The following is a 72089-nucleotide window of genomic DNA, read 5'->3' as shown; positions in this document are numbered from 1 at the left end:
CATCAATATGAAGAGTCTCATTCATTTTTAGAGATACTGCTCTAGGTATCCTCGGAGAATCTTAGATACGGTTGAGGTATCATTCCCTTATCGGAATATCTCAATTATATCATATAAGGTACTGCTTCATTGATCCTCAGAGAATCTCGTGTGTTCAAATCAAGACACTGTTCTGCTAATTATCAGAAAGTCTTAGATACAGTTGAGGTATCATTCCATTGTTGGAGTATCTCGATCATGACATCCAAGATACTATTCTGACGATTCCCAGAGAGTCTCGACTGTTTCATTTTACCTTCTAATAAACTTTTTCTTACTGTATTTCTCACTGCATTTTCTTTCTGCGTTTCTCCATTGCATTCCAAAGGACAAAATTTGGGTCTTTTTAGTATTTAATTATCTTCCACCACGAATGTATGAAGACTGTCGTCATTCTTACTTTCAAGTTCAAGATAATTAAATAGGGGCAGCTGTCATACCCCAATTTTGTCCGGGCATATTTAAATTTTCATAGAATTAATTTCATTTTCATTTTTGCATCATATGCATAGCATGACATACATTTGCATCATGAATAAACACCTGAAATGTCAGTCAGAATGAATTTATTTGAGAATACAGAAAAAATCGGTTGAATCGTTAAAATTTGAGGAAAGACTGTATTTTTAATAAGTATATTTTGTCCTGACAATTTTAGTGTGACCAGTTCGATTTTTTCGAACAAGTTTGTACTTTATTTTATTTTTTTTAATTGGTCAAATATTTTTTGATATTTAATTAAAGAAATTAGAATGATATTTAATTAAATATTAGTTAGATTTTTTCTAAAAATTAGTTAGATTTTTTCTAAAATAATAGTTAGTTTTTTTTAATATTAGTGATTTAATTAAATATTAGTTAGTTTTTTAAATATTAGCTATTTAATTAAATTTTAGTTAGTTTTTTTATATATTAGTGATTCAATTGAATATTAGTTAGTTTTTTTTAGATGTTAATTAGAAGTAAATATTAATTAGATTTTTTTTATGAGTTGTATTCTTCTTAAAAGAATAATAGTTGGAAAAAATATATATGTATATATTCTGTGCATTGGATTCCTTCTTCACATAAAAAAACAAAAAAATCCAACACCTCTCTCTCAAACGGTTACAAAGAAAATCAAAAAAGGATTTGATTCCATTCTCTCACTGCCACGTGTCCCTTAAACCTCTCCACATTTACTACTAACGTCTCTCACACTGAAGGACAAAAAATCCATAAAAAATAAAAAATTCCTTACAAATCCTTATACTTCTCTCAATATCCCTCTCACTCTCTAAAGAAACAGAAAAAACCTTTCTTCTTCCTTCCGCCGCCACCCTTCATTCCTCACTATCGGTTCTCCATCTTCAACAACCCTTAACCCTCTTCATCTTCACCGTTAACCTTCATCCAACAAAACCCCTTCACCAACAACTCCATCGCTTCACCTTCAAATCGCGACTACATTAACCCTCACCTCGCCGAACCTTCTTCACACCGTAACCCCCAAATCTCCATCTCCATCCACCTACCTCGCCGCCATAAACCCTTCGGACCTCCGTCTGGATCTGTCGCAACCAACCACGCCAACAAACGCGACCCACCTTCAACCTCTTCAACCTATAGCCGTCGCCCCTTAAATCAACCCGCCGCTCACAAACCACATCATAAATCCACCGGCGATTCAACCCTCAGTCACTTACAAACACCATCTCAACCCACTTCGGCAAACCTTTTCGCCACCGCTTCAACCGCCGTAACTTTGAGGGAATCTCAACCCTTGTCGCTACTTCCGTTTTAACCACATATCTCTGTCGACGTGATTTAGGAGTCGCGAGTAGCGATTTTCATCACTCTAAAAGTTGTGCGCAAAGGCCCTGGATGGTTTACGTTTCATTTCGGAACCTTTTGTTTCACATTACCGCTGTAGCAACCAATTCCTACTCCGATTCGTCCGGACGCTTACAATTGCAGCGGTGAAGAGAAGGAATTCACTTAGCTTTCATCAATATCAACACAGGTATACCAATGAGTTGTTTTTCGTTTGAAATATTAGTTTCATGTCTGCTCGCAAACCATCTGCAGTAGAGCCATTTATACCGGATATGGCCCTTTTGGGGACTCTATTTTTGAATATTGCTCTGCCTGTTATATATATTTTTTATGTTTATTTACTGTGGGGCGTTTGTGGGTATCCTTCGGGACGACTCTTACTCTGTTTTTCTTACTATAGTGCCATTGGGTTTTGATTTTGAGGCTAATAGTATGGTGTAACTCATGAATACATAAATAATTTACGGTGATGCTGTAGATTTATCATGATAAATTGAACTTTGATTATTGTAATTTTTATGCTGTGTATATATGTTGATTAATATGTTGATGTTACATTTGCTGTGATTTGCTATTAGCATTGGCTGTTGAGACAAGAGGGAATGAAAGCGTAAAAAACGTTTTGGAAAGACACCATTTAATTCCTTTTGATTTTTCAGATTCTTAGTTAATTTTAAATTGATGAAGTTTAGAAGGTGAACGACAGTTTTTGTATCATATATATTGTGTCAATCTTTTAGCTCAGTTTTTTAGAATGGTTGTATTGTACAAATTGGTTAAGTTAGAAGTTAGAATGATTGCTATTTGATTTCAATACAATTCCTCTAAATTTTAATTACGGTGAATCCGACATTTGTATGTCGTCATTCTGTAAAAGTTCCAATACATCAAAGGGATATTTTCGCCGCGTTTGAATTTCACGAATAACATTAATCCTTGTTATCTCGCATAAACCGGTTTGAGCACATCGATTTAAATAAACAAATTTTGTCACTTAAATGGATGGTTAATTAAAACTTTGCTTAATTAGTAAATTAATTTCAATTAACTTGATTATTTGATTGGATTAAATAAATTTGGGAAATTAATCTTAATTAATTTAATTGATCAATTTTTAATAAATCAATCTCAACAATTAAACATCAATTGATTTCTCACACTACCTTCCTCATAGTTCATTATCATTTTTTCATCAATCCAAATCAATTTCAAAAAGCACAAATCATACAATCCTCGATTTAAATATCGAGTCCATTTTTAAAACACCCTTGTAAGTCGATTGCTCTTCGCATCGCCATCAATCTCACATAGCTTATTCTTGAGCTTCCTTACAATGAAACCTACTTGGTTATTGATTAATCGAGTAGATGAAATAATACACTAAATAAAATTCATTTCATTCATAAACATGAACTCAAACCATTTTTCACACCACTCAATTTCAAAAGGATTTTCTCTTTCAAACATAAATTTGAGATGAAAAGGGGATAGGAAGCGTACGCTTCACTATTTCTCAAGCACTCGAATAATTGGCGTACGCCATATTGCGCGAGTTCTTGTCATCCGATTAAATCTTAAATCACACAATTTCAAATCATTTTCTTAAAAAAAAATCAAATATAATTTCTAAATTCAAATTATTTTCAAACCACAATATTTCAAATCATTTCTACAAATTCCAAATCCTTTTTATTCTATATTTCAGATGAAAAGAGGATAGGAGGCGCACGCCTCACTATCTTTCGATTATTCGAATAATTGGCGTACGCCACATTGCTCGAATCTTCGTCATCAAATTAAAACCTTAAAAAACTCTATAAAATTAAAATCATTTTCCCAATTTAATTATCCTAAAAGTCTCTATTTTAAATAATTAATCTTTAAATGAAAAGGAGATTAATGAGCATCCGCTCCATTATCTCTCGATTATTCGAATAATTGGCGTACGCCATATTGCTCGAATTTTTGTCATTTAATTAAAACCCTAAAACTCCATAAAATTAAAATTATTCCCTCAGTTAATCATAAATTCTAAAAGCTTTATTTTAATAATTAATCTTTGAATATAAAGGAGAATAGTGAGCATCCGCTTCATTATCTCTCGATTATTCGAATAATTGGCGTACGCCACATTGCTCGAATCTTCGTCATCAAATTAAAACACAATCGAATAAATTCGAACTATCTTCGCAATCAAATACAAACATCTAAACATATCTTTTACAATTTAAATTTCGGATGATAAAAGATGAGAGGCGTACGCCTCACCATCTCTCGATTATTTGAATAATTGGCGAACGCCATATTGCACAAATTATCGACTTCCGACTAAAACACGCTAAATAAACTTGGATAAGGGAATAAGTGGCGTACGCCTCATTATCCTTTGAATAAGCAAGCAGGGGGCGTACGCCTCACTACCGTGCATATTCAACATCCACAAACAAACTTTCAAAATAATCTGAATGAAAAAGGAATAGAAGGCGGACGCCTTATTACTCCTCGAAAGAATTGGACAATTGGTGAACACCACATTGCTCAATCTTTCGTCGTTCTCAAAAAAACATCTCAAACAAATCAAACCTAACTTCTCGCCCCCGCGCGATTGAAACCAAACAAAACACCCAAACACATCAATTCAACTTGTCACCCCCGTGTGACCAAAACCCTTATCTCGAAAAGAACACTGTTAATCCTTTCTAATGTGTACAACAAACCAACGCTTAAGTCTCCGCCGAGAGTAGACAAGCCAGCGTTTAGCATTTAGAATGCGATCTACACAGTCGTTCTTTAAAAGACACCAACAAAAACCGTAGTTGCCCGAACTACGATTGCTCTGATTTCCTTATTACACCATAAGGATACGTAGGCAGGAGATTGCTGTATCTTCGCGAGCACACTAATAAAAAACCTCCCCGTTCTCCTTTTGAGGTCTTCATCCATCTCTATTCAATATTTAATTACTCAAAGAAAGCAAATAACAGTTAACTAACATTCAAATAGCAAATTAGACTAAAAGGTTCCCGTTGAGTACAACAGACGTGAGGGGTGCTAATACCTTCCCCTTGCGTAATCGACTCCCGAACCCGAATATGGTTGCGACGACCATTATTCTATTTTCTAAAAGGTTTTATCGATATTTTCCTATTCCTTCATCGGGATAAATAAAGTTCGGTGGCGACTCTGTTCGAATTTAATTTTTTCCGCGACCATCGCGAGGAATCGCATTTTTTGAGGTGCGACAGAAGTGATACCCTCTTGTTTCTTTAGGATACCCCACAAATAAGCATTTTTCAGATTTGGGCTCAAGCTTATTTGAAATTTTTCATTTCACATAAACTTCGCAACCCCAAATCTTCATGTAAGACATATGTGGTTTCTTACCACTCCATATCTCATATGGTGTCTTCTTAACCTTTTGGATGGAACACAGTTAAGTGTATAAGCTGATGTCAATAGTGTATGTCCTCAAAAGGAGTTTGGAAGATCGGTGTGACTCATCATGGATCGGACCATGTCCAACAGGGTTTGATTTCTTCTCTCGGATACACCATTCCATTGGGGTGTTCCAGGAGGAGTGAGTTGGGATAGGATCCCACACTCTTTCAGATGGTCATCAAACTCTAGGCTTAAATACTCACCACCTCGATCTGATCGAAGAGTTTTGACATTGTTACCTAGTTGGTTTTTGTACTTCATTCTTGAATTCCTTGAACTTTTCAAAAGATTCCGATTTGTGTTTCATTAAATACACATAACCATATCTACTGAAATCATCAGTAAATGTGATGAAGTACTGAAAACCTCCTATGGCTGGTATGTTCAGTGGTCCACATACATCAGTATGTATGAGGGCCAAAAGATCATTAGCTCTTTCACCTTTTCCTGTGAATGGAGACTTTGTCATATTTCCAATTAAACAAGATCTGCATGTCTCATATGATTCATAATCAAAAGAATCCAAGAGTCCATCTTTATGGAGTTTTGGAAATGCGCTTCTCATTTATGTGGCCTAATCGACAATGTCAAAGGTAAGTTGGATTTAACTCATTAGGTTTCATCCTTTTAGTATTAATGTTATAAATTGGCATTTCAAGATCAAGGACATATAGTCCTTTGTTCAATTGTGCAGTAGCATAGAATATATCATTCAAATAAATTGAGCAACAATTGTTCTTTATTATGAATGAAAAACCAAACTTGTCCAAACAAGAAACGGAAATAATATTCCTACTAATTGCAGGTACATAATAACAGTTCTCTAACTGAATTATTAAACCACTAGGTAAAGTCAATTCATAAGTTCCTACGGCTAAGGCAGCAACCTTTGCTCCATTGCCAACTCGTAGGTCGACTTCACCTTTTGCCAAATCTCTACTCCTTTTTAGTCCATGCATATTTGTACAAATGTGAGAACCGCATCCAGTATCTAATACCCATGATGCAGAAGTAGATAAATTAATTTCTATAACAAAAATACCTGAAGTTGGAGTCTCTACTCCATTCTTCCTATCTTCCAGGTACTTTGGGCAGTTCCTCTTCCAGTGTGTGGTCTTACCGCAATGGAAGCAGGTGCCTTCTTTTTCTATGCTTCCACTAGGCTTCAAAGCAAGAATAGTGGGTTTGGGTTTGGCAACTTCCTCGCCTTTCCCTTTATCATGTTTGAGGGCAATCCTCAGGTTTCGGTACCAATCAAGAAAATTTGTCCCAGACAATTTTTCCTTGTCAAGGATTGATCGCAAGATGTTGTTAGAGGTGTTTGCTGTCATGGTAATCTACATAAGGATTAATGAAAATATAAGTATCATTGACATATTTAATTAGGCCTTTAATCAAATATGCTCCCACTATTTTACTCAAAACAAATGACCCTCATCATTTGATTCGGAAAATCCCGTTGGAAGATTTTCTAGTGGGTCGAGATCCATATTTCACTTCGTTCTAAGTCCGCGTAGGCGGATTACACAAAACTAGGTTATTTAGGTAGGAACTCCTTCCAATTGTATCTCATACAACTCTCGAAAATTTCAGTTGGGTGAATAACTCCTTATTCCAATCCATCATATGGATCATTCCCAACTCTTGCTTCTAAACATATATATAATCTTATTATAATTTGTTTAGTTAAGTTTGACCCATTGTTTTAACAGTTGGATATTACAATTATCCCATCGCACCTTACTAATATAGAACATGCACCTCGCGTAGGCGAAACCTACATTATCCGATACTAGTCTTGATGAGTGTTAAAACTTGGAAAGCATAAACTTAATATTTAATTTGAGGGAATTGCAATTATTCTGATCTCCCCGGCTTATTTATCATATAAATCACCTCTCACATGCATCAACATACATTCACATGCATCAACATACATACATACATAATGAAACAGTTATGGCCCCTAGCGCAATTGTTCTCCCAAGCCAATGAGAGAACCTAAGCTAACCTCAACGATCTAAGCTTCTCCAAGCAAGATCTTCAAGGTTGTCCTCCTTTGGCACTGACTTCTTTGCTTTCTTCATACCATTACATTACATAAAAGAAACTCATTTTACATACGAGGGAATGAGATGAGAAAAGAAGTTACATTTGGGAGATAAAGAGAGAGGCACGACACGCAGGTCGTATTTTAAAACCCAAAGCAGAATAAAGAAAAACTAAGGCCATAACCGATCCCCACAAGACAATAATAAACACTTTATTGTTATTATTATTAATTCCTTTAATTAATTAAAACCAAATTAAATTTCAACGACCGATCACACTACGCAAAGCCGAAATTTTAATGAACAATTCATTTAAAATCGACGTCATTTTTTGCATCAACACTTGATACTTTTAAAGCACTGAGTTAGCCGAACGGGTGAATTTTGCCTTGCGTTAACCGGTTAACCATATTGGTTAACCGGTTAACACTGTTTGAAAAACTGTTAGAAAATTCTTTTCTGCCTTGCGTTAACCGGTTAACCAAATGCGTTAACCGGTTAACACTGTTTGAAAATCTCTTGGAAAACTATTTTCCGCCTTGCGTTAACCGGTTAACCAAAAGTGTTAACCGGTTAACACTGTTTGAAAATCTCAAAATTTTATTTCGTATTGCATTAACCGGTTAACCATATCCGTTAACCGGTTAACACTGTTCCAAAAAGTGTTCAGAAAGCACAACTCTTGTGTAGTCATAACCCCAATCGCATAACTCTCTGACAACACAACCCTTGTGCCGTCACTAACCTTGATGCACCAATTTCAGACTGTCAAACACATCTCGATTGTTAATTCAGTATGATTAATCAACACGTCATTGCTTCACCATACTAATGTCGGATCAAGAAGCAAACGACCATTGATCGCTCAAAGGAAAACAATCATTGGGTGTTTGAATGAACGAAACGAGAACACTATATCATATATAATGTATTTTGCATCAGAATTACATATATCATATATATAACTTGATCGATCTCAATTTAATCTTTAATTCATTCTGTCTTTAATCATATTAATACAGAACAAAAAACAGTTATCAAATTCATGGTTTCGTAAGTGGCTCTGATACCACAGAAGGAGAATTGCCATCCAAGGCGCAACGGAATTTAAAAATTTCTCCATTTAGTGATCCTTACAAATGGGCATGATCAGTGATAGAATCGTTACCTCTTGTGGCGATTCAAACCTTTGGTGCAGATCTCTTGTAACGATCAAAACCTTGGATACAAATCCACGGGGCGATCTCGAACGTTGAACGATGACAACGTCTCTACTCAGTCCACACGAACGGATTCCTTCAATCGCAATGCTAGCTGTTATGAATGAAGGCTTTGAGTGAGAGAAAGAGAGATACGAAATTCCAACTCTTCAGCTGTGTTGTATTCCCATACAATGCTTCTGCACAAGAGTTCTATTTATAGAACCACTTGTGTGGGCTTCAATCCAAAAAGCCCACTTAAGTGTATTTTGGCCCATATCTCATAATATGCCAAAATCACTTAAGTATTTGGTACCTTACCATACTTCGTATTCTACTTAAGTACACCGTACCTTACGATGTTCCTTAGTTACTCTGTCTCTCATCAATCCGTCCTTTGTGTGTGACCCTATAGGTTTTCACGGCGTTGACAATTATATTAAATCACGTATTTAACATAATAAACAGTGAGCGGTATCTAGCAACACATCACTGCTACCCAAGACACGAAAATGTCATGTGATCTGACAAAACCTCCTGTGATACTGATCATGTGTATAATTACCCCTTTTCCCTTATGTCTATATTGAACACAAGGTATAGACCGTGTCATCCTTGTCCAGTTTAATATTGGGCCCATAGACATTTATCTTGTTACGCAGGATGGGCAAATTCCATCTAGGTCACTCATGTCCCTCAGCATGCTTTGTGGAGTACCCATCAACTGTCTTTATGGTCATCCAGTTACGGACAATGTTGGATCAGCAACAAAGCACTCGACTCTACATCTAGGGTCCATAGTGGTTTCAGGTCGAAGAGTGGTATACACTATTATCACCATGAGAATAACTTATGACACTTTGCATAACTTTCTTTATAGTATTCTCATAGCGGGTTAATCCGGTATAAATATTACTCTTAATATTCATACCTATGTTTAAGACTTGATAACTCTTTATCCATGATCCATGAGATGTGATCATCAGTCTACAAACATAATAGTCTCAATGCTTTAATGTTATCCCACTTCACAATAAAGCTCGACTACGGATACTTTAAGAATAGTGTCCTTATGTTTAATGTGGTCTCATGATCAAGTCACACTTGATGCATTAAACGGACTAACTATTCTAGGGACGTTATTAAACAACCGTAATAAAGAAAAAGCCTTTTATTATAAATAATTCGATACAAGTACCAAAAGTATTGGCCTCTAGGGCTTACACCAACAATGATCAACAATTCGTATACATATAGACAAAGGATAATTACTCATTCACTTGTATTCGTCTTCACATACACTTCATGCTCGGATACACACTTCTTGAAGCTAACATCCTTTAGGAAATCATCTATTCTTTTATTCCAAGCTCTTGGAGTTTGCTTCAAACCATATAACACTTTCTTTAACTTATAGAACTTCAGCTCCTGGTCTTTCACAACCAAACCAAGGGTTTGTCCTACATATACCTCTTATTCAAGCGATCCATTCGAAAACGCGGATTTGACGTCCATTTGGCAGACATGCCAATTGTGGTTATTTGCAATACCAATAACAAGCCTAATGGTTTCAATCCTTGAAATTGGTGCAATTACCTCTTAAAAGTCTATTCCTTCTCTTTGCAAAAATCCCTTAGCCACCAATCGAGCCTTATGCTTGATTATCTCACCCTTGGGATTTGCTTTCACTTTGAACACCCACTTCACACCAATTGGCTTCTTTCCTTTTGGTAGATCAATCAACTCCCAAGTATTGTTATTCTTAATGGATTCCAGCTCCTCCTTCATAGCACAAATCCACTTTGAATCACTTAAAGCCTTTCCCGTATTGACAGGTTTGGATTTGGCCAAAAGTGAAAAATGGACGAAATCACCATCACCATTGACTTCGTTAACACGAAACAACTCACAATCTTGGAGTCTTTGAGGCAAACCCCTTTGCCTTGTTGACCTTCTGGTATTTTCTTCATTTCGGGATTCGACGATAGGCTGTTATGCTCTTCCAGTTTCTTCAGAATTGGAAATTTTGAAGCTATAACCAGTTACAACATTTCGGTAACCGGTTAATGCTTGTATATAACCGATTAACGTCTGCTGGTAATCGGTTACACCCTGTTTCACCTGCTTCAATTCATCGATTATGACATCTGATGACTTCTTAGCAAGTGTAGCGATAATGTCAAAGTAATAAAAAGATCAAATCCACATGGACTACTGCCATACCCCAAAATTTGCCCATCAATAGTTCAAGACATTTTTCAGGGGCATTCCGACTCATTTTATGGCACTGATCTTAAAGGGACAAAGGCCCAGCTCACGAATGGCCCAATCCAGAAAATGGCCCAAACTGGCCTGTTCGCTACACGCTCGCCTAGCGAACGTTCGCTACACGCTCGCCTAGCGAAGCAAACGTTCGCTACCAGCTCGCCTAGCGAAGCTGACAGACAACAAAAAATTTCGGGCTTCGTTCTGAGCCCATTAGGTCATGAAAAAGGGCATTATAAATACCAGCACTTCAGTAATGAAAAGAAAGAACGAAAAAAGGAGAGAGGAGAACTCTAGCAAGCAAACCCTAGCGCTCACCGACGGAAAACCCTAAAGGAAGCCCTGAAGGAAAAGCCGACGGCGGCAAGGTCACTTCCGCTCAATTCGATCCGATCAGCCAATTCAAGATTACAATTCGATTACAAACAGGTTCATATGTCCCAGAAAAAAAGACCGCCGTTAGGTCTTCCACTTTATTTGTGGGATACCCTTGTGGAGGCTCACCCTAAATTGCTTAATTAATTTTAATGTGTTAATTTTAATAATTAAGTTTAATGTGTTAATTTTAATAATTAATTTTAATGTATTATTTTTAATGTATTGATTTTAATGTGGAGATTCATCCTAATTACCTAATTAACTTTAAAATATGACCTTTAAATATTTGATCTTGGACCTCTCTTTTGCCTTACGATATTACGGTATTACGGTCATGTCCCGCGAATGTGGGGATACCCTTAGCAAAGACCCCTCGATTAAATCATCATGTCCCTTTAAAATAAATCATAGTCCCTCGGATGTTGCCTTCGAATATATGATTTTGTCCCTCGATGACCCTTCGGTGTAGCCTACGGTTAAATGATGATCGTCCCTTCGAATGCTAAGGTATCCTTACAACTGTTGCCTTCAATGACCTATCGATGACCCTACGATGACCCTTTTACATCCAAAGGATAAAACTACTTACTTCTCAATAGTAAGGACAGTTTTACCCTCACAAGGATAGGAAATGCCCATAACGACCTTAGGAAGGTATAACTCTCAATTACTGGATCATAACCTAAAACATTTTCCACCCTCACACTTTGCAAGTCCTAGAAAATCACCACTTGGTATACATTCATACTAGAATAATTACCAAGTTATATTTTTCTAAACTGTTTTCCAAAATCAAACGAGATAAATACTTTGTATACATTCATACGAGAATCATTACAAAGTTAAACTCTCTTTTCGAAACATTTTTAAACAATTCACCAACACTTTTCAGACAAAAATATAAGTGATCCAGCAATTAAGAGCCCATGGATAACCATGGATACAAAGGGTGCTAACACCTTCCCTTTGTATAATGTACCTCCCGAACCCAAAATCTTTTGAGGTCTTTCCTGTTCTTTTCCACCTTTCCTTATTGGATAAAAGAAAAGTCGGTGGCGACTCTTGCTATCCGCGACATTGCGATAAAAAGCAAAATACCCCAAGTCAGTTCACCGTATGACAGAACTGGCGACTCTACTGGGGAATACTTTAAAAAGAGAGGCTACCTTAAAAACAAGATCACTTATTCCAAATTGTCTGATTTACTTTTAAGGGATTGCTTGGGTATTTTTGAGTGAAAGATCCTACACCCGGATCTAGTGTACCTTAGGTGAGTAGCAATAGATCATCGCGACTATCCGGCGTATACTGGAATGGTTAAAATGATGGCTACGGTTAATGTGACACTTTGGTTGTCCTGATGTTCCTCATGTTACTTGAGGAAAAATTTGGCTTCCGTGTGGTGTCATCAAAGCATTAACCAGACCTTTAGAACCCTAATTGACTCATCCTGGCCATTAGAAAGTAGTGAGATAACTGACTTCGGTTCCGACTGGGGTTGGTTGAGACTCGATACTACACTCTTTGAGATTGGACTTTAGGGAAGCTTCGTTCAACCACTTGGTGTTGCACTGAAGTGGACTTAAGGAAAGGTCGATGATTTGAGATCCTTTTAGAACCCGGTTACTATTCTAGGACAGGTTGAACCAACTAAACTTCAGTGGGGAGGGTACTTACCTATGGAACTCATGCAAGCCTTAAAACCTAGGAATGATGGTTGTGTGACTTGCTTGTGCTTGTTATTTATTTAACCTCATAACATCATAACATCATAACATCATAACATCATGACATCATAACATTGTACTAACCATTTCAAGGACTTAGGGATTTAACTTTGCTCTGTTTTGTAAGGCTATGGCTCCCAGGAAGACCATCCGGATCAATTTTGTAGCAATCTCTCCTCAACTCAAGGATTTAGTATCAGAACTTCCTGATCAGGCTCAGTTCATCAAGAAACACGATTCTCTCCTCAATTTGGTTACCACTGGTTTCAAAGAAGATATGATGAGAGTTTTATTCCAGTTCTTCGACCCTAAACAACATTGCTTCACATTCCCAGATTATCAGTTGGTACCTACACTGGAAGAATTCTCCAGACTGCTTGGGATACCTATCCTTGATCAAATACCTTTCAGTGGTTTAGAAAAGGTTCCGAAGTCTGAAGAAGTTGCCGTAGCTTTACACATGACGAAGTCCGACATTGAAGCTAATTGGGTAACAAGGAGTGGAGTTAAGGGTTTACTTGCCAAATTCCTGACAAATAAGGCCCGAGAATTCTTAAAAGTTATGAATGCCCGTGCTTTCGAAGACATCCTGGCATTGCTAATCTATGGCTTGGTGTTATTCCCTAATCCAGACCAATTCATAGACATGAATGCTATTAAGATATTTCTCATTCATAACCCTGTACCTACCTTGCTGGGAGACATTTTGCATTCCCTCCACACCCGTACCATGAAGAAGCAAGGGACTCTCATGTGCTGCATACCTTTGTTGTCTAGGTGGTTTATTTCGCACCTTCCTCAATCAGTCTTGAAGAACGAGCAGAATTTGAAATGGTCTCAAAGGATAATGTCGCTTTCCCACCCAGACATCTGTTGGTGTCCTCAGTTCAAGGAAAATGTTACCATCATTGACCGTTGTGGCGAGTTCCCTAATGTACCACTCCTAGGAATAAGAGGAGGTATTACTTATAATCCTGCTTTAGCTCTGCGACAGTTTGGTTGTGCTCGAAGAGATGGTCCACATGAAATGATCATCGAAGGCATTGTGTTCGACTATGACAACGATTCCCAAGGCCTCCGTCAAAGATTTGTACGAGCTTGGGGCATGGTGAAGAGAGGTACGTTAGGACAGAAAAATTTTATTCCTATGGAACCTTATCTCAGATGGGTACGCGCCAGAGCTCGTGAACTTGTCATGCCATATCTTGCAATCGGACCTCAGATTGTCGAACCTGAAGCTGAAGGAGGTGCTCCTCAGATCATTCCTTATCCAGATATGCCTACCAACGTTGAGGAACTAAAGAGATCCTGGATCCAGTTGAGAGAAGAAAGGGATACTTTCGAGACTCAGTTCGTCGCAGAAAGGAAGAAAGTGTTAGAACTTACCAGTCAGCTCAATGAGGAACGAAGACTCAATGCATATCTTCGCCCAAAAAGAAGTCGCCCCTGGGAGACTTGAGCTGTCATTGTATTTTTATTATTTTTCTTCTTGTAATGAACATTGATCAAAAAAATTAGCAATAAACATTTCTCTCTTGTTGGTGATTTACGCAAAGTTAAATTCCAAAAGTCCTTGAAAACATTTCATGCATTGCATAACATAACATAACACTGCATAACAGGTATTCTACAAGTTCAATGTTCTCACGGTCTTCATTGCAAACAGAAAAATGGATCTCGAACAAACTGTCAAAGATCTCCAGACTCAGAATGCTCAATTCAAGGAGATGATGCTAAGCTTATCCAAGGGGCAGGAGGAACTGAAGGCTCTTTTGCTCGAAAAGAAGAAAGACAAGAAAACTGTGAGTTTCATTAACCCGGGAAGAAGGCGTAAAGGACAGGCCGCAGGAGTCAAGTTTGTAATCCCGAATGGTCCAGAAGAGGGGGCGGAGAATGATTCAGAGGAAGAGAATGCTGATTTCTCCAACCCTGAGGATGACGATGAAGATTATGAAAATGAACAGTACTCTCCAAGAGATGATAAGTACAAGTTGCTGGAAGAACGTATGCTAGCTATGGAGGGTCAGAAGGCGCCCGGTCTGGATTTCGAAAGTTTGGGTCTGGTCTCCGATGTGACCATTCCTCGCAAATTCAAAATCCCCACTTTCACTAAGTACGATGGTGCGTCTTGTCCTCAGATGCATCTGAGAGCTTATGTGAGAAAGATTCAGCCGCATACCACTGACAGGAAGCTATGGATCCATTTCTTCCAAGAAAGCCTGTCTGGCACACAGTTGGAATGGTATTATCAGCTCGAGAGTTCTGACATCCGCACCTGGACTGATTTAGCAACAACTTTCTATAAACAGTACCAGTATAACTCTGAACTAGCACCTACCCGGCTACAGTTGCAGAATATGACTATGGGATCTAAAGAAAGCTTTAAAGAATATGCTCAAAAGTGGAGAGATTTGGCTGGCAGAGTCAAACCCCCTATGACTGACAGAGAATTGGTGGACATGTTCATGGGCACACTGACCGGCCCATTCTACAGCCATCTACTGGGAAGTTCTTCATCAGGTTTCACTGAACTTATATTAACAGGTGAACGTGTGGAAAGCGGCATCCGAAGTGGGAAGATACAGGCGGCTGCCTCTGCAAGCACCAAAAGGTCTTATCAGGGGAGGAATGAATCAAATGCTGTGTACGGTCAAAAGGGTCGTAACAAGAAAAACCGTGACCATGACATCGGAGCAGTTACGATTGCAGCACCACCATCTCAAAACTTCCAGCCCAAACAAGACAGGCCAAGAAGGCAGTTCACCAGGATCAATATGACCTTGGCACAGGCACTGCAGGGAATGCTAAAGGCAAATTTGATCACCCTTAGAGATCCTCCTACAAATCCCAACACTACCTCTTCTCGTTATAATCCCAATGCCAGGTGTGCATATCACTCCGATAGCCCCGGGCATGATACAAACGATTGCTGGTCATTGAAGAATAAGATTCAGGATATGATCGAAGCTGGAGAAATTGAGTTTGAGCCTCCAGAGACTCCTAATGTCATCACTGCTCCTATGCCTAACCATGACAAGGCTGTTAATGCTATGGATGACGATTCTCACATTTCCAATGTGGCGGACTTAACATCTCCTCTCCCGATCATAAAGAGGAATTTATTGCAAGCTGGTTTATTTCCAGGTTGTGCTGAAGATTGCAATCTCTGCATACTCCGGCCCGAGGACTGTTTGAAATTGAAGAATGGTATTCAACGGCTGATGGACGATCGTACAGTTCTCTTCGAAAGGATTCCTAAGGCGGAAAACCCTATTGAAGAAATATCTGTGATTGCTAGGTCCAGAGTTCCAGTGAAGATTACCGCTACCAGGGCGCCTGTGAAGATTACTGCTGAGCCCAGGGTTGCTCCCCTAATCATCACTGCACCTGGCCCGATCCCGTATTCCTCAAGCAAAGCTATTCCGTGGAATTATGGCGGTGATGTTTACGTCCATGGCGTGAAGCAAGTGGATAATGCTGCTAATACTAGTGGCATTGTTGGGACTAGTAAAATTACTCGAAGCGGAAGGATCTTCTCTCCAGAAATCTCACCTCCTGTCCTTGAAACTCGAGGAAAGGAACCAGTCAATCCTTCTCAGTCAGAGACGCCGGTCGAAGTTACTCCCGAAGATGTTGCCAAACAAGAAATGGAAGAAGTGCTGAAAATCATTCGCAAGAGTGATTTTGATGTTGTAGAACAGTTGGGGCATACCCCGTCTAAGATCTCGATGTTATCCTTGCTGTTATCTTCTGAATCTCATGCCAATGCATTGATAAAATTCTTGAAGACTGCTCATGTGCCTCAGGAAACATCTGTCGATCAATTCGAAAATTATGTTGCTCACTTGGCTGTTGACAATGGCCTGGGCTTTTCCGACGCTGATCTGACACCAGCAGGAAAGAGTCACAATAAAGCCCTGCATATCTCCATTGAGTGTAGGGGAGTCACTTTGTCTCATGTGTTGATCGATAATGGCTCTTCCTTGAATGTGCTGCCAACAGCTGTGCTGGATAAGCTGGACTGTAAAAGTATCGAACTGAAACCTAGTGACATTGTGGTACGTGCTTACGATGGTACGAAGAGTGTTGTCCATAGTGAAGTAGTCCTTCCTATCAAGATAGGACCTCAAGTCTTCAATACTACCTTCCATGTAATGAACATTCGTCCTGCCTATTCCTGCTTACTGGGACGCCCTTGGATTCATGGGGCAGGCGCTGTAGCCTCGTCTCTCCATCAAAAGTTGAGGTATCCCACAAAGGGCAAAATTGTCACCGTGTGTGGAGAAGAAGAGTACATTGTCAGTAGTGTGCATACCTTCAGATACGTCGAGATGGACGGTGAATTCATCGAGACTCCTTGTCAGTCATTTGAAGTAGTTCCTCCGACCAATCCTGTCCTTAAGCCAACTTCCGGTGTGCCCAAGGTTATTCGGACTCCTCCTGCTATGATTTCTCTGAAGGACGCTCAAGCTGTGGTTGAAGATGGTGGCTGTACTGGCTGGGGTCAACTGATCGACGTACCGTACAAGTCTGACAAATTTGGCCTGGGGTTTAGCTCTGAGAAGGTAGCCAAGAGTCAAATTAATGCTGTAGAAGACGCTGACAGCGGTTGCGACCTGGATAGCTGGATTTTCCCAACAATTGGCGACGGACTCCATAATTGGAAGGCTGAAGACACTATCCCGATTTCCTTTAGTCAGGAGTAATTGTTATTGTCTATTTTAGTGTTGCAAATTTTTTGTTTTTTTACAATTGAACTTCTCCAAGCGTTGTGTCTATGCCCGGGGCACAATAGCTAATTTGTTAAGGGTTTTGTCATTTTCATAAGCATATTCATATTCAATAAATCAATGGACTTTTTGCATTCAAATATTGCGCTCTTTATCTTTTCTGTCATCTTCCAAATAAGCTATGTTTTCTTACACACACTCACGTAACAAATTGCAGATCCATACCCACTCTGGATCCTGTTGACAATAGTTCTACTACTGTTCATTATGACTTTGAAAATCCGATCTACCAAGCCGAGGATGGAAGTGTGGAAGATTGTGAAGTACCTGGAGAACTTGCCAGACTGTTACTGCAGGAAGAGAGGACTATACAGTCGCACGAGGAGTCAGTTGAGATTGTAAATCTGGGTACCGAAGTAGACAAGAAAGAAGTCAAAATAGGAGCAGGCTTGGAAAACAGTGTCAAAAGAAGGTTGATTCAGATGTTACATGACTATGTAGAGATTTTTGCTTGGTCTTATGACGACATGCCAGGACTGGATACTGATATAGTAGTACATCGGCTGCCAACGAGGGAAGATTGTCGTCCTGTTAAGCAAAAGGTTCGTCGCATGCGTCCTGAAATGTCTGAGAAAATCAAAGCCGAGGTTATGAAACAATTTGATGCCAGTTTTCTAGCCGTTACTTCGTATCCTCAATGGGTTGCTAATGTGGTACCAGTGCCGAAGAAGGATGGTAAGGTGCGAATGTGCGTAGATTACAGAGATTTGAATAAAGCGAGTCCCAAAGACGACTTTCCTCTCCCGCACATCGATGTCCTGGTAGATAACACCGCTCAACACAAGGTATTCTCATTCATGGATGGATTCTCAGGTTACAACCAGATTAAGATGGCGCCTGAGGACATGGAGAAAACTACGTTTGTGACGCAATGGGGGACGTTCTGCTATAAAGTAATGCCATTCGGTTTAAAGAATGCAGGGGCAACGTACCAGCGTGCTATGGTGGTTTTGTTCCATGATATGATCCATCATGAAATAGAAGTATATATGGATGACATGATAGCCAGATCTCATACTGAGGAGGAACATCTCGATCATTTATACAAACTGTTCGAGAGGTTGAAGAAATACAAGTTGAGGTTGAACCCGAACAAATGCACCTTTGGGGTAAGGTCCGACAAACTCCTGGGCTTTATTGTCAGTGGTAAAGGGATTGAGGTTGACCCGGCCAAGGTGAGAGCTATTCAAGAAATGCCAGTTCCCAGTACAGATAAAGAAGTCAGAGGTTTCTTGGGACGCTTGAATTACATTGCCCGATTTATCTCCCATTTGACCGCCACCTGCAAACCCCTCTTCAAGCTACTGAGGAAAAATCAAGAGATGATATGGAACGAGGAATGTCAAGAAGCTTTTGACAAAATCAAGAAGTATCTTCAAGAACCTCCAATTCTGATGCCACCAGTTGAAGGAAGACCTCTAATCATGTATTTGACCGTGTTAGAAAATTCAATGGGGTGTGTGTTGGGGCAACATGACGAGTCTGGTCGAAAAGAGCATGCCATATACTACCTTAGCAAAAAGTTTACCGACTGTGAAACAAGATACTCACTGCTCGAGAGAACTTGTTGTGCTTTGGCCTGGGCTGCTCGCCGACTAAGACAGTATATGTTGAATCATACCACTTTATTGATTTCTAAGATGGATCCTATCAAATATATATTTGAGAAACCTGCTCTCTCCGGGAGAATAGCAAGATGGCAGATGATTTTAACAGAGTATGATATCCAGTATACTACCCAGAAAGCAATCAAAGGAAGCGTGCTAGCCGATCATTTGGCTCATCAAGCGGTGGACGATTACCAATCTATGAATTTTGAGTTTCCAGATGAGGATGTCATGCTTGTTACTGATTATGAAGAACCTGGACCGGATGAAGGACCCGAACTAGGATCCCGATGGACTATGGTTTTCGATGGGTCTTCTAATGCATTGGGCAATGATGTTGGTGTGGTAATCATTTCTCCCGAGGGTTACCATACGCCTTTCACTGCTAGACTATGTTTTCATTGTACCAATAATATGGCTGAGTATGAAGCATGTATTTTGGGACTCAAGGCTGCTATAGACCGGCGGGTCAAGTTTTTGAGTGTGTACGGAGATTCAGCATTAGTAATCAGTCAGATCAAAGGAGAATGGGACACTAAACATCTGAATCTCATCCCTTATCGAGAGCGGGTGATGATATTAATCCCATACTTTGAAGAGATTACATTTGAACATATTCCACGGGAAGAAAATCAGTTGGCAGACGCATTAGCTACCATGTCATCTATGTTCAGAGTCAGATGGGACAATGAAGCTCCCAGGATCACCATTGAGCGACTAGATGAACCGGCATACTGTTATGAACTTAACACTGAGGGAGTACGGGAAAAACCTTGGTTCCACGAAGTAAAAAGATATTTAGAAACTCAGGAGTACCCTGAGGGGGCATCCATCAATGACAAAAAATCCCTGAGGAAGTTCTCCGCTAAGTTCTTTCTGAGTAATGGAGTAGTATACAAACGTAACCACGATTCGACTTTGCTTCGCTGTGTGGATAAAAAGGAAGCAGAAAAGATTATGGAAGACATGCATGATGGTATTTTTGGGACTCATTCTAGTGGACATACGATGGCCAAGAAGATTCTGAGATCAGGGTATTATTGGTCTACCATGGAAGCTGATTGCCACCATCACTCCAGAACCTGTCACAAGTGCCAGATATATGCGGATAAAGTACATGCACCTCCTGCTCCATTGAACGTGTTGACCGCACCTTGGCCCTTTGCAATGTGGGGCATTGATATGATTGGGGAGATTAAACCTACTGCTTCTAATGGACATCGTTTCATCCTTGTCGCTATTGATTACTTTACAAAGTGGGTAGAGGCCGCCTCATTTGCTTCTGTCACCAAGAATGTGGTGGCACGGTTCATCAAGAATAGTCTTATTTGTCGGTATGGTATCCCTGAAAGAATTATTACTGACAATGGTACTAATTTGAACAACAAGATGATTACTGAACTCTGCACGCAGTTCAAAATAAAACACCATAACTCTTCTCCGTACCGACCAAAGATGAATGGCGCTGTAGAAGCTGCTAATAAGAATATCAAGAAGATCATACAAAAGATGACGGTGACGTACAAAGACTGGCATGAGATGTTACCGTTTGCTCTTCACGGCTATCGCACTTCAGTACGCACTTCGACAGGGGCAACTCCTTTCTCTTTAGTCTATGGAATGGAAGCCGTTTTACCAGTGGAAATCCAGATTCCCTCTCTAAGAATCATGAAAGAGGCGGGCTTAGATGAAGATGAATGGATTCAGACTCGACTCGATCAGATGAATTTGATTGATGAGAAGAGACTTGCGGCTGTTTGTCATGGGCAGATATATCAGAAGCGCATGACCCAGGCATTTAACAAAAGAGTCAAGAGACAGGTGTATCAAATTGGCGACTTGGTGGTAAAGCGCATCATTCTACCACAAGGTGATCCCAGAGGCAAATGGACTCCCACATACGAAGGGCCATTTGTAGTTAAGAAGGTATTCTCTGGTGGAGCCATGATACTTGCTACGATGGATGGCGAAGACTTCCCGCATCCCGTGAACGCAGACATAGTCAAAAAATACTACGCATAAAAGAGACCCGCTAGGTCGACGTATCTAGGCAAAAGTAAGGACATCCCGGCGAACCAAAAGGGTTCGGGCAGAATTTAGGGATAAACATAAAAAAATGTACACCCGGCAAGTCGAAAACCTGAAAAGGCGGCTTGGGCAAAAAGGGGTATCCTGGTGGATTGAAAACCTGAAAAGGCGGTCCAGGCAAAAATTAGGGATCAAAGCGTATGACTATGTCCCGTTCTCAGACAGCTTCATCCAAGTTCAAAGGACTGAACAAGCTAATCACTTCTATCCGACGGCAGGAGATGAGAGGCTTGAAGACATAATGACAGGGGTGGAATTAGAATCGATAGGACATTTTCTGCATAGCTTTCTCTTTGTTTGCCTGACGATTTCCTCTTACTAGGATTTTTGTCTCCTTGTACTCAAATTGCCTATTTATAGGCCCTCTTTCAAAATCAATACAATTTCATTTCCAAAAAGATGCTTTTGTTTTGCTTTCTCTGTTTTGTTTGCGTAAACGTCCATTGATTTAACTTGAATTGATATATGCATTTGAATATGATCAATGTTTATCAAAATACATGCATAAAATAACAATGACAATTACTAAAGGACTTCAGGATCGAGGAGAAGGTCTAACCAGACTTTCCAATGAATCTGTTGCCAATTCTACTCCCCGGCAAAGCCAGTCATTCCCAGAAGAGAGTGGCATTACTAGACAAATGGGTCATCTCTTCCACCCCCGACCAGGCTTCTGTTGAACATTTCTACCATCAGACAGAAATCAAGCATCCCCGGCTAAGAAAGGGTCATCGATACCAGTATCTCCCAACCAGAAGATTGAGATTTGTTTTCCCCAGTAGAGTCCTCTGGAAGAAATTTTTATTCCGCATAATATACATTACATCATTTCATAACATATACATGTGTACAATGCTCTCATTTATTCCAGACGCATAATTCACTCATTACATCATTTCGCATGCATACAACATTCGCATCTCATGCATCATGACATGGCATGAAGCTAACTTTATTTTTCAGGTTAATTATTCCCCTGATACAGTCAAAACAAAGGTCCATTCAGACGGACATCCTCATCGATTACGTTCAGATTCAAATACATCTTTCAGATACACTCCATGTCAACATTCATCCTGGCGTCCTCCTAGTGATGGCATCTATAAGCCCATCCCAGACATTTATTGCAAATACAGCATATACAAATACTATCAGATATAGCCTAGCGTACGGTTCATTCTGATTCAGCTCAACATATGACTCTTTCAACTCAGATGCGATCTAACGTACGATCCATTCCGACCTTCAACAACTCCAATACGGTCCAGCATACGACCCATTTGGACCTTCAAGGCCTCGGATGCTACCTAGCGTACGGTACATTCTAAGTGTAGTCTGGCGTATGACTACCCCTTTATTATCAGATGCAGCCTAACGGACGGCTCGTTCTGCTACTCAGAGACGGTCTAGCTTACGACCCGCTTGGATGTTCATCCCCTCAAATGCTACCTAGCGTACGGTACATTCTGAAGTGTAGTCTGGCGTATGACTACCCCCTTCATCACCAGGTACAGCCTAACGGACGGCTCAGTCTACAACTCAGATACGATCTAGCATACGATCCATTCTGATCCTTCACCCCCAGCAACGATACAGCCTAACGGACGGCTCGTTCCGCAACTCAGATACGATCTAGCGTACGATCCATTCTGATCCTTTATCCCCAGCAGTGTATGACTCATTCGGATTCTTATCTCATTTTGATTCGGCACAACATATTACTCCTCCAACAATACGGTCTAGCGTACGACCCATTCGGATCTTCATTCCTTAGATACTACCTAGCGTACGGTACATCCCGAGGTGTAGTCTAGCGTACGACTACTTTTCGTCAGATATAGCCTAACAGACGGCCCATTCTGCAACTCAGATACGATCTAGCGTACGATCCATTCTGATCTGTTATCCCCAACGGCGTATGACCCATTCTAACTCCCCAGTGAAGTCGACGGCCTAATGAATGACTCACTATACGGTCTGGCGTATGACCCAGTGACACCCATGACTTCGGATATCGTCTAACGTACGACGCACTCTGAAGCTCTCATCATCAAACTTCCTAGATGGCATCTTTAAGCCCATCTCCATCAAGACTAACTAATTGACAAATGCAAATTTTTGGGGCGTTCTAAGTGTTCAATAATCTTCCACCTCCAGACCACGAATGGCGTACATACCATCCTAACTCTCTCGGTTCAAGAGTATTGAACAGGGGCAGCTGTCATACCCCAAAATTTGCCCATCAATAGTTCAAGACATTTTTCAGGGGCATTCCGACTCATTTTATGGCACTGATCTTAAAGGGACAAAGGCCCAGCTCACGAATGGCCCAATCCAGAAAATGGCCCAAACTGGCCTGTTCGCTACACGCTCGCCTAGCGAACGTTACGTTCGCTACACGCTCGCCTAGCGAAGCAAACGTTCGCTACCAGCTCGCCTAGCGAAGCTGACAGACAACAAAAAATTTCGGGCTTCGTTCTGAGCCCATTAGGTCATGAAAAAGGGCATTATAAATACCAGCACTTCAGTAATGAAAAGAAAGAACGAAAAAAGGAGAGAGGAGAACTCTAGCAAGCAAACCCTAGCGCTCACCGACGGAAAACCCTAAAGGAAGCCCTGAAGGAAAAGCCGGCGGCGGCAAGGTCACTTCCGCTCAATTCGATCCGATCAGCCAATTCAAGATTACAATTCGATTACAAACAGGTTCATATGTCCCAGAAAAAAAGACCGCCGTTAGGTCTTCCACTTTATTTGTGGGATACCCTTGTGGAGGCTCACCCTAAATTGCTTAATTAATTTTAATGTGTTAATTTTAATAATTAAGTTTAATGTGTTAATTTTAATAATTAATTTTAATGTATTAATTTTAATGTATTATTTTTAATGTATTGATTTTAATGTGGAGATTCATCCTAATTACCTAATTAACTTTAAAATATGACCTTTAAATATGTGATCTTGGACCTCTCTTTTGCCTTACGATATTACGGTATTACGGTCATGTCCCGCGAATGTGGGGATACCCTTAGCAAAGACCCCTCGATTAAATCATCATGTCCCTTTAAAATAAATCATAGTCCCTCGGATGTTGCCTTCGAATATATGATTTTGTCCCTCGATGACCCTTCGGTGTAGCCTACGGTTAAATGATGATCGTCCCTTCGAATGCTAAGGTATCCTTACAACTGTTGCCTTCAATGACCTATCGATGACCCTACGATGACCCTTTTACATCCAAAGGATAAAACTACTTACTTCTCAATAGTAAGGACAGTTTTACCCTCACAAGGATAGGAAATGCCCATAACGACCTTAGGAAGGTATAACTCTCAATTACTGGATCATAACCTAAAACATTTTCCACCCTCACACTTTGCAAGTCCTAGAAAATCACCACTTGGTATACATTCATACTAGAATCATTACCAAGTTATATTTTTCTAAACTGTTTTCCAAAATCAAACGAGATAAATACTTTGTATACATTCATACGAGAATCATTACAAAGTTAAACTCTCTTTTCGAAACATTTTTAAACAATTCACCAACACTTTTCAGACAAAAATATAAGTGATCCAGCAATTAAGAGCCCATGGATAACCATGGATACAAAGGGTGCTAACACCTTCCCTTTGTATAATGTACCTCCCGAACCCAAAATCTTTTGAGGTCTTTCCTGTTCTTTTCCACCTTTCCTTATTGGATAAAGGAAAAGTCGGTGGCGACTCTTGCTATCCGCGACATTGCGATAAAAAGGAAAATACCCCAAGTCAGTTCACCGTATGACAACTACCTTCAAGCAAGACAAAATATGTGCAATGTATAGAAAACTAGTAAAAATGGGGTTTCCGAGTTTCAGTGCGAAAAGTATAAAATATGACGAAGGCGGTCAGGTTGTGTTCTAGAATCCCATATTCCTATATTTTTTTATGTTTGATGCCTTGTATAAATCGTCTTATCACTATAACATCACGACAAATTAACAAAACTATTATAGAAGATCCCTCACGAAATAACTCACTAACCATTACTCGGAGCTTTCAGTTCCTAGTCTGCCAGCATAAACAAGGTTAGGCGATGTATGTAACATTAATTCTCTATACCACTACTCGGGGTCTCCTATTCCTATTCAACCAACATAAGTACAACAATTACCTTAGGTCCAACACATAGATTAAGGGTCAATATTCCCTATGTGCCCAAAATTATATTAAAAGAGTATCTCACATAAAAAGCATTAAGAACAATAAGCAATTGAATAGAGATCAAAAGGTTCACACAATAGTCAAATCAACATATAATCCAACAATATAGAAATAGGTTCATGATAACACAACCTAACCTAGAGGAGCTTAGCTACTCATAATGCAATTGACAATAGCACAATTGATAGATGAAAATAACATATGAAATCCTTTGAAGTAATGGCTTCAAATGCTATAAAAATCACCACTTATGCTCTCAAAATCGTGCCTTGATCTCCCGATTTCATAATCCTTGTGAAAGTGTAGAAAATCCCTTTGTAAAGGCGTTATAATGGACCAGAACACGTCAAAAAGGCATAGAAAAAGTACATATCGCGTGCGTGAAACCTTACATCATGCGTGATTCCGCCTTTATGTCACTATTGCGCATGATGATGCACATGATTATTCTAGTGGATTCATGCTTTTGCTCCCTTTTTCACTCAAATTTTCACTAAGTCCACAATTTTCACACTTAGCTATTTTTTACTCATTCTTTGGTCATTCTTGTTCATTTTAGCTCAACTTTCACTTGTTTTGCTCTGATTATTCGATTAATATATACAATGAATGAATGTAATTACAACCCCAAGCTTGAATCATTGCTTGTCCTCAAGTAACTCACCAACAACTGCATATTTCAACAGATAGCAAGTCGCACAATAACAATCGAGCATCGCGAAATTAAATATTTCTTTTTCCTAACCATTGTTCTAGCTTCTAACTTTTATCCGGTGAATTCAAAAAATGTCCTTGATATTGACGAGTACTCAACCTATCTCTCAGTTCACCATAACTCACTTAGTGGATAGGGTGATATCTCAATCAACATGAAAGATCTATTATACTTAGCTTGATTATGTATTAATAGAGTTCATCATAGAAATCACAACACCCACATTAGATTTCTTTTCAGCTTGTAACTTGGCTTATGTTTGGGTAGGATATTTTGAGAAGTAAGTTTAAACCTTTGGAGTTAGATTCCTTTTTCTTCCTCTATCATCATACCTCTTTGTTCCTTTATGACGGTATTAGAGGGTTTTGGTCCTTCTTATAATATCATTCTTTTCTTTTCTCTTTTTTTAAGTGCCTCTTTCCACTTTTTTTTCACAATTTTTTTTTAAATTTTAGACCATCTTCTCTAGTACCCCAACCCTAAATGTAAGACTTTGCTCACTTCCAAGAGCAACCCCAAACTTAATCTTTTTCATATACTTTAGGAACTATACTTCTACCTAACTCTAGAGAGAGGGTGGAAAGAAAAAATCTTTCAAGTCATATGGCTAAGAATTTTAGGCTACATCACCGAAATAAAGGTTAAGGCTCAAAGTGGTTAGCAATGGATATACCTATTACTACATGGTGGTTAATAAAGGCTCAAAGTTATAAACAAAAAAAACATCCTTAGTGTGTTTCGGTCAAACCAGATAACTTAATTAGAAATAGATCAAACCAGATAAAATAATAATGCATGGATACACTAATAAACAAATAAAAGTAAATAATGAAATATTTGACTTAAGCCTTACTAGATGAGGTATATGTAGGTTGAGTACAAGTCTGTTGGTTCTTTTCTCATCCTTCACCTTCAAGTTGCTAGTTGTTATTATGATTATCAAGTTTCTTTTGGATCATCTATTCAATGCTAAAATGCTAAACTTGCAAATCTGAAAAAATAAGAACACCTACAAATTGTTTATTAAAGACAACATAGATCTTCGTGTTAGGGTTACGCTTGAGTAGCTAATTCCTCTTGTGGATAGTTTTGAATAAAAATAAATTGAATTATGCAAAATAAAAACTTATTAAAAATGACGGGTTGCCTCTCATCCAACACTTCTTTTTTGTCATTAAATTGATGTCCCAATCTTAAAACACGTTAGGCGCAAGGGATACCCTCACGCCGGTGAAAACTCCTTTTTTCATTCTTTTGTGCATTTCACTGCCTTTTTCTTCCAATTGGTAGCATGTCTCTAGATCCTCCACATATGGTGTCCACTCATATGTATTAAACACCATCTTTCCTTATTGAACTTCAAAATTAGTTCACCATGTCTCCATATCTATTTTTGCATTCCCGGTTGCCAAGAATGGGCGCTCGAGAATTATGGACCCTTCTGAATCATTTTTCATGTCAATCACCACAAAATCTGCATGGAAAGTCAAACCATCGATATGAACTAGCACATATTGTACAATACCGGGCGAATGTGTCACAGATGAATCGGCTAAAGTGAGTGTCATGTTGCTCGGTATGATCTCTCATATCTTCAATTCCTTAAATTTTCTCAACGACATGACATTGATGCTCAATCATAAGTCATATAAAGTATGTGGATTTTTAACCTACCAATGGTGCAAGTGATGTTGAACTCCTCTGGATCCTTCATCTTTGGTGGCACTTCCAGAGGTTCCACCATCTCCTCTTTAGTTGTCATGTTGACATGTTCTTATGTCAACTTCTGCTTTCCACCTTTCAGCAATTCCTAAATAAACTTAGCAAACTTGGGAATTAATTCTAAAATTTCATGAAAATAGATACTTACCTGAAGTTGTGTAAACACTTCTTTAAATTTTTCAAACATTCTAGCCTCATCCTCATGTACCAGTTTCTTATTAATGATGGGATATGGTGGTTTTATGTAATCTGGAAAGATGGGTTTGGTTCATTCAGGATTTTCTTCTTTATTCTCCTCCAAGGAAAGGTTTTGTCTATAAGTTGATCAATGGTGAATCCTTTTTCTTCTTTGTCACCTTGGTTTCCACTCTCCTTCTTTTGCATTCCACCTTCCTTTTTCTCAATGTCATCCTCTTTAACTATTTCAGCTTCACCCATTTTAGTAACTACCCCAAAATCCGTTTCCACAACCTTGCATGTTTCATTCTTAAGATTTTATCAATGATGTTACCTGTGAATCCCCCACTTGAGCTTGTCAAAGCAGCTATTTGTCTGGATAATTAACCAATTTGTGTCTCCAAATTCTTGATTGATGCATCATAGTTTCTACTCATAATTTCATGGTTCTTATTTATTTGATCAAAGCTACTTCGTGTGACCTTAACAAAATTCTACAAGGTTTCTTCCAACTGTGATGGCTTCCTTCGAAACGGAGATTGTTGGCTTTGTTGCATCCCTTGGTTAGCATTTGAATTTTGATTATTATTCCAACAAAATTTTTGGTGATCTTTCCAACCCGGATTGTATGTGTTAGAATACTGGTTGTTCTTTTGAAAATTAGAAAATTGGACCTCTTGACTCGTCCCTTCCAACGAACACCTTCCATTCTCATGTTCTCCTCCATATAAATTGCACATAAGTGCTTGTACCTGGCTCACGTTAGCTTTAACTAAGCTGTTTACAACTAGCTTTTTATTTAACAATTCAATCTGAGTTAAAAGAGTAGTATAAGTATAAATAGCCAACATACCTTTAGGCATGCCCACATTTTTCATCTTGACCGACCTTTCAATCTTGGGACGGTACTTATTCAGATACATCTTATCAATAAGGTATTTTACTTGTGGTTCAGTCATTTGTCAGATAGTACCTCTCGCGGAAGCATCCAATAACATGCGAGTTTGAATCTTGAGACCTTTGATGAAGTTTTGCATCAGCTATATATTATTCATGTTGTAATTTGGTCATCCGTGTAACAAAAGTTTGAATCTCTCCCAAGAGTCATAAAGTGACTCAAATTCCTGCTACTCAAAATTCACAATTTCTGCTCAGCGCTCGCTAAACTGAGTAGTAGTGAAAAATCTTTCCATGAATTTATCCTCCAATTCCTTCCAAGTCTGTATCATTCCATTCATAAGGTAAAGTAACAAATCTTTCTCCCTTCCAACCAATGAGAACCCAAATAACCTCAATTTAACCTGTTCCTCAGTGACATCAGTTGGTTTGCACATTGAAGTTCTTTCATAGAAGCGTGCAAGATGCGCCCATGGGTCTCTAATCGCGTTCCCGTCGAATGGAGTTTCTCTTAAACCTGAAAGTACATAATTTTTAAAGTCAAAGTTAGCAGGGTCTACCGGAATAAACCTTCTTCAAACCTGTTCTCCATCGGTTCGTTTATAGTAATCCCCCATAGTTATGGGTTGTGCAGCTGCCATTATAATTTCTTCTATAAAGTCAGAAGAACTTGATAGTTGCTCTACTTCTGGTATTCCCCCCTCCAGAGTTGCTTTTGTAACTACTTTTCTGAGAGCATGTGTTGTTCTTTCAATTTATGGATCCAGTGGTATTAATGTTGATCATGAATTGCACATACATAAATTGAAAATACCTCAGTAGCACTATAATAAACAAAGAAAGTAAAAAAAAATTAAAAAGACTAAAAATAAATAAAATTGCACAAACCTCGCCTTGTTAAAAAATCAACAATCCCCGACAACGGCGCCAAAAACTTGATGACTTCTCGACAAGTGTACTGATAATTCTTAATTAATAAAAAGATCGAATCCACAGGAAATGCCTTCAAGCAAGACAAAATATATGCAATGTATAGAAAACTAGTAAAAAGGGGGGTTTTCGAGTTTCAATGTGAAAAGAAAATGAACGAGTAAACAATATCACGAATGCGGTCAGGTTCTGTTCTAGAATCCCCTATTCCATTATTTTTTATGTTTGACACCTTGTATTATTGGTTTTATCACTATAACACCATGACCAATTAACAAAACTGTTATAGCTGATCTCTCACGAAATAACTCACTAACCACTACTCGAAGATTTCTATCCCTAGTTCGCCATCGTAAGCAAGGTTAGGCGATGTATAGAACGTTAATTCTATATACCCCACTACTTGGGGTCTCCTGTTCCTATTCAACCAGCCTAAGTACAACAATTGTCCTAAGTCCAACACATAGACTAATGGTCAGTATTCCCTATGTGCCCAAAATCAGATTAAAAGAGTATCTCACATAAAAAGCATTAAGAATAATAAGCAATTTGAATGGAATTATAGATCAAAATGTTCATACAATAGTCAAATCAACATAGAATCCAACAATATAAAAATAGGTTCATCATAACACAACCTAACTTAGAGGAGCTTAGCTACTCATAATGCAATTAACAATACCATAATTGATAGATGAAAATAACATATAAAATCCCTTGAAGTGATGGCTTCCAATGGCTTCACTTTTGATGATGCTTCCAATGGGTGTAGATTTTGAGAAAGGAAAAGTTCCCCACTTTTGATGATGCTTTTTACACGGTTTTTAGTGAGGAGACTCATCTTCATGATATTCTTAATGAGCATTCTCCTGATGTTACTATATTAGTAGCCGCCGATAAAATAGGAAAACAAGGAACCCTCATCTTCATTCAAGAATGATCTTGACAAATACTATTGTGAACATTATAAACAAATTAAACATACAAAGAGAATATTTCCACGCTACATGGAAAAGAGCATGGTAAGAGTGGTGTTATACCTAAGAATGTTTGTATTCTTGACTCTGAGGATACTAACCATATAACATTTGAATTCTATCTTGTTATAGTTTACCTCTGAGTCTTCTTTATATAATTGTTGTCAAAGGATCTCGTGCTCATGCTTTTGGCACTTGAAATATTTATTTACAACCTTCATTCAAGATAAAATTTGTGATTCATGTTCTCACACTTTCTAACAATTTAATTATCATCCATAAGCCTACTCGTGATGAGAATTGTAAAGTAATTTCATTTTACATCTCTTTGTGTTTTTACAGACCTTACCATAAGGGAGACAATATGAATTGCTAAAGAAAATGAAGGGTTATGTTACTTCTTTAAGGAGACAAATGGTTATAAGGTGTTTTTCTTCTGTATCCAACCATGTCTTCATCTTTATCCTCTCAATTTTAATTTCAGTAAAAACTTCTTGAACATTCTCCATTTTATATAAATAAGTCTATGTTTTCGCCTTTGTTTTTACTACAAGTATTTAAGTCTTTTAAGTGTAATATTTTTCAGTTAACAAAATCTAATCGTGTTTATTCTTGTTCTAGTTTTAATAAAAGTATTGAATCATTTAATTTTATTCATTATGATAGTTATGTAAGCAATAAAAGCTTTTTTTTATATTATTAAATTAAAATTTCAAAAGGAATATACTTTTAATATTCATTTAACGCTTAGTAACCCCGTGGAATGTAAAAATAAAGTAACAGTTTTGTATTTTTGGTATATAGCTTAAATTATAAAATTAAGTATATTTATTATTTAAGTAATTATTAGTTACTAGTTTTTCCCTATCATTAGTGATTACTCCCGATCCCAAGTACTCATTTTTCATAGAGAGATCCAATTGTCAAAATCAATATATATATATATATATATATATATATATATATATATATATATATATATATAAACTCGAGTCCGATGGAAGGTGAGAAGGATTCGTTAGCAACTGAAGCCATGATAACGAAGGAATCAATCGTTTGATCGTTGAATCGGATTACCTCGAACTATTTTGAGTTCCGCTGCTAACTATGAATAAATGAATCAATCTATTGTCTTCATTTAATTTTTATATTTATTGCTATTTAGTGGTCTATATGCATTGACTTGTAACATTGGAAATGTGGCGTATTATTTGTTTGAACTGATGTTTGAAGTTTATTTTCTTTGAGTATTTTTCGTTAAATAATTATTTGATGTTTTGAGATATTTTGAGTTTCGCTGCGAGATTTAAAAAATATTCATGAAGTATGCGTGTTGTGTTTTAAGTAGCATCCTAAGTTGTGAATCTCTCTTTTATATTAAGTGTTCGGGTTTAAGGTGTTACAAATTCACCTCTTGCTGATCAATCCTTTTTATTGTGCCCTCGTTTCTACCTAGGTAATGGAACTTTTTCATGTTACCCAGATAGAGTTTTTGTATTTTTTTTTATATTTTCTAATTGTTTTTTGTCTTTCAAATCTTCTATGTCTTGATTGGTAACTTTGTTTATATATTCTTGAGTTTCTCATTTGAAAAAAGAAGATTATATTTTAATACTATTGGAAAAGCATACAAATATGTATGCATTTAGTTTATTTGTTTTTTGTAATTTATTCACCAAGTGTGTGGTGATTTTGTCTGTAAGAAAAAAGGCTGTACTTTTTACAGGTGTTTGAAAATAAGAAGTGTTGTTCTTTTTGTTTGTTGGTAAAAGATCCTTTGAATTAGAGAGATTCAAATACCATCATGGTTTGGTGTATTGTGTTAAAATTTTGTAGGATGATCTTGGTGTGAGGTTGTACAAAGATCTAACATAGTGAAATTATTCACATGGTTTGAAGGGATTAGATGTACCCTTGTTTGATAAAGGGAACTAGTATAATTCTTGTTTCTCATTTACTTTCCTGTATTTTATTTTTCTGCATCATTACTCATAAGTTCATCATTACAATTCTGGAAAAATAAAATAAAAATAACATCTGCAAACTAACTAGAAAATATTGTAAGAACAAAAATAGTTCTACAATAGATTCCATGATTTTGATGATAACAAAGGATGAAACCAAAAGTGGTACCCTAACGAAAAGTTTCTAAGTGTGCAGGGTTCTAAAGAAAGAAGAAACAAATCTGATGATGTCATCAGATGCAAAACAAGATCAGATGCAAAATCTCAAGTATCAGAAGCATCTAAATTGGAATCTCATTCAAGAAGCTCTGACTCTGGACAAAACTGCAAGTATCAGAAGCATCTGAACATGAAGTAAAGTCTAGAAGCTCTGACTCTGAACAAATGCCTTCTGTAACTCTGAAGTTATCAGCGCTTTCTGAACTCTCAAGAAATAACATCAGAAGCCAGTTTCTCCAGATACACAAAGACTCTAATCAGAATTGTTAATCATGATGAAGTAACGTTTAAGCCAAGTTAAAGTTCTGCAAATGGATTTCCTCAATTAGAAAGAGACGTTAATCTCCACTTCCAAGAGAAAAGATACTAATTGTGGTAAGTAGTCACTTCTAAGTGAAAAAGTCTACTGCAGAAGCTATAAATGGAATGGCGTAATTACATCTCAATATCCAACAGATTCAACGCTACTTCAACTCTACTTCAACTCCTATAAATAGAGAAGAAATCTCATTCAGTACACACGAAGAAATCACTAGCCAAAACTATACTGAAATCATATCACGCTCAAGAAAAATATCTTTGTTCTTCAAAGATTTTCACTAAGCTGTTGCTTATCAAGTGAAAAATTTGTTCTTAAGTTTGTAATATTTGCTTTCTTAGAAGCACACTAGATTACACATCTTGTATCTTATTTTTATTTGATTTCCTCAAGTGACTCTTTGCAGTCTGTAGACTTGAGAGGACTAAGAGATTTTCTTCTCTCTTAGGGGTTGTTTGTAATCTTTCAAGATTAGTGGATTAAGTCCTTGTTGAAGGCGAAATCACCTTGGCCGGGTGGACTGGAGTAGCTTTGTGTTATAAGCGAACCAGTATAAAATCATTGTGTGATTTCATTTTGCAAAAGCGCTTATTTTTCAAACAATTCAAACCCCCCCTTTCTTGTTTTTCTCACCTTCAATTGGTATCAGAGCTCCGGCTCTGTTATTGATTTTCAAATCAAACACTTAACCGTGTAGAGAGATCCAGTGCGAGAAAAACAAATGGCCCACTCAAATGAGAAAGATTCTTACAATGCCAAGCCTCCTGTTTTTGATGGAGAAAAGTTTGATTACTGGAAAGATAGAATCGAAAGTTTCTTTCTTGGTTATGATGCTGACCTCTGGGACATTGTCACAGATGGATACAAACCTCCAACCTTAAATGGAGCTGAAGTTCCCAGAAGCAAAATGTCAGAAGATCAGAAACGTGAGTTCAAAAATCATCACAAGGCCAGAACAATACTTCTAAATGCTATATCATACAACGAATACGAAAAGATCACCAACAGAGAGACGGCTAAAGATATACTTGACTCTCTGAAGATGACCCATGAAGGAAACTCCCAAGTCAAGGAGACGAAGGCTCTGGCGTTGATCCAGAAATATGAAGCCTTCAAGATGGAAGATGACGAAGCTATAGAAGCTATGTTTTCCAGATTCCAAACTCTTATTGCAGGTCTTAAAGTGCTAGACAAAGGATACACTACTGCAGATCATGTTAAGAAGATAGTCAGAAGTCTGCCAAAGAAATGGAGACCAATGGTTACTGCTCTGAAGCTATCAAAGGATCTGAACAATATCAGCCTTGAAGAACTTGTTAGTTCTCTCAGAAGCCATGAGATAGAACTAGAGGAGGATGAGCCTCAGAAAAGGAACAAGTCAGTGGCGCTGAAGTCCAGACCTGAAAGACGGAAGTCAGACAGAACCAAGGCTCTTCAAGCAGAAACTGCAGACACTGATGACTCTGAACCTGAAGACTCTGATGATGAAGAAGAACTGTCCTTACTAACCAGAAGAGTTAAGCAACTCTGGAAAAGAAGGAACAACAACTTCAGAAGATCAAGACCCAGAGGGGATAGATCAGAGTCAACTTCAAAAGGTAAACCTAATAAAGATATTACCTGTTTTGAATGTAAAGAAACAGGTCATTATAGAAATGAATGCCCCAAGCTGAAGAAAGATAACTCTAAGAAAGAAAGCTTCAAGAAAAATGCCTTCAGAACAAAGAAGGGATTAATGGCCACCTGGGACGATAGTGAATCAGGATCATCAGAATCTGACTCTGATGAACAAGCCAACGTAGCATTTATGGCTACCACATCCAGCAGCTCAGATGAAGAATCTGAAGAGGTATTTTCTGAACTTTCTAGATCTGACTTAGAATCATGTTTATCAGAAACTCTTACCTCTCTTCAGAAATTAAAACAAAAAGTTAAAAGCATTAAAGGCCTTCTTAAAGCAAAATCTGAAGAATGTAGTGAACTTGAGACAACAATTCTAGCACATGAAGATACAATCAAATCTTTAACGTTAGAAAGAGATGGAGCTAAAACAAAAAGCTTAGAATTAGAAGAAGTGTTGTCTCAAGCACCACAAACTTCAAATGAAATTATTTATAAGTATGAAGAAGCCTTTCAACAATTTCTGAAGAATGGGATAAATAGGAGTATTATGGCATCCATGATTTATGGAGTAGGTCAGAATAATAAAAGGGGAATTGGGTATGATTCTGATTCTGATAAAACTTCTACCAGTAACCAGCTTAAATCTCCTTTTTCATATCATTACACACACACACAAGAACAAAAATTTAAGAATGCTAGAAGACCCAAAGTTGTAAGAAACTCTGGGAAAACTAATCTAAAAGGACCCAAGAGATTCTGGGTACCGAAAGATAAGATTATCTATGTTGCAGATATCCTATGCAGCAAAGTTCAGACACCAGTCATGGTACCTGGACTCTGGATGCTCGCGACATATGACGGGAAGAAAGTCTATGTTCCAAAGCCTGGAACTTAAAGACGCTGGCTTTGTAGGCTTCGGAGGAGATCAGAAAGGAAGGATCAGAGGCTCCGGAACTATTGGTAATGGTACTCTTCCCTCTATATCTGATGTTCTTTATGTAGAAGGATTAATGCATAACCTGTTATCCATAAGTCAATTAAGTGATAACGGTTATGATGTAATCTTTAATCAAAAAACGTGTAAAGCCATTAATCAGAACGATGGCTCTGTCCTTTTCACAGGCAAGAGGAAAAACAACATTTACAAAATAAATCTTTCTGATTTAAAAGATCAAAATGTTAAATGTTTAATGTCAGTTCACGAAGAGCAATGGGTATGGCATAGACGCTTAGGCCACATTAGCATGAGAAAACTTTCTCAGCTAACTAAACTTGAGTTAGTCAGAGGCTTACCTAAACTGAAGTTTTCTTCAGATGCTCTGTGTGAAGCTTGTCAGAAAGGAAAGTTTTCAAAAACATCTTTTAAAAAGAAAAATGTTGTTTCTACCTCCAAGCCTCTGGAGCTTCTTCACATTGACTTATTTGGTCCTGTGAAAACAGCATCAGTCAATGGAAAGAAGTATGGACTAGTAATCGTTGATGATTACAGCCGCTGGACATGGGTAAAATTCCTAAAGCACAAGAGTGAGTCTCACTCTGTATTCACCAGTTTCTGTTCTAAAGTGCAAAAAGAATTTGACTCTAAAATTGTTAGAGTCAGAAGTGATCATGGTGGAGAATTTGAAAATAAAGATTTTGAAGAACTATTTGATTCTAATGGAATATCCCATGATTTTTCCTGCCCTAGAACTCCACAACAAAATGGAGTTGTAGAGAGGAAGAATAGGACACTCCAAGAAATGGCCAGAACCATGATAAATGAAACAAATGTAGCAAAGCACTTTTGGGCAGAAGCTGTAAATACAGCGTGTTACATTCAGAATAGAATCTCTATTAGACCTATTCTGGATAAGACTCTCTATGAACTGTGCAAGGGAAGAAAACCCAACATTTCATATTTTCATCCTTTTGGATGCATTTGCTTTATATTAAATACTAAAGAACATCTGAACAAGTTTGATTCCAAAGCACAGAAAGGTATTATGTTAGGATACTCAGAACGCTCTAAAGGCTACAGAGTATACAACACAGAAACCAAAATTGTGGAGGAATCAATTCATGTTAGATTTGATGATAAGCTTGACCCTGAAAAGTCAAAGCTAGTTGAAAAGTTTGCAGATTTAGAGATCACTCTGGTAGAATCTGAGAAAACTCCAGAAGCAACTGTCACTCCAGACTCTGAAGAAATTAAATCTCCAGAAATTCCAAGGAAAGTCAAGAGTCGTAGCAACGTATCTGAAGATTTGATTTTGGGAAACAAAGATGAACCTGTTAGAACCAGATCTACCTTCAGAACTTCTGAAGATATTCCTCTGGGATTAGTGTCTCTGATTGAGCCTACGTCCTGTGATGAAGCTCTTCAAGATAATGATTGGGTGGCAGCTATGCAAGAAGAGTTAGATCAATTCTCCAAGAATGATGTCTGGGATCTCGTTCCTAAACCCAGAGGCACTCATGTCATTGGAACCAGATGGGTTTTCAGAAACAAACTGAACGAGAAAGGAGAAGTTGTCAGAAACAAAGCACGACTGGTAGCTCAAGGTTATAGTCAACAAGAAGGTATTGATTATAATGAAACCTTTGCTCCAGTCGCAAGGTTAGAGTCTATTCGTCTTCTTGTATCTTTTGCTATTAATCATTCTATCAAATTATACCAAATGGATGTCAAAAGTGCATTTCTAAATGGTTATATTTCAGAAGAAGTGTATGTCAATCAACCTCCTGGTTTTGAAAACTCAAATTTTCCAGAACATGTTTTCAAACTTAAGAAATCCTTATATGGACTTAAACAAGCTCCCAGAGCTTGGTATGAACGTCTGAGCAATTTTCTTCTGGAACAAAATTTTATCAGAGGGAAAGTTGATTCTACACTCTTCTGTAAAAACCATAAAAATGATCTCGTGATATGCCAAATTTATGTTGATGACATTATTTTTGGTTCTGCTAATATCTCTGTTTGCCAAGAATTTTCTAAGTTAATGCAGGCAGAATTTGAAATGAGTCTAATGCAAGAACTAAAGTTCTTTCTGGGAATTCAAATCAATCAAACTCCAGAAGTCACGTACATTCATCAAAGCAAGTACATTAAAGACGTTCTAAAGAAGTTTGATATGTCTGAATGCAATTCTGCAAAGACTCCCATGCATCCAACTTGCATTCTGGAGAAGGAAGAGGTAAGCAACAAGGTTTGTCAGAAGCTCTATCGAGGTATGATAGGCTCTCTTCTCTATCTGACTGCTACTCGTCCTGATATTCTCTTTAGCGTCTGTCTTTGTGCCAGATTCCAATCAGATCCTAGAGAATCTCATTTAACAGTTGTTAAGAGAATTCTTAAGTATCTGAAAGGAACTCCTAACCTGGGCCTGATGTATGAGAAAACATCAGAGTATAGGCTTTCTGGTTATTGTGATGCAGATTATGCAGGAGATAGAATAGAACGAAAAAGCACATCTGGAAATTGCCAGCTTCTGGGAAACAACTTAATCTCCTGGGCTAGCAAAAGACAGTCAACAATTGCTCTATCAACTGCAGAAGCAGAATACATCTCAGCATCACTGTGCACAACCCAGATGCTCTGGATGAAGCATCAGCTAGAAGATCTCCAGATATTCGAGAGTAACATTCCTATCTTTTGTGATAATACTGCTGCTATTTGTTTAAGTAAGAATCCTATTCTACATTCCAGAGCCAAACACATAGAAATTAAACATCATTTTATTAGAGACTATGTTCAGAAAGGAATAGTAACGCTGAAGTTCATTGATACAGAACATCAATGGGCAGATATCTTTACTAAGCCTCTAGCTGAAGATAGATTTCCTTTCATCTTAGAAAATCTGAACATTAAAAATTGTCCTGAGTAAAATTTGGCTCTGAACATGTAAAATGAGACTCTGATAAAAACAAATATACTTCTGCCTCTGACTCTGATACTTCTACCAAGTTAAGAAGATATCTGAGTTAGAAATCTTCAGAAATCCTTTGGTATTCCTGAAGATCAGAAACATCAACACGTGGGGAACATGCGTCTAACCCTAGAACTTCTAGACAGCTGTCAATAGAAATCAAAGGTCAGAACGCTTGAAATCTCCTTGAGCAGTGTGCTTACTGTTGGGATTAGACATTCATTAATGAGCTGTAATCATTTTTCCCCCAAACGTGCTATTTTGGTTTTTGTGCTAACGCTGGTATGTGTGTCGTTTTGCATGTGTTTTTACCCTTAGTATATAAACACTTTTCTCACATTTCACACACTTATCACTCTCACTCACTCTTAAACCCTAAACCCTCTCTCGAAGTTTTCTCTGCAACCTTCTCAGTTCTTCATTTTCTTCATCAATCTTCGTCATGAATCCTCAAGAACAAGCTGTTTTTAACTTCTCCCAACAAATGGAAGCTGCTTCTAACCCCCAAACCTCAAACACTCAAACACCCATGGTTGTAGATGTTACCACGACCCCAGTTTACAAAGAACCTCACATTTTGGAACGTGAACAACACATTCATCTTTCAACTCCCTTTGAAGGTTTGGATGTACTGTGTGAATCGCTGGTGGATTTTGAGAATTTGAAAAGAAATGGCGTTGATTTAACTGAAGATCTTCGCAAGCAAGGTTGGGAAACCTACTTCAACAGATTGTATGGTCCAATCTATCCTCTTCTGGTGAAAGAATTCTGGAGATGTGCAGATGCTGATGATGAGTTCATCGTTTCTTTTGTTCTGGGAGTGAAGATCATTATCACAGAAGCATCTATTGCTTCTTTGCTGAATATGGAAAAAGCTGGAGGTAAAAGGATTTACAACATTCCTCCAAGGTCCAAGCGCATCACAGAAGTCATTAACCCTACAATCTTCAAGGCAAATGTTGAAGGAAACCCATCTAAGAACAAGGAGCTTCATCAGAACCTCCGAGTTTGGTTGAAGATTATTCTGGGAACAATCCATCATCGTCCAGCCTCCAACTCTTCAGATTACATTAATGCTGACCAGAAATGCATCCTCTACTGTATTCAGAAGGGTATTCCAATCAACCTCCCTGTTCTTCTCTTCAGATATCTGAGGGATTCAGTCAGAGAAACAAGGAATAATATGAAGCCCAGATCCTACATTCCTCTGGGAAGATTGCTCTCTGACATCTTCATTGAGCATGGGCTGGTAGATGCTCTGGAGAAGACCAGATGTATGGATGATCTGGCAATTGACGTTGGAAAGCCTCTGAATGCCAGAAATCTGAGGAGTATGGGAATCATCAAAGACATCAGAGTCAAGCCCACTATGAATGTGACCTGGGAAGCTCTGAAAGATCAGAGGAAGATGCCTCATGGCCTTGAAAGGTTCTTCAAGAACGAACCCAGAGACGCCATTGCTATCTACCTTCAGGATCGTCTGGATGAAGGCATTGATATCTCTGATTTCCGCCTTGAAGACTGTCTGGACTCTGTAGAAGATCTGGTCAGATACAAAAGAGGCCTTTCTGAGAAGAAGATAGCTGAGGAAGCAAGGAAGGCAAAGAAAGCCAGAATTGGAGAAACCTCTGGCACCAAAGCTTCAGCACCTCTGAATGTCTCCTCTGGTAAGTCCATTCCTCCTGTCTCTTCTGAATCTGTAATGGCTTCCTCTAACCCTCTCTCCTCTCAACCAATATATACCACCGCTGAAATACCACCTTCAACCATTAGAACCTCTCAACCTCCACCTGTTCTAAAAATTGCCCGTACTTTTACAACAACCTCTGACCCTAATCAACTATATCACCACAGCTCTTCATCATCCTCTGATTATGAATCACCCCCTTACCTTTCCCCTTCCTCTGACCAAGAGTTCTCTGATCATGAGTCCTCTGATCAAGAACACTCTGACCCAAACTCCCCAACAATAGCTGAAATTTATGCTAAAAATTTCGCCCCACAAACTCAAACACAAACTGAAGTAACCTCTCCCCTCCGAACTTCCCTTCCACCACAAACAACCACCACACCCTCTGAAACCCAACCACCTGTGATTAAACCATCTGAACCTTATATCACCCCACCAATCATTCCCGCTGTACCTGAACCAGACTCTGACCCCTTAGATGTAAACCCACTCTATGCTTCTTCCCCAGATTCTGAACTTCAAGCAGAATCTGAAGCCCAGCCAGAACCAGAAACTGAAACTCCCTCTCTGAATCTCAGCTCCCCAAACTCTCCAACTAATACTCCTGAACCTGAACCTGAACCTAAAATTATCACACCTACCCTTGAGGAGGCCATTATACAGGTTGCAGAATCCTCAGTCCAGAAGATCAAGTCTCTGGCTAAAAATTCTGAAGTCAGTGATGATCCTAAATCTGTTAGGACACACTGGAACAGAGTTATTAGTTGGATGACCTCTGAGTCTTATAGGCTGAAGAGTATCTCTGAACAAGTCAGAAATGGCTACATCAGAGACTCTGAGGAAAGACTCCAAGAAAGACTGGCTAGAGAAGCTGAGGCCAGAAGGTTAGAGGAAGAGAGACTGGCTAGAGAAGCTGAGGCCAAGAGATTAGAAGAAGAAAGATTGGCTAGGGAAGCTGAAGAAGAAGCTAAGAGATTGGAAGAAGAACGCCTGGCAAAGGAAGCAGAACTTCTGAGAATTCAGGAAGCTGAAGCCAAGGCTAAGGCAGATGCAGAAGTCCAAGCTGCTGCTGAAGCTGAAGCTCAGCAGGCTCTGATTCAGGGGGAGTCTTCCTCTGCGATCCCTCTGATTCTTAACACTCTGAAGGAGATCAAGCAAGATCAGAAAGAGATCAAGCAAGATCAGAGTGAGCTCCGGGCAAGGATGGACAAGCAAGACGCTCTGAATGAAAACCTCCAGAATATGTTTGCCATGCTACTACAGAGACTTCCTCCTCCTCCAAACCCTTAGGCACTTAGGATTTCTTTTGTTTGCCTAGTGTTTTTTTGCTTCTGTCTTTTCTTTTTTAGCTCTGATATTTCTTTGAATCTGTTGTTTTTGACTGCTGTTTGCCTTTGTGCTTTTTAATGAAGTGTTTTTCTCTCTATTATTCTTTTTATGTTTTATGCCTTTTTGATTATGCCAAAAAGGGGGAGAAATTATTAAATAGCTCTGATGAAAATTATGTCTAAAACCTTAAGCATTCTGCAACAATTATAGAATTAGTTCTGATATAAATAGCTCTGATTAAATAATAGCTCTGATTAAATAATTCTAACATTAAATTAAGAAATTGCAGAAAGTTTTCAGAAATCTTATTGCTTGGAAAGCTCTGGTAAGAACTTCTGAACTCCCTAGTACTAATTCAGGGGGAGCTTTTGTTTATCTGATCTAATATTTTTCATGTTTCATCTGATAATTTTATTTGTTTTGTCATCATCAAAAAGGGGGAGATTGTAAGAACAAAAATAGTTCTACAATAGATTCCATGATTTTGATGATAACAAAGGATGAAACCAAAAGTGGTACCCTAACGAAAAGTTTCTAAGTGTGCAGGGTTCTAAAGAAAGAAGAAACAAATCTGATGATGTCATCAGATGCAAAACAAGATCAGATGCAAAATCTCAAGTATCAGAAGCATCTAAATTGGAATCTCATTCAAGAAGCTCTGACTCTGGACAAAACTGCAAGTATCAGAAGCATCTGAACATGAAGTAAAGTCTAGAAGCTCTGACTCTGAACAAATGCCTTCTGTAACTCTGAAGTTATCAGCGCTTTCTGAACTCTCAAGAAATAACATCAGAAGCCAGTTTCTCCAAATACACAAAGACTCTAATCAGAATTGTTAATCATGATGAAGTAACGTTTAAGCCAAGTTAAAGTTCTGCAAATGGATTTCCTCAATTAGAAAGAGACGTTAATCTCCACTTCCAAGAGAAAAGATACTAATTGTGGTAAGTAGTCACTTCTAAGTGAAAAAGTCTACTGCAGAAGCTATAAATGGAATGGCGTAATTACATCTCAATATCCAACAGATTCAACGCTACTTCAACTCTACTTCAACTCCTATAAATAGAGAAGAAATCTCATTCAGTACACACGAAGAAATCACTAGCCAAAACTATACTGAAATCATATCACGCTCAAGAAAAATATCTTTGTTCTTCAAAGATTTTCACTAAGCTGTTGCTTATCAAGTGAAAAATTTGTTCTTAAGTTTGTAATATTTGCTTTCTTAGAAGCACACTAGATTACACATCTTGTATCTTATTTTTATTTGATTTCCTCAAGTGACTCTTTGCAGTCTGTAGACTTGAGAGGACTAAGAGATTTTCTTCTCTCTTAGGGGTTGTTTGTAATCTTTCAAGATTAGTGGATTAAGTCCTTGTTGAAGGCGAAATCACCTTGGCCGGGTGGACTGGAGTAGCTTTGTGTTATAAGCGAACCAGTATAAAATCATTGTGTGATTTCATTTTGCAAAAGCGCTTATTTTTCAAACAATTCAAACCCCCCCTTTCTTGTTTTTCTCACCTTCAAATATCACAAAACATAATTCACCCCCCCCCCTCCCATCCCCCCTCTTAGGTTGCACACTTTATACTTACATGGTCTGACATGCAATGCAAGGAGAAGCAGCAGTTTGAGTAAAATATGTATAGCCTAACGCTCCAACGGGATACATACCTGTAAGAAATACAAAAGGCTTCCACTTCTCTTACCAGAGTAGACAATGTTTTACGCTCCCTTAATCTCCTTCGCTCTCTTGCTAACTAGGTTACTCTTTTAGTGAGGGGCGCAACAAGGAAGGACAATTCTATAGCTTTTACGTGGGCTCTCCTAACATCTACTCAAATGTCTCTTTTAGAGGTTCAAAGAGAACTAGAGTCCCCGTGTCTCGAAATTGCCTCTTTAACTCATTGTTTAATTGAGTGTTTAACTACTAGTCTTGCGGATGTTTCAGAGTCTTTTGAGAATATCTTGCAGTAAATGGAGCATTTTCACCATTCTCTTCATAATTTAAGGGAGCAGGTTTGACCGAATCAGATCCTCAAAGATGGGAAGGTCATTTACCTATTGGGCTAGCCTTCCTTCCGGGGTTTTTTGTGTCGCATCATGTGTGTAAAGTTTTTTAGTAATGAAATAGTAGCCATGTTTTTGTGTTTACCTTTTTGATGTATGTGCGTTTGATCCCAAATGCGGAGTTCCAGATTCCGTGCAAACTTACAAGGTCTTACCTTGAACGTCTCTCTGGCCGTTCCCGACCAAAGGTTGATTCCCTTTCCCTTGCCCATATGAAAACCCGGCCCGAGGTCAACGTGTGGCCAACCCGTCACGGCCTCTAGAGTGGCTAGCATCCAGATGGTGGATCGTTAATGTCATGTTAATGGTTTTTCTACTTTCTTTATGCGCGTGTGTGTGTGCGCGCTTTACGTTGCGGGGATTTGATTGCAATGGCTGCATGCGCGTGGCATTTGTGATAGCACCCTGATTCTTTGTGTTAGGGCATTGATCCCTTTGGTCGTACCACAGACTCTCTGTTACCTTACACAATCATAAATAAATGAATATTTCAGAACATACAATATTTGATTAATAATTGAGAATCAATCCTACATCCGAGAAATCCTATTATACAAAAATAACATTAAATGTGAATATATATATATATATATATATATATATATATATATATATATATATATATATATATATATATATATATATATATATATATATATATATATATATATATATATATATAATCAAGTGGATTATCCACCACTCATTCTTCTTATTTTGTTTCTCTATAGATCATTCACTTTTGAGAAGCTAGACGTTCATGCTTCTGAGCTGGCCGACTAGGGATGCCACGTTGATTTCAATTTCCTTGCCTTCTCATTAGTCTCGCTAGAGTGCTTGATATAATCTTTTTTCTCCTTTGAGATCGACATTTATTGTGACTGACTTTCCTTGAATATTATGGTACTTGAGCTTGAAATAGACCAATGAGGCTACAACGTCCAAGGTAGATGCAAAGGGCCTTCCAAGAATGCAATTGTAAACACTTTTGCATGGAACTACAAAGAACTATGAGATGAGTGACCGAATGTCATTCCCGTCTTCTAAATATATCATCAATTCAACGTACCTCGGTGGATAGTTTTTCGTACCGTTGAACGCCTTCGTACGTCCATAAACTTCTTTTCTCGAGGTACATAGTAGTTATCACTAAGGGAAAGATTTTGTTTAGGGTTCCCCTAACTTTCTCATAGTCCCAGACCTCTAGCAATAATTGTTTAGGAGTTTTTGTCGACGTACCTCTATCCTTCTTATGGACGGCGAGCATCTTGATGATCTTTCTTTTCATCATTCCTTTAGACTGGATATTTTCTCAGGGTGCCCCTCCAGTGATAGTGGCAATGTATTGAGTTTCCCCTTAATAGCCTCCTTATCTTTGCAACTAGTCCTATCATCTGTAGCTTTTGAGGGATACTTACTCTTTGGCGAATCTTCTCTTTCTCCCCCCCCCCCTTCATGTATTTGGACAACCAACTTATTTTTATCAATCCCTCAATATGATTTTTTTAGCTATATGCAATCATTTGTATTATGTTCATGGCCTTTGTGGAAGCGGAAGTACTTTGTCTTATCTGTTCGGGATGACTCCATGATAGGAAAGGGGGCTCTAATTCCTCCCTTTCGAAACTCTGTGTTAGCACACTCTTGACAAATGTTTTCCTTTTATGAATTCAACGACGTGTAATTATCATACTGGTCATGCATGAATTCCCCCTTCAAATTCATCTTTCCACCGATGAGACATTTTTCCCATCAGGCGGCTAAAATTGGCATCGACAGCGACCGGGTATCAAACCGAGTGTTTAGCTTTTCCTCAAGGTTAATGAAAGATTGAGCCTTGTTCAATAGTTCATGTATAGTATACGCTTCTCTTTTCCTTAGCTTATGTCTAAAAGGGATATCCCTCAGTAGGTCATTCTCGAATATCCAAAACTTGAGACCTTCTACGACTCTATCTACTTCCACGGCCACTTGCGTGAATCGGTCAATGTAAGATTGTAGGCTCTTCTTCTTTCATTGAGTAATCCCACTCAAGGAAGCTATTGTCACTGGCTTCCTTTTTCGCTCAGTGAAATGATTTGTGAATCTCTCACAAAGGTTTGTCATAGACCCAATGCTCCCGTCTGGTAAAGCGTTGAACCATAAACTGGTTGGTCCAATCAAAGTTAGCACAAATTTTTTACACTTGGAGGCTTTGTGATCATGGAAGTAATTCAATCGTTCAATGTCAATTAGCACGCACTCGTCTAGATCTCCATTCCCGTTGTATTTGTTGCACCTCGAAAAATGAGAACACGACTTAGCGAAGCGCAATCGCACGCTCAGGAGATGGACTAAACACAGTCGTCATCGAACTTTATTTATTCCTAAAAACAAAAGGGGAAATATTGATAAAACCAAAGAAAGAACGGAAATGATATTGGTCGTCAAAACTAAATCAGGGTTCAGGAGTCGATTACGCAAGGGGAAGGTATTAGCACCCCCCACATCCGTTGTACTCAACGGGAACAATTAGGTTAGTTGTGCGCGTTAGTGTTAGCTTGTAAATGTTATGCTTCTCGAGTTATTAAAAGGGAAAAAGAAAAGAGAATTTTTTTTTGTATTTTTTTTATTAATGTTCCTGACAAGATTTACAAATATCGCTCCTACGTATATCTGGGTGCAATAGAGAACTCACGATTTACGTAGTTCTGGGTAGAAAATGTTTGTTTGTTCGTCAATTTTAGCGAAAGCTACTTTGTCTTAATCGACGAAAACATTGATGGCTACCTAAAATATGTGGATAAGGGAATGTTCGCATCAGTGCCGAATGGATTTATAAATCAACACTTGTGGGCAACGTCGCAAGCTTACTCACACGTTCAAGTGGACGAAACATTGTTTTTGCGTCGTCTCGAGACAAAGTACCTTTCGTTTGAGAAAAGGGTTTAAGGATTAATCGTGCAGCGACGAGAAAAGAGTTAGATTGGTTTGAAGGGGCTTTGGATGATGAGAGAGTTTGGAGAGGCGGGAACTACATCTCGGTTCCTAACTCTCGGGAATTCGTGGACTACACCCCACTCATTTTTCATCTTAATTGCAAAAAGGATATTGATATTTTAGATGTTTTTGAAGTTTAGCTTGAGAAAGCGCACTCGAATCTAGTCGAGGTTTATTACACGTTGTGGAATTGATTTAAGGATGATGAGTGTTTAGATTGACGAGAACTACATCTCAGATCTTAGCTCTCAGGAGCTCGTGGACTACACCCCATTCCTTTCATCCTTTTTATTGAAAAGTGTTCAATAGTGGTTAAGTGTTTTTTATTTTCATTATGAAAATGACTTGACGTTGGATCAAACATTTGATGATCGATTGCAAGATGGTTTAATAGAATGGTTTGAAAGATGGAAAGTTTGAAATGGTGTTGTTTCTTGAGAAAATACTCGACGTTGGATCGAGTTTTTATTTTTGTTTTTTTAGAAATGGTTGATTTTATTCCCGTGTTAGAAACTACTAAAAAATAGAAAATAAAGAATAAAACGATAAAATTATTACACGTCATGGGAGTGGGGTTACATTTGTCGAATGGGGATATGAGATAATGAAACGATTAAAGGAAAACCCAATCAACAAACGCAAGCAAATGAGTGTACGTGCATGAGAAAATGGTATCATTGTAAGAAAGCTCAAGAGTATGCCATGTGAATTGGAGATAGCAACATAACCACACACTTTTATAATAATTAAATCGAAAGAAGTAAAATAATTAAACGTGCACGGATTAAGATCACGATGCGAGGATGTGAATGGATGTCACATAACGTAAGGATGTGCAAGGTAAATAAAAATTGAGTTCGAATTCGATTTAAACAACAACGAAGTTGGATCGTTGTTTGTTATCATGAATCAAGAGAAATTATAACGTAGGACGTATCATGGAAAAATAGAATGGGAATGAAACTCAAGATGCTCAAGAATGAAGTCATAAAGTGAGGTTTAATACGTATGGCAAAGAAAAACGATATCAAAATCGAAATTAAGTAAACCTCACAATCGACAAATAAAATAAGCAAGAAGTCGAGAAATGCAAGCGAATCACTAGGTAATGTGCTCAAAGTCGGTTTGTGCGCATCGACAACAAATGAGACGTCGTATGCAAAGGGTCATAACATAGAGAAATACAATCAATGTATCAATAAAAAATCGGTGGCATAAAAACATGAAAATGTCGAATCTGCAGATTAAAATCAGATTTTTAGCAATGAAAATAAACCAAAGAAACAGAACAAAACTCCACGCACGTCATACTTTATTAATCATTAATATTGCAACATTACAAATATCATAATCGAAATAAAATGGAAAAAAATAAACATAAAATGAAATTACAAATAAAGTGTAAATAGAAAGAGCTAAATGCTACAAACCTATAAAAAATTACAATTTATTTGATTAAAAGGAAATGCCAAAAACAACAAAAAGTGGGGAAAAATAGAAAAAACCACAAAAATAAGAATGTGTGGCAGGCAAGGGTGGAAACTAGGTCATAGGAGTTGGGAGACTAATGCCTAACCAAATCAACCATGATTCCATCGTGACAAAGAATGGAGTGGATTGATATAAAACATGAAAATTGCATTAAATGAAAACAACTCAAAAACCTCAAAAAAAAAAGGTGGCACATTGGAATTGAACCCAAGTTAGGGGAATTGGGAGACCAGAGTCTCAACCATCTCAACCACTAGCCTCATCATGTCAAACAATGGACACCAATAACATAAAAAGGAAAAAAAACGCATATGATGGAAAAAAACTCATGAAAAAACAAACACAGGCTAACATGTTTCCCATGCACAAAATAACATTGTTTCAATTCTTCCACACATTGCAAAGTGAACCCACATGAAGAGTAATATGCCAAAATCCAACAAAATCGATAATGCAAACAAAACTTCCAAAATCGATTTCAAAAAATCACATTAACAAACAGCAATAATGTATTACTCATTAAATCATTTCAAAAATGTTACAACATTCAAAATCTCAGGAAGTCAAAAAACCCAAGACAATCAAATCGAAAACAAAAACAAAATAAACATAAACCAAACAAACAGTACATACGCAATGGAAACGGAAGATTCAAACTAAAATTTGAATCATAGGAATGTTTATGCTACTGCAAAAAAATAGATACAATATGAACACGCGACCAAACCAAACTCGAAACCGTTATCGAAATGCAAATAATCTTCCAATAGCAAGTTGAGTTGATTGACTTGTTGTTGTCTCGCCGAAAGGGAATCATGGTGGTAAATGATGGAGGTTGTACGGTGGAGAAAAGGTTCAAAAATAGGGCATCTGAGTTGGGTGGTTTTCCGAATGTTGAGGTTTCGAAGGGAGGTGGTTGTTTGAAGGTTCCCGGTGGATCAAAAGGTGTCATAAAGTTGTTGGTGGTGGCGTTTAGGAAATAGTTAGAGGTGGAGGAAATAATGGCAGGTGAAGAAGAATAAGTGGGAGAAGTGAGTGAGTGTAGGTTGATGGCAGGTGTTTGAGTGAAGAAGAATGTGGTTTTGTGTTGATTGAGTGTGTAGTCTACACAGGAGGTAGTCTTTATTTGTAATGAGTGGATGGAGAAAATATGAAGAAGATTATGTTATGTTTGGTTTTTTATGAACAGGTTACATGTTGGAAAAACATGAAGGTTTCTATATTGTTCGTGTGAGAATTGAGGTGGTCTTAAGATTGTAACAATGGAGAAAGGGATGTTTTTTCAGTGAGATTTGAAGAGGAGTTATGAGGTTGAAGGAAACAATGACAAATTATGTGGTAGATCAGTTAGGTTGAGGTGATAGTGGACGTGAGTGGTTCAGTCTCGTAGGAGAGGAAGATGAATGGAAGGAGAATATGAGATAAAAAAGTAATGGAAGAAGGGTGGTGTCGCGGAGGTCTGCGTACAAAGAAGAAAACTAAATTTTCTCTAAAAGTTGTTTTTTCTTTCTTTTATCCAACCAACTATGCCCTGATAAAAGAGGAAGAAAATGGTTTTTCCCTCTCTCTCTCTCTCTCTCTCTCTCTCTCTCTCTCTCTCTCTCTCTCTCTCTCTCTCTCTCTCTCTCTCTCTCTCTCTCTCTCTCTCTCTCTCTCTCTCTCTCTCTCCTAACTCATGAAGTGGGATTTTGATGGAAAAAAAAACAACCCAAACACTCTCCTACAGTTGGCGTCGCGGGTTTGATCATTGGCTGGCTCCCTCACCTTATGCAATGATATATATATATATATATATATATATATATATATATATATATATATATATATATATATATATATATATACACACGGGTTTGGTTATTATAATCTTTAACTTATGTCTAAAATGCCCTTGGAGTGACTTTAGAATTACTTAAAATAAAATCAGAATGAACACATAGAAAAACTTATTAAATTATTACGAATGTTTTAACAAAATAAAATAAAAATAAGTAGATTTAAAATGAATAAAAGTTGGACGTAAAAATAAACTGTCTGCACCACAATGATCAGTGCAAAATAAATTTTTCAGAAACATACAAGTTTTTGTTAAATTTTGAAATAAAAAATATCCGGTTAAAACGCTCAGGCAAATCAAAATGTGACCAAAATAGTGGTTGAAAAAATCAAACGAGCATACCGGGTTAAACTACGTGACTTTGAGGATGTCTCTGACACTTCTTACTCTTCTGGTGATTTTTAAATTTCTGACCTTCTTCTCTTCTTAATAGGGTTGGCTCAGTGATGGCGACTTGGCTACCTTTTGACACAAGTTCTTGCACGGTGTTCCTTCGTGGAAGAACGTTATGTAGGCTTTCTTTTAGACGGAGAAGCGTCTCATTTGTTGTATTTGAATTCTATTTTTGAACGATGTTGTACATATTTTTCAACAATTCATTGGCGCCTTATATTCAGAGATTGACTCGCAACAGTTGAAAGTCAAGCAATGCTTATGGTTATATAGTTGGTGATGGTTTCAGAGGTCTGACCGGAGACATTGGATGAGGTCCTGCAATTTAAGGATATTGGAGTAGATTTGGATGCAACAAAGTGTGTTTATACCTGATCTACAACACTTTGAAGAGGAGGCAAAGACGTTCATTGATCGCTGCTTGAGCAACAGCGATATCAGTTGCGGTTTGGCGTAATGCGGCAGAAGAAGCAACTCTAGATTTAACAATTGCTGAAAAGTATGGAAGTTAAGAATCTGGAAATTCATATAATAAAAGTCTATATGCTACTTGATATGGTCGAACGCGATGAATATTCGTGTTCGATTTCGAGAACTCTTGATTTGATAAATTGAAAAGGCTTTCAACAGAAGAATCGAGGAGCAAACATGCAATTGTGGAAAATACGAGAATCAAAAATTGACTTCCACATATTGCGTCACTGTTTCATTACAGAACCTGAATTAGATAGAAAATCAGTGGTTACGAAGGACTTCAGTGAATATGAACTTCCAATACGATGGTTTCCCGAGCATTCATATCTTGGCAAAAAATTATATATATATATATATATATATATATATATATATATATATATATATATATATATATGTATATATATATATATATACCTTTATGTTGGTGTTGTTATTTAGATTTTGGTGTTTTCCGAGCATTCATATCTTAACAAAAATGAATATATATATATATATATATATATATATATATATATATATATATATATATATATATATATATATATATATATATATATATATTTTGGTGTCATTATTTAGATTTGAGTGTTTGTATTTCTTTTTTATGGTTCTCCGATCCACATCTCGGATTGATTAGTGAGTTCTTTTTGCGTTAGGAATCACTCTTTGCTCCTACAACTTTAAATTTGTTCCCCTTGTGCATGCTGTTTGATCAAATTATTTTCAATTTTTTCTTTACATTTCTTTACAAAATAGTTATTACAATCAAAGTGCATTAATGATTATTTTACAATAATTTTTAAAAAGATTTGAATTTAGTATCATAAAGTTACAAGCATAAGCTCTTACCATTAAAGTAAGACTTGAAATGCAATAGAGGAACTTTACCTGTACATGCTAAAACCATACAGGTGACTAATTCTATGTAGTGTGACCAAACTTAATTTCAAATTCAAACATTTTCAGCTGCATGCAGATTTGTTGCTAATGGCTGATTAAGAGACTTTATGAGGGGCTCTTTAACTTTGTCATTGAGTTTAGACATAGGAATTGATGGTGTTTTATTTGATGGATAAAGCACATAACGTTGACACATGAATATAATATCAAAGGAAAGGGACACCTAAAATTTTTAACATTAATTAATAATTGTGAAAAAAATCAATACTGAATAAATAAGAGGAGAAAAATGCATACCAGGGATAACAATACTTTGCCAAGGTTTCCAGAGAAATTCACCCAAGAATCTATGTGAATGACAAAAATAAAAATAAATAATCATTCATTATATCCATTGATGCATCAAGTTATTTCAAATGATAGTGTTTAAAGTGAATTTAAAAATAAAATCATACTTTGATCAACTGATTGTGTAACCATCTGAGCAAAGTTTGATATTCCTCCAATAAAATCTATCAACACATTTCCGATGCAAAATCCATCTGTGCTCTTTAACTTGAAGTTCATAACTGCCTGTATTTTGGGGTTTAACATCACAGTTACAATTCTATAATCTTGACCAAGATTTGCTTTGATGCATATTAACAAATTTATTAATGTAAAAATGTATGAAGTAAATAGGTCAACATTTAATTTAAAAAAAATACGTTTCTTTGAGTCAACAATCAAAATAGATTTATCAAAATGTATATAGTTAGGAATATAAGAGCTTAGGAATGAAAAATCATATAGGATAAAATACATATGAATTACCTATGCATGAGTATTAGTGTTAACATCTATAAGTTTCTCTCACAAGAATTACCATATTTCCCCTCTTTTTTTCATCTTAACAACAAAAGTGACAAAATACCATATTTATAATAACCCGAGATACTAATTGTCCATATTTCTAGGCCCGGTCAATGAACTTACTCAATCTTCTTTGAATTGTTGATATGTTTAATGAGCTTATCAAGATTAGAACCTCATCCTCATCATTAATATCCACCTCAATATTCTATAAGCTATCAATGATCTTGTAAAATAATGTCAATTCTACCTCAATGGATTTGTTATTTACCATTCCGAATGAGTAGAGTTATTGTTTCAGATTTAATATGTGAGGCAAAGACTTGGTCATATATAGTAATTAAAATTTTCTCCACATCAAGCCACATTCATCTCTCTCAAGACTTCCCTTAAATTCTCTCTAAGGCACAATATGATTGCACTTGTTGCCTTATCCACCATATCGGTCTTCTCTACTTCTATTAGGCACACAAGTATTAATGTCTCATCCTCCCATGCTTCTACAGATCTTTCATGAATTAATATTGTTTGCATATTCACTTTCCACAACCTAAAGATGTTGTATATGGAAAATATCTTTATATCCCATTTAGATATCATGAGAGTCGCTCATTAATGTAACTCATTTTCCCCATGATAGACTTCACTTGTTGCGAAATCTGATGATATATTAAGCATACCAAGAACTTTGATGTTTGGTGCAAGGAACGATGACAACTAAAATAAATTACCTCAAGAAAATTTAATGTACATATAGAGGATGTTAGAAAATCAAAACAAGCAAGAAGAATAAGATAAAAGACGAGTACAAAAGGATTTGTTTACTCAGTTCGATCAAATCGATATATTTTGGGAATAGGATTTCTCTCAAATTCACTATACTTCAAAATTTACAAGAAAATATAGTCTTCCAGTTTCAAGAACAAAATTTATTTTCTACCCAAGTGTTTCTCAATCTCTCTAACTCTTAATAAATGAATTACACAAACTCCAGATACTTATAAGTGTTGTTCTGAAAACGATGTTGGAATTACAAAGTATAATTTGTTTCTTGATTGATAAGAAACCCACAAGGATAAAAATGAAGAAAACAATAAGAACACAATGAAATTGGATATAAATTACTATTCTTTACTTTCTCTTCGAAACAAGATTACAAGTGTTACATAATAGCAAATAACCTCTCTCACCCTAATTAGGATTTGCATTATTGCAATGATGACAGACTAGTATGTTATTTATAAGAAAACTAGCATACTAACCTAATGGGCTTTTACACGCATACTCATTACACAAGTTAACTTAGAGAACAAACTAACTTAAACAATTGGGTATAACAAACACACCTAATTCAACGTGCTAACAATCCTAGCATACTTCGACTATAGCATGTGAACCGACTTCGACGATATGCTAAGATCTTGTCGAATTGTAGAACCAAGAAGATACCCTTTGACCATACTAGAGTTCGATCAAATATCTCACAAATCTCAACCTTGGAACAAACTCTATAAAATCAAGGGAACAAACTAGATTTCTTCATGCAGATTTATCAACTGCATACATTGGAAAAACTTGCAACTTGATAGTGTCTTAGTGATCATATCAGCAACACTATGATATGTCGAAATCTTTAGCACTTGGACTTCTCCATGCTCGATTACCCCTCTGACGAAATGCAGCCTCGCATCGATGTGTCTGGTTCGCTCATGATAGGCTGAATTCTTCGACAGGTGTATAGCACTTTGACTATCACATTTAACAGTGATAACTCGACCTTGAAGTTTTAGTTCCTTAGCAAAACCTTCAAGCTATAATGCTTCTTTAACAGCTTCAATAAGGGTGATATATTCCACTTCAGTGGTTGATAAGGAAACAACCTTCTGAAGTGTTGCTTCCCAACTGATTTCTATGCCAAACATAGTGAACACATATCCAGAAATAGAATTTTTGGAATCCAGGCAACCTGCATAATCAGAGTCAACATACCCTTCGATTTTTGCTTTACTATTTTCACCACATGCTCCACCATAAATCAGGACTCTGTTCAGAGACTCATTTATGTACCTTAGAATCTACTTCAATGCTTTCTAGTGAGCCTTTCCATGATTCGCCAAGTACCTTCTTACAAGACTTGTTGTATATGTTATGTCTGGTCTAGTACAGACTATAACATACATCAAAGAACCTAATATATTAGCATATGAGATGCTATTCATATAAGCTCCTTTGACCTCAGTACTGGGACATTGATTTGTACTCATCTTGAATTGAAGGTTTGTCGGAGTCACAATAGGCTTTGAATTCGACATGTCAAACTTGTCAAAAATCTTTCATATGTATGTCTCTTAAGATAAGCATAATTTCGACTGCTTTCTGTCTCTTCGGATGTCAATCCCAAGAATCTTGGATGCTGCTCGCAGATCCTTCATATTAAACTCCTTATTGAGTTCAGCCTTCACCTTCATTACATCCTCGATATTGTTTATTTCTATGATAATATCATCCACAGAAAGCAACAAAACAACAAATGAATTTCCAAGTCAAAATCTGAAGTAAAAACAGTGATCAAACTGACTTCTAATGAAACCTATGTGTGCCATGAACTTTTTGAATCTCCTATTCCACTATCACGGAGATTGTTTCAGTCCATATAAAGATCTATTCATGTTGCACACATAATCTTCCTTACCCTTATCTACATACCCTTCAGGTTGCCTCGTCAAGATTGTTTCATCTAGATCTTCATACAAGAAAGCAATTTTCACATCCATTTGTTCCAATTCTAGGTCGAATTGTGTCACTATGGAAAGTAACATTCGAATGGACCCATGCTTCACAACAGGAGAGAACACATCATTGAAGTTGACACCTTCTTTCTGAGTGAAACCCCTTGCGACCAATCTTGCCTTGTATCTCTTCGACGTCACTTCTTCGATTCCTTCCTTAACTTTGAAAATCCACTTACAACTGACTAACCTGGCCCTAGCAGGTTTCTTGATCAGTTCCCAGGTTTGTTTATCATGAAGAGACTTCATCTCATCATCCATGGACTTCAGCCATTCAGTCTTATTTCAACTCCTCATAACTTTATTATAGTATCTAGGTTCTTCATCTAGAACCCCACTTGCAGAGATTAAGGCATAAACTATGAGATATGCATACCCAAGTCTTTGAGGTGGCTTGATGACTCTTCTCGGCCTATATCTTGCCAATAAGTAGTCATAGACAGTTCCCTCATCTTAGACATCAGCTTCTGCTTCTTCTTCGACTTCATATGGGTTATGCACTTCAACATCACTATGCTCCACCTCAACAGGAATATATTCCTGTTCCAGCTCTTCTTCAGAGATCTTGGTACTTCGACCAACGTCATCACTTTTCTTGAACGTAATTCCTGGTTCATTGAAAACTACATCTCGATTGATGATACACCTCTTGTGACCTGACTCTAGGTACCATAACATATAAGCTTTTACTCCTTCAGGGTATCCTATGAACATCCATCTCAGAGCTCTAGGTTTGACCTTGTCTTTCCTAATATGAGCATAGGCTATACAGCCAAATACTTTAAGTTTATCGAGATCTTGTGGATGTCCTGACCAAACTTCTCCACGTGTTTTCATATCTAACACACTCGAAGGACATCTGTTTATCAGATATGCTATTGTCGAAACAGCCTCTGCCCAAAACACCATCTTTAACCCAACACTAGTCAAATGCATCTAACTCTTTCTAAAATGGTTTGATTAAACCTTTCAGAAAAACCATTTTGTTGGGGAGTACCTGCAGTAGTTTTGTGCCTTGAAATACCAGAGGCTGCACAAAAACTATTGAACGCCTTACTGTAAAATTCAATGCCATTTTCGGTTCTCAACCTTTTGCCCTTCCCGCTAGCCTGATTTTCTACCAGAGTGTTCCAACTTTTGAAGTTCTCAAAAGTTTCATCCTTAGTTTTCTGGACGAATACCCATAACTTTCTAGAATAATCGTCGACTATGGATAGAAAATACCTTGCTCCTGAATGTGATTGACACCTCGTAGACCCCTAAAGATACGCATGGATATATTCAAGGGATCCATGTGTTCTTTGTTTGCCTTTATTGAACTTCACTCTGCAAGATTTTCCAAGTACACAGGGTTCACAAAACTTCAGCTTTTCGACTTTCTCCCCACCAAGTAGATTTTGTTTCCCCAATTCGACCAGGCCCTTTTCACTGACATGGCTCAATCTCATGTGACAAATTTTTGTCTTCCGCAAATATTTCGTGGATGCAACATCTGCAGAACCACTGACAACTTCAACCTCAAAGGTTTATAAGCCTTGTTTCTTCACACCTCTTAGGACTTCCCTCGACCACTTCATGACTTTTAGAATACTTTTATTTCCTTGGAAAATATATCCTTTCTTGTCGAATTCACCAAGAGAAATCAAATTTCTCTTCAAAACAGGTACATACCTGACTTTAGTCAACAACCTTATTGACTCATCATGGAGTTTCAATCTCACATATCTAACACATGTAATCTTGCAAGCTTTATTGTTTCCAAAAAATACAAATAAATCATCTTGATCACATAGTTCCTCGAACAAGTATTTGTTTGGAGTCATGTGCCAAGTGCAACCTGAATCCATAATCCACTCTTTACTTGAGAGCCGCTTAAAACCACAAGAACATCAGATAAGTCGAAAACATCTTGAACAATGGATGGGTTGCCATTATCCTTACCTCCATGATCTTTCAGGCGTTCAGGGAACACTTTTCTTGTATGACCCTCTTTCTTACAATGATAACATTGAATACCAAATGCATCAACACTATAAGACTTCTACTGACTTTTACCCTTCTTCTTGTCGAACTTGCCATCTCTCTTTGTGAATTTCTCCTTAACCGGCAGACCTTCACCAGTCAAAGATGGCTTGTATTCCTTTCATTTGTTCAAATTCTTATAATACAAGACTGATTGAACTTCTTCAAAGGTCAGAGACTCTCTTCCATACAAGAGAGTTTATTTGAAGTGAGCATGCATTATAGGCAAAACACACAACAGTAACAATGCTTAATCTTCATCCTCGATTTTTACATCGATATTTTCTAGATCAAGAATCAGTTTATTGAACATATCCAACTGCTCAGCCAGAACTTTGTCCTCACTCATCTTGAATGAATACAGAGCTTGCTTCACGTAGAAGCGATTGACCAATGATTTGGTCATGTACAAATTTTCGATTTTCTCCTAAAGACCCGACATTTTCGTCTCCTTCGAAACTTGTCGAAGAACCTTATCACCAAAGCTCAATAAGATGGCGACGTGGACTTTCTCTACCATAGTCATTTTTTCTTTATCCTTTAACGCAACATCCATGGTTGTGGCTCTCTTCAACACTTCTAAATAACCCTGCTGAAGTAGTAGGGATTTCATCTTCAAGCGCCACAAATCGAAATCGTTCACTCCGGTGAACTTTTCAATCTCATACTTTATTAACGGCATTTTCTCTACGCTCACTGCACCAATTTGTTGTGAAAACGATGCCAGAATTATAAAGTCTAATTGGTTTCTTGATTGGTAAGAAACTCACAAGGATAGAAAAGAATAAAACAATAAGAACACAATGAAATTGGTTATAAATTATTATTTTTTACTTTCTCTTTGAAACAAGATTACAAGTGTTACAGAATAGCAAATAACATCTCTCACCCTAATTAGGATTTGCATTATTGCAATGATGAGAGACTAGTATAATATTTATAAGAAAACTAACATACTAACCTAATGGATTTTTACACACACACCAATTACACAAGTTAACTTAGAGAACAAGCTAACTTAAACAATTGAGCATAACAAATAGACTCAATTCGATATGTTAACAATTCTAGCATACTTTGACTACAACATGTAAATAGACTTCAACGACATGCTAAAGTCCTGTCGAATTATCGAACCAAAAAGCTATCATTCGACCATACTAGAGTTCGATCCAATATATCACAAGTGTTTTTCAGTCCCTTTGAATATCCTTAAAAACATACCAAATTCTTAGAAGAAATGAATCATAAATTTTTTTACCCTTATCTCTGTAAAGTTTCTCTCACTACTCATACTTCCCCTTAGACAACCAAAATATTGACCATTAAATATTATTGACATTGACTAACCATTGATTATTAACCAAACATTAACCGTTAAACAACATTTAACGAATGCTGACCACTTTTGATCGTTGAGCCATTCAACTCACCCAAAATAATCTCCTTTCACTTTGAGTTTTTTGACGCATACTTCAACAAAAGTAAACTCAACTTTTCAAAATTACTAAATTGAGTATAGCTTACGATAACAATAGTCCAATAACTTATATTAGATTAAATATAGTTCAACTTTACTAGTTCAACTTAACTTTTTAATTGTAAACTACTATATGCATATGACTTTTCAATTTAAGAAACATAATGAAAGAAATCAATTCTAACCTGTGGAATATATTTGATAGATGTCAGGAGTACTTGCATTGTGCTGCACAAAATATTCATTTCAATATTTAATAAGTTGAAATATAACCAAATATTTATTTTAATACAGATATTTAAAAACAAAAACAAAATACTGAATTTAAAATTTGAATCCTGATCACATATAACTAACAATCTCAGTTCATTACAAAGTGAAAACTATTATTTATTTTTTAAATTTGATGCTCTAATTTTAGATTCAAAAATTGGCTAAGGGAATATTTTATTTATCCGTTTACTTGTTTTTGTTAGAAGTTATTTATTTCTTTACAAAATATGATAGAAATAAAAATATATCTCACTTGAAGATAGAAACTAGCCAAAGCCATGAATTGGAAGGGAATGCTATGAAGAAACAAACTCCAACAGTTACCCACACCACAGTAATAATTCCGATTGTGATTTTTGATATTGATTGACTTCCTCGCTGCAGAAAATTTTAACAACATAGAAAATCATTAGGCACTAGCTTTCTATATATTATGTGATATGGTTGTGAGATTGTATTGAAGTTACATACAATTTAATAATAATAATAATAATAATAATAGTAATAATAATAATAAATCCAAAAAAATGATAATATTGATTGTAAAATAATACCTCGTATATAACAACTTGGAACAACAACACTAAGGTTATTAGAACAGCGTGAACTGAGAATGCAACGTCATTTACAGCTACTGGTATCATCTATGATAGAAAAGAATTTAAAATATCAATTACACACTTTCTTAAATGACGATATTACAAAGTATGTTGTCAAAACTGAGTTTAAATAATTTCAAAAACTATTTAAAAATTAAAAACTTGTGATTTTTTTTCCATTACTTTAAATAATATCTGGATTACTAACTTTCATGAATGAGTGCATGTTTAAATAAGTAGTACCTAACTCGTTTATGGTTGTTTCACATAAATTAAAACAGTTAAAAAGTTTTATTGAAAAATAATAAAAAGTTAATGAATAAAAATAATAATTTTATAAAACTATCTCTATTTATTATTAATTATTATAAATAATTAGTTATAATTAATTAAAGGGAAATAAACTTGTGAAATTTAACATATTTCCAAACACAGTTAATGATTTTGGATTCAAACATGAACATACATACGTACACAAAAGTTTTGGAACATGATACATTTCTCACAGCTGGCACATTAATGTATTATTGGTGGTTGGTATATTTTTTTGGAGTTGTATCATTTTGGGAAGCACTTTTTAAGGATACTTAATAAAAAAAAATTATGTAAAAATTAACTATTCTAATTTCTAATATATTGGATATATCTATTTCCAAAAAAATTTACTACTTTAAACTCTTAAATAAATTAAGTCCTTGGTTGCTTTAAGATGCAATTACAACTTAAAAATTAAGTATTTCCTCCATCTTTTTAATCATAAAAATATGTTTCTCAATCAAAATTAAATAAAAAATGTTAAATGTACTATATTCAAACAATTAAAAATATTTGTTGTTTATTCTATAAATCAGTTTAATTAATAATCATGCAAATATATCCGATTGCAAGAGGGTGCAAATTTAAATTTAGATGATGAAATTTTGAACTAGTGGAAATCTAGTCATAAACAAAAAAATAATAATTGACATGGGAAGTTTTTTATCCTTTAATTTATATACAGATTTAAAAATTAATTAAAATTGTTTAAAGAAATTAAGTTTTTATTAAATTATATTAAAACAATTAAAGTATTGTTTGTCAATGTCAGCTAAATTATTTATTTTAGTTCCCTACGTTACTTTTTCATTGTGGTGGGGCACTAATTTAAGATATTTTATTTTAGAAAGATACTATTAGTCTACTAAATTAAAAAAAAAACTTGTGGCCTAGGAAAGCTTTTTGTCCTTTAATTTTTTTAAAGTTTAATATACAATCTTATAATTGACAAATTTAAAAGAATCAATTCTACTGTTTATGAAGTTGCAAAATAAGACGAAGATGGAAGAAAAAAAAGTGATGAATCCCCAAAATAAACAACTTAAGTGTGTCAAAACTCCGATTACAGTGGACTCAATTTCGAAATGAATACCTGATCAAAGCCATACTTTTTGTGGTATTGAAACTGAACCGTAGAACTGAAGTACAAAGAGGCGTTGTAGATAAGGTATAAGGTTTGTTTGGAGTTGTTCAGTAGCAGATAATTGAAGTTCAAACCAACCACACTGCAATTTTACAAGTGAACAAACTTATTTTCAAGAGAGAAGATAAAATAATGAGATTAAAGAGAAAATTGAATACCTTTTTCTTGAGAAGTTCATGAAAAGTTGAGGGTAGAAACTAGTAGACCAAGCCACAAAAGCAATCCATCCAAACACACTATATTCTACTTTAAGAATATCAGAGTTCCATGAAGTTTCCATCTTATCAAATGAGGTATCCTCCCCATTCAACAAGCATATATATATATATATATATATATATATATATATATATATATATATATATATATATATATATATATATATATAGATAGATATATTTTGAAAAAGAATTACAAGTGTGATTAGTGTAGAAAAATTTCACATTAATTAGAAATGTTATACTTTGAGTATTTATAATGGAGAACTCCTACCTTTATTATTTTAAAATTTTAAATTAATATAAGATGGGTCTCTCACAAAAGAAATGTATTGTTCTTAAAACCAGATTTAAAATATAAAATGTTTTCTTGTGTTGAAAAGAGTTATTATCAATACAAACAAAAGTCTTTGTTCCGTATTCTATTGAACTTACTTTTTGATGATAGGATAGCCAATGAAATTGATATCTCAAATTAATTCATGATAAGACCAATCACTTATTTTATTTTTAAAAAAAATTAAAGACAACTCTATCCAAATTAAGTATTTTTTAAAAGAAAACTTAAGAAAAAATTATAACCTATTAAAAGTAATATTAATAACTATTTTGCAATTATATAGGAAGAATGGAACATTGACAATAGTTTTATTGTCTTTATTTGAGCAAAAATTATCTTTTATGGAACTCACCCAACATGCTAGGATGTCTTTTTTGATATCAATTTAAATTCTATTTTTAAGAGAATACATTTTGAACTCGATTCTTCGACAATCGGTTCGACAAGATACACCAGAACCATTACAATAATAAGTACTAGATGATGGAGTAGAAAAATAATAATAACATAGTCAATTATTTATCTAGTTCGGTGAAACCTCGCCTGGGGGTTGAGTCCACAATCCAAAAAAGGAAATTCACTATTAGTAGCTTAGTATAATTAGACTTACAAACAACAATAAATCTTATGTTATTCATTGCCTCTTCCTAACCCTACCCAATGACTTTCTATTTAGATTCCCCTAAATATGAGAATCTATTCTCTACCTCATAACTCGTGATAAGAGATAACAATCACTAGACCCTAGTGATCAACTTTAATCTAACAAGATGGATGATGTTGAATATTACAACTCAATTAGATAAATCTTATATGCCAAGTTACTGAAACATAGAGATGTACATAACAATGTTAAATTTATAACTTAACTAGACAAACCTTCTATGCCAAGTTACTGAAACATTGAGGCGTACATAAAAATAATAAGGACTCTTGTAAACCCTAACACTCTAAAATATTCAATGTGAATGTTTATCTTCCAATGTAGATTTGAGCTTTTTATATAGCAAATAACTCTGTGCTTTTTCCATATGGATCTGCAATTATTTTTGTCCAAAATCTTTGCACAATTTGTTGGATACTTGATTTTCTCTTTAAATATCACCAACCAAAAGATATGATTTGGTTTGTTACAAATTCAAATTTAAATCTCTTTTAAATCTAATTTGATCTTCACAACTGTCCAATAAATCATATAATCATATTGTTAAACCAATAGCAATAAAACATAAATGAATATTCTCAAAAGATTCTTGTAAAACGTAGCAATCTGGGACTTGTTGCACAAGGCATATATGTCATACCAACATGCTGGAGCATCGAGCCCAACATGTGTCCCGTTTGCAGTTCCATATAACTTTAGCAAGATAGACTGATCCGCTGTCGCACACGGGTCAAAAACGAGTAATAAAATATAGTAAACGGGAAGCGACACCTCGAGTATGTATCGCAAGGATTCTTGTATTATTCTTAACCTAATGAAATCGATTTAAGGGGGGTTTATGTTTTAGTGGTCGATTTAGAAAACAAAGCAAAAAAAATGATTAAAATAAGCGATTATAAAATAAGTCAATCTACTGTTTTCGGCTTCCGGCTAATCATTGGTTTTTACCTACCAATTCCCTAAACGGCTTCGATCTCTATTCGATTCAAATTCGATTGACAAGCGCAATAGATATATGACAGATTTATATTCCTATATTCCGAATTAAGAAAACGGATAAATACAATCGTGAATTAAGCAAACACGATTTACAAACGCAATTTAACGACAAAGCGACGAAAATGGCGATTAATAGTTAGAAATGCAATCATACGAATTTAATCAAAACCATTCCACAAATTACAGATTAAGCAAATAAAATTTCATAGAATAGAATTGAAAGAGAATGAAATTAAATTGATAGAATAAAAACCTCAAAGCCTTGGAAATTCGGTTACAGCAGATTGACTCTAGGAGATTAGTTCCTCTTCATGATCGCACAAAAGCAAAAAGTTATGGTGAATAATATGTGTTTGCTACAGTACCGCGACTTCCTTTTAAACAGAATAAGAGTTTCACTAATAATTCAAACTGGGCCGGAAAACCTAAATTCGGCCCAACAAATGGCCCAAAAGAAAATATTTCCTAAAGTACGAAACTTCAACGAATTATTTGAGACGTTTGCACTCCGAATCAGCTTCTGACTTCTTCATAAAAGTCGTAGCTCTTTCTCTTATCTTTCCAACTACTGGTAGCACGCCTCGATCCGGTACTCCTAACTCCAGTTATGAATTTATTCGTGCAGACTGCTAATGCTGAAAATAAACTGCGAAAAACAAATAAGTGTAAAAATAAGATAAATTATAAAAACACATTAAAAGGGAAAAATAACCAAACTAAAACATGGAAATGCATAACTATAAATATAGAAGAATGTGCATCAAAATACACTGATCATAGACCAATCTTGATTGCTTGGACACTTCTCCAAGGTGTTGTTTCTTTTAAATGCAGTCAATCCAATAGGAACAACAATATCAATATGCTTACTTATCCCATGTGCAATGGAGTTCTTAGCAAGATTTATAGCAAAAACACTATCAACCATGAGCGTTATATCGTCACCCTCTTTGCTGCCTAACACCTTCAATAGATTCTTCAACCACACGACTTAGCACGCATACAACGAAACTGCAAAGTACTTAGCCTCGTGAGAAGATAGTGCCACTGTCGGTTCCTTCTTTGAACACCAAGAGATTGGTGTTTCTCTGAATATAAAGATGTATCAAACTGTAGATTTTATATCATCTTTATCTCCACACCAGTTGGAATCGGTATATCCAACTAAATTTCACCTTTTTCCATTTTCCATTGCGGGAAACAGAATTCCATAGCCAATAGAACCTTTGACAAATCATAGAATCCTCTTGAATGCTTCCAAGTTAGAAACCTTTAATCTCTCCATGAATTTGCTCACAATATCGACACTAAAATGCCTAATACAGTCGCATATTATACAAATAATACAAGGATCCAAGCAACCTCTGATACTGAATTGGATTAACATCTTGCTCATCCTCATTCTTTGAAAATTACAACATCGATTCAAGCAGAGTAATGACATCATTATAATGCTCCATTTCAAACTTCTTCAAAATCTCAAGCGCATACCTTCTTTGGTGCATGAGCAGTCCCTTCTTGGACTTGTAAAACTCAATACCAATGAAGTATGTCATGATTCCTAGGTTAGCAATCTTAAAATATTTCATAAGCTCGCCCTTGAACTTAGAAATTCACCTTTCATCGTTGCTCGTAATCAACAAATTGTTTATGTAGAGAGATATGACCCTTCATTTGCATCCTTCTTACATATACACCATGTCTGAAAACACATTTATTGAAGCCTTTCTTATTTAAGAAATCATATAACCTCTTGTTCCAAGCTCTTGGAGCTTGTTTCAAACCGTACAACTCTTTCTTCAATTTATAGAACTTCGATTATTGGGTTTTCACAACAAAACAAGGGGTTGTTCTACATAAACCTCTTATTCAAGAAGTATGTTCAAAAACTCAGATTTGATGTCCATTTAATAAATGGACCAATTATTGTTGTTTACAATCCTAACAACCAACATGATGGTTTTAATTCTAGCCACCGGTGCAAATACTTCTTCAAAGTCTACGCCTTCTCTTTGCAAAAATCTCTCTGCAACTAATTAAGCCTTATGCTTAACTATTTCACCCTTGAAATTTTCCTTCACTTTGTACACCCATATTACACCAATTTTATTCTTTCCTCCCAGTAGATCAACTAGTTCCCATGTCTTGTTCTTTTCAATCAATTACAGTTCCTCCTTCATATCACAAATCCATTTAGGATCACTCAAATCCTCCTTCATTTTAATAGGTAGGACTCGACCATAAGTAAAAAATGGACTAAATCACATCGTAATTGATTTCGTTATCTTGGAACAACTCACAATCTTGGAGTCTTGCAGGAAAATCTCTTTGTCTTGTTGATCTCCTCACATTATCTTCCATTCGGGCTTCAACATGGGTTGGTTATGTACCTTCCAGCATTGTAGGAACTAACTTTTCACTAGTGTAACCGGTTGACAGATTATGACAACTGGTTGAACTCTGTTGTAGCAACTTAATTTTGTTGAAAAAGACATCTTTGTTGATCATAATTATTCTGCTTGTTGCAGCATACATTTTGTAACCATCGGTAGAGTGATACCCTACAAGTATCATCTACTATCTTTTCTCCTTAAGCTTGTTTCTAAGTTGACCTGGTACGTTTCGATACACCATCAAGACAAACACTCTCAAGTGACTCATGTTTGGTTTCAATTCAGATCAAGCTTCTTTCTGTGATATCTTCTCAAACTTCTTTGTTGGACTCATATTCAACAAATACGCAGTCGTGGACACCGCTTCTCCCCATAACTCTTTTGGAAAGTTCTTCCCTTTTAACCTGCTTCTCACCATGTTCATGATCGATATATTCTTCCTTTTAGAAACACCATTTTGTTGTGGTGTATAAGATGGTAATAACTCATGTATTATGCCCTCTTGATTACAAAACCTTCCAAAGTCATTTGAGACATATTCGCCTCCACCATCTGTTTTAAGAACTTTGAGTTTGTGACCGCTTTTCATTTCAACCATGGAGTTGAACTTCTTAAACACTTCAAGCACCTCACCCTTTCTCTTAATTAGGTACGTCCATATTTTCTACTATGATCATCAATGAATATAACAAAATATATATTGCCACCAATGGAATCAACTTACATCAGCCCACACACATCCGAATACACCACCTCAAGGTGACACATGGTTCTACTACATTGATCCTTGCTGAATTTCCCTTATCTTTCTTTACATGCACACATTCTTCACAAGTTTTAGCTGGTATGTTGATAAATGGTAGTCCCTTTCACCATTCCATTCTTTTGCAAGGCATTGAGATCTCAAATATTAAGATGCCCAAGCCTATAATTCCATATCCACTCTTCTCGACTAGCCAATGTATCAAGACATATATGCTCCATAACCTTCAATTCAACCTTGAAAGTTCTATTGGGAGCCATATAAGCCTTTAGGACCAAAACCTTGTTTGCATCCATAACATGTAGCACGTTTCTCTCCATATGAATCTTGTAACCCTTCTCAAGAAATTGACCAATACCTAAAAGATTACATACATCACATTCTTTATCAAAGAATGTCTATCGCCCCTTTCTCTCAATCGATACATCATTGATCCCTTTCGTCGCTAGTGTGGTATTATCCGCGAACTTAACCTTATTCTTCACGGAATAATTGATTGTAAAAAAACAATCTTTCTTCCCCGACATATGTGTTGAACACCCGAAGTCCAAATACCATTTAGCGCTACACTGCACTGCTTCTTTCAAAGTTAGCATGCATTTTCTTCAACATGTAACCGGTTGGCATAAAATTGCAATCGCTTACACTCTGGTTCTGCAATGTTTTTCAAATTTTTGTTGTTGTTGTCTTTTAACATATTGTTGTTGCATTCTCCTTGTGTGATTATGACCAATAGTGTGTTCTTATCATCAAACTCTTGTCTCACAACTCTAGCATCATATTCTTGTTGGCATTGCACTTTCTTGAAAAATGACCAAGCTTTGACAATTATAGCACTACATAATTCTCTTGTCAACCATCCTTCTTCCTCCTCTTCCTCTTAGATTTCCTCCTCTAGAGTTGTTTGATCTAGCACCCTTATTGCCACTATTTTCACCCTTTTGGAATGTTAAATTCTTGAAATTTTGGATCCTCTTCCACCAAAATTCGGAAAGTTCCCTCTCTACCTTTGCTCATGGGCCACTTTCCCTTCGTCTTCTTGTCTCTCTCATTAAAACGGGCTTGTAAAGCAATCTCCGTCTTTTCCTTATCAACATTCTTTTCCTCTATTCTCTGCTCATGCGCCTCAAGAAAGCTTTGCAGCTCCTCTTTTCTCATTGTCATAAGATCCTTCAATTCTTCAATTGCAACCACTATATTGTCAAATCTTTGTGTTAAAGAATGCAATATTTTTGCGATAATATATTGCCATGTGTTTGTTTCTCCACGTGCCTTTACTTGGTTCACCAATCGAGTAATTCTCGTCTTAAAATCATTGATGGTCTTCTTCTCCTTTATTTCAATCAACTCAAGCTATCTTTTGTGAGTTTGTTACCTCACAACCTTCGCCTTGTCAGCTCCTACATACATCTTCCCCAGATTTCCCACGCTTGCTTCGATGATTTGCAATCACCAACCTTCTCGAAATTATTTGAATCAACACATTGATGGATACAAAATAGCGCCTTGTAATCTTTCATCTTCTTTTCCTTATGCTTAGACTGTTGTGTATCTGTTGCACCTTCTAGTGTACTTACCTCGTTCTTGATCACTTCGAGAACATTTTGATAGTCAAACAACACTTTCATTTATTTGTACCACTTGCCATAATTTTTCGCATCGAGAGTTAGGTGATTTGCAGGAATTACTTCATTGGAGACAGAAGTCATGTTTGCACACTAGGTGTTTGATGGATAGAATTAGACTCTTGATGCCAAATGTTAAAACTTGAAACGACAAGGTTGGTGAATAATTGAGTGTGGAGAGGGAGAGAGTGAGAGATAATGAGAGAGACAATGATAGTCGATGGTGAAGATATGTGGATTTATTCATTCATAAGATACTCAAAGGGTATATATGCAACAATACAAAATGAGATACAATTATCAAATAAATAAAACAGAAAACTCCCACATGAACTGGTTGTCATATTATGTCGACCAATTACATATAGTTATTGACTCAGTTTTATGCTAAAAATTCCAAGTATAATGGTTAGCATAAACATGTAACCCGTTACATCCACGTGAATAAACCTTTTCTCTTAACACTCCTCCTTCAAAGATCTTCTTGCCTAAAAAAATTTGGTGAAAAAAACTACCAACTACTCCATAAAAATTCCAAAATTCTATCAAAAATCTCATTTAACATAAATGAGATCAAAACGAAATTAATACAAAGATAAAATCTATAAAAGACATTTTTAATTTCATATCTAATATAATATCTTTAATGAATAATAAAATAAAAAGTTCAAATGCTAATAAGAGCCACTAAATAAACATACATAAAAAATTAAAACAATACTAATATAAGTTATAAATTAAGTTAAATAATTAAATATAAATTCTATATTCTATAACACATCCCCTTTTAAATATTTCAACTCATTTTGCCCCTATATTCTATAGTTAATACTAATACTATTGACTTAGAACATATTCATATTATGTGAAAAAAATATTGGTTTTTTAAAAATTGTTTAAATATAATAATAATAATAATAATAATAATAATAATAATAATAATAATAATAATAATAATAATAAATCCAACAAATAGTGATATTGATTGTGAAAGAGTATCTCGTATATAATAACTTGCAACAACGACGACGTGGTCATTAAAACAGCGTCTGTTGAGAATGCAACTTTGCAGCTACTTTCTTAAATGAAGACTTTACAAAGTATGTTTTCAAAACTGAATTTAAATAATTTCAAATAGCATTTAAAAACAACAAAAAAATGTGTTTTTTTTATTACTTTATATAACTAAAATAGTAGTTATCTCGATTAATAACTTTTCATGAATTATAATTAAATATGAGGAGTTCCTAAGTGCATGTTTAAGTAATCTTTGACATGTCCAAACTGAATAATTTGTTGTATAGTGATTTTGGATTCAAATATAAACAGCCATGTGTACTTAAAAGTTTCGGATTGGCACATTAATGTATTATCGGTGGTGGGTACGTTTTTTTTTGTAGTTATTCAAAACGGGAACAAATTAAGGCGTTACTTAAAAGATGATGTGTAAAATAAGTGTTGGTGTCTTTAGTTCCTAAAGTGCTAGTGCCATGGTTTCTTGAGTTTCAAAATAGTGCTCTTTGAAGATATTTATTTTGATTCCGTGGTTATGTTTAATTATTATTTTAAAAATATTATTAGTCAGGTTGCTACATTCATATTAAAAAAATATTCTTTATTAATTAAGAATATTTCAATAGTATGAGAATAACCTTCAAATGCTCCACAAGACAGACTTTAAAATTTGACATCATGGATACAATTATGAATTGAATTGACAACAACTTTATCATTGTTGTCTTTTGTCTCCATTATCGTTTCCCTTGACAACAACTCACGTGCCTCCGATTATAGGGGTGGTAAAATGAGTCGTAGTGTTTAGTTGGTCTGCACACCTGCTAAAAAATGGTGGGTTGAGTATGGATTTTGCGCCCACCTACGTGTTCAACCCGTCCAGTTTTAAACCCGTTATGTCTTAAGTTTGTCAAGAAAAGGGATCGATTGATCTGTCAACTCACTAACCTAATTATCAAACACTCAAAATATTTATTTGATTTGATTTGAACTATGTTTTGTAATATTTGTTGATGATTATGTTTTCTGCATTTATTTGTGAATATATGTAATACTTTTTAAAGTAAAAATTGTTAAAAAGATGATTTATAAAAAATAAGTGAAAAATCTAATTAAAATGTAAAAATAACTTATTAATCTATTAGAAAAATAAAATATAAATAAATAACTAAATAGGCGGACCACCAATCCACCACCTTGGCGGGGCGGGCTATATTTTTAAGTCCAAATTTATTTGGCGGGCTTGTCCGCCCCACCCTTTTTTTTTGCGGACTTAAGGTGGGGCGGGGCGGACAACCCGTTTTGTCACCCCTACCTCCAACGAACCAACCAAAATTTCCAATTTCAAGGTTTCAGGATTGTTCGATTCTTGAATGACTACGATAACGTGATCAAAGTGAGAAGTCAACGTATGCATTATCTTCTCCATTATCATCTTATCAGTTAAGACTTCATCACAATATTTCATGAGATGGATAAAGTTTTGCACCTTCGAGATATAGCCTGCAATCTTTTCCAGCTTCTCCCATTTGCAGTAACTCATACTTCCTTCGCAGTGCCTGCAACTTAACACTTTTAACCTTCTCACCATCTTCGTAATACTTGACAAAAATATCCTACATCTCGTTTGCTAATTCAGCATTAGAAATCCGATCAAAATTCGCATCATCTACCATAGATGGAATACATAACGCAATTGTTAGACGATAGGAAACGATCTAGAGGGGGAGTGAAAAGGTCCCAAGTTAAAAACCTGAACACAAATTGTTTTGAAATTTTTTATAGCGGAAGTGACCCGAATCGAGCTGTCTAACCAAACCGCTATCGAAAACCTCAGATATGCGTAATTACAATAAAAGTATGATAATAAGTACAAATTTGATCAACAAACTTTCAACCACAACCAGCTGAATGCTATACTACAAGTAAAGACTATTCCCAATGATAAAATACACAAAAATGCAATTGAGTCGAAGTATCGAACATTTTGTGTGCAATCGATTTCGTTTGGAAAATTGTATGGTTTTATTGATCTTCAAATCTAAACACAATCTAATAGAATGTGATCACCTCAACATATCCTCTTTCAAAAGGTTATAAAAAATTTAGCCAAACATATTGATTGCACAATCGATGAATTCAACAATTTGCAAATGAAATGTAAAAGAGAGAGAGGGAGAGAGGGAGAGAGAGAGAGAGAGAGAGAGAGTACACAAGGATTTTTTTAGACAGTTCCCTAATCAACCTTGCTATGGATACGTGTGCTCTCAATTCGAACTCGAATTGAGATAATGAAATTAACCTTACTTTACAAAAGTAGAATACGAGAGAAATATAGCAATCCAACCTTACAAACCCTAAGTTTGATGTTGATTCTAACACT

At 36.4% G+C, this 72089-nt stretch overlaps 1 protein-coding gene across 3 annotated transcripts; it reads right to left on the bottom strand.

Annotated features, from left to right (window-relative positions):
- Positions 1–30581: 30581 nt before the first annotated feature.
- Positions 30582–62014, bottom strand: LOC127123676 (cystinosin homolog). Of its 3 annotated transcripts, none has more exons than XM_051053893.1 (8): positions 61849–62014; positions 61640–61772; positions 60187–60276; positions 59886–60010; positions 59545–59587; positions 52672–52789; positions 52514–52563; positions 30582–30912 (listed from the first exon to the last, which is right to left on the bottom strand). In XM_051053893.1, the coding sequence occupies exons 1-8, from the start codon at positions 61968–61970 to the stop codon at positions 30898–30900; spliced, it is 696 nt and encodes a 231-aa protein (XP_050909850.1). In that variant the 5' UTR covers positions 61971–62014; the 3' UTR covers positions 30582–30897. The 3 variants fall into 3 exon arrangements, with proteins under 3 accessions (XP_050909850.1, XP_050909838.1, XP_050909846.1); XM_051053881.1 differs by lacking the exon at positions 30582–30912 and adding an exon at positions 52034–52439; XM_051053889.1 differs by lacking the exons at positions 30582–30912; positions 60187–60276 and adding an exon at positions 52034–52439.
- Positions 62015–72089: the final 10075 nt, after the last annotated feature.

The sequence above is a fragment of the Lathyrus oleraceus genome, chromosome 1 (assembly GCF_024323335.1).
Source record: "Lathyrus oleraceus cultivar Zhongwan6 chromosome 1, CAAS_Psat_ZW6_1.0, whole genome shotgun sequence".
Lineage (NCBI taxonomy): Eukaryota > Viridiplantae > Streptophyta > Magnoliopsida > Fabales > Fabaceae > Lathyrus > Lathyrus oleraceus.
This window is presented reverse-complemented; position numbering and strand designations above follow the sequence as displayed.

Bases quoted from the DNA above. Each gene is read 5' to 3' on its own strand.
- LOC127123676 (XM_051053881.1), bottom strand. From the start codon at position 61,970: ATGGAAACTTCATGGAACTCTGATATTCTTAAAGTAGAATATAGTGTG. The intron at 61,773-61,848 runs GTATTCAATTTT...GTAAAATTGCAG, and splicing joins ATGAACTTCTCAAGAAAAAG to TGTGGTTGGTTTGAACTTCA. The intron at 60,011-60,186 runs GTATTATTTTAC...AATTTTCTGCAG, and splicing joins TCCAAGTTGTTATATACGAG to CGAGGAAGTCAATCAATATC.